Genomic DNA, 72089 nt, shown 5'->3' on the forward strand with positions numbered 1-72089 from the left:
GGGTGAAAATGGCCACAATTATATAAATAAATAAATCCATCGTGCTGTCCTAAAATGTTGTTGTAAGGACAATGTCCTTACAAGTTTAGTAGAGGGAGGGAGACAGTAGAGAAATCAATTCTAGAAGTGTAAAGACTAATCTGATGCTAATGTAGTCTAATCTACATTGAGTAGCTATGCAGTAAAAATATAAATGTACTCAAATGTAGATGGCGTGGCTGTCCGACATGAGGCTGATGTCAGGCTGGACAGCAACGTGTTTGTTCACCCCCACCCATTCCACTGAGCGAGACCTCTCCGTTGTGAGGACAGCGTAGCGCCGATAGTCATACGACAGCAGAGTAACGCCCCTGATACGACAGCCCCAGGCTGGTGCAGATAGTCATACGACAGAAGAGTAACGCCCCTGATACGACAGCCCCAGGCTGGTGCAGGCGGAACTTTGCTAGCTGGGATAGTCACATGTCACATGTGTGGATACATGTGTCATTTTAACAAATACTGTACACTGTTTTGAAAAAACTATTCTTCCTTATATAATAATAATAGGCCTACCTGATCATGTTTTAGGGTGGGGAAAAAAATCACAAATCAATTGGCATATACATGCATGCACACAAACAAAGATGTGTAAGTTAAACCCATGGCTATAGTCACTGTGTGAGGATAACATGTTTACAATGTACACGTTCATGCATAATCAAACAGTGCTTTACTTGTTAAACATATGCGAGTGCACTTGTGAGATGATTTGGGCGCAGCGTGACATCAGATGCCTATATGTCTATCCCTGTGATATTATAAAAAGAATATTTAGGCATAAATGGACTGCACGCCTTCATTTCCAAGTGACAATGACAAGCATATAGCTTGCCCATTTAGGTTATAGACCTATAGGTGTAAGGGGCTTAATCATTCAGATAAAAGGCAGATCTGGGTCAGATAGGCTGAGCGCTTACCGCTTATGCGAGATGGGACGTTTTATACTTTTTTTTTTGTGACCAAGTTTTTATTAAGCATTTTTCATTTTCATTACAATTCCCCCTTCGCCCCACCCTCCCCAAGGTTCCAATTATCATTGCAACAAGAACAGACATTTCATCAGTTAATTTGACATTTAAAAATATATAAATAAATAAATAATAATAAATAAATATGGTTGGTAGACTTATAAATAAGGATTGAAAAGTAGGCATGTGTACATACATACAACATACATACATACATAGTTACATTATGGCATTATAGTTGTGCTTTGACCTTTTCTACAGCCTCTGTAAGTGCATCAATAGATTGCCTTTTTGCTCCATTCGTTCTCGCAATTGATATTTCCAACCCCAATACATTCAGAAATAGTATTTTCCATTTTTTTACAGCAAGACTATGTGGAGGTTTCCATCTAGACACAAGGAGATTTTTTGCAGCAGTAGTTCCAGCAAAGAATACATTTTTTTTAATGACTGGTATTGAGAGTGTGGAATCATCATTTAACAAAAAAATCTGCGGGAGGCAAGGTATCTCCATTGTAAGTATTTCAGATAAGGTCCTAGCTACCCGAGACCAGAATGTCTTGACCTTGGGACACTACCAGAACATATGTACATATGTGCCCACCGTTCTCAATGAGCACAAATTACATACTGGGTTTGGTACTAATTGGAGTTGACAGCGTTTTCTTGGAGTTAGATAGAATCTGTGTATTATTTTATAGTGCATCATCTGATGGTTATAATTACGAGAGGTTATAGTAATGTTGTTCCACACTCTCTTCCAATCTACATGTCCATAATCTTTCAGGTCTATATTCCATATTGTGGTAATTCCCATAAAGGTATTTGACACTTTTTGTAATTCTCCATATACATGAGAAACAAAGCCTTTGTTAATATCTGAGGTAATCATTTCGATAACTGGATGTTTGGGAATGCTATTCCAAGGTACTCCATATGTACGCATTGCAGTACGTAACTGTAAATAAAAGAAAAAGGAGGAGCCAGGCAGATTATACTTGGATTTGAGTTCTTGGAATGACATAAGTCCATCATTGCTCATCATGTGCGGAAGTATGTTAATGCCACACCGTTGCCATTGATGGAATATGATGGGTCTTTGGCCTATGAGTAAATGATTGTTCCTAAATATTGGCGTATTTTTGTGCCATGGGTTTTGCCATTTAAGTATGTTTTCTGTACGTTTCCATATTCGGACAGCATGAGCAATAATAGGACCAAACCTTTCTATACAATATTCTTCAGTCAGGTTACAGAGCAAGGTATCTTTCAGTAAAAATGGTAACACAATATTTTTTTCTATCTGAACCCAAGGCGTCTGGCCTTCATCTGAAAACCAATGTTGCAAAGGACGAAGAGTAAAAGATATGTAATACAGTTCAAAGTTGGGTAGATTTTGTCCTCCACACTCCTTACTATGTTCTAATATGGCTGTACTTATTCTTGGTTTCTTTTTGTTCCAGATGAATTTTGATACTGCTGTTTTTATCTTGTCCCAAAACCCGTGGGGTATTTCTAAGGGTAACATACTCACGTAAAAAATTACTTTGGGTAGTGTATTCATCCGCACAATTGATATACGGCTTGCTATTGAAAGATTTAATTTACCCCATTTATCATAGTCATCTTTGATTGCGTTATGTAGTCGTTTGTAGTTTTTTGATATTATTGTTTCTAAATTTGCATATATGTCAATGCCTAAATATCTAAAATAATGCACTATGGGGATTGTAGTGTCTATTTGGGTCTCCATCATTGCCTTGTTTAATGGTAAAAGGGCTGATTTGTTTGCATTGATCTTGTAACCGGATATCTTACTAAATTGTTCAAATATCTCTAATGCAGCAGGTAGTGTGGAGGACACATCATTCATATAAGGCAATAAATCGTCTGCATATACTGATATTTTATGATATGTATTTTGTACTACTATTGGTTTCACATTCTCTGATTGTCTATTTTTTTGTGCTAAGACTTCTAAAGAGATGATAAATAATAATCCGGAGATTGGGCAACCTTGGCGGCAGCCTCTTGCAATACTGAGTGGTGTTGAGCATTGGTTTCCAGTAAGGACAATTGCAGTTGGGTTATTATAGAGTGTCTGTAGCATGCCTATAAACCCATCTCCAAAGCCCATTTTTTTTAATGTATACCATAAATATGGCCACTGTAAACTATCTTACTATGCTTTTTCGCAGTCAATTGAAAGTATGGCACATGGAGATATTATATTTGGCGCAAGATGTATAATGTGAAGTAATCTACGTATGTTGTCTGAAGCTAATCTATTTTTTACAAACCCTGTCTGATCCGGATTTACCAAAGTCTGAAGTACAGTCTCTAGTCGTCTTGATATGACCTTAGCGTACAATTTCACATCTGCATTTAATAATGATATTGCTCTATAGTTGGAACAATGGTTAGGGTCTTTCCCTTTCTTATGTAGTAAAGATATAATGGCAGTATTTACATCTCTGTGGAAATTTCCTTCCCTAGTAGCTTTTTGAAACATTTCTAGTAGTATAGGTCCGATTTCAGGCCAGAACGCCTGGTATAGCTCTGGAGGGATGCCGTCTAACCCAGGGGATTTTCCGGAATTCATCGATTTCAGTGCGTCATAAATTTCATTAAGTGTTATAGGGGCTTCTAAACATTCTACCTCGGTGAGGGATAAGTGAGGAAGGTCTAGTCCTGTGAAAAAGGTTTCCATTTCTATTGTGTTGGTAGTGTTGGATGTATATAGCTTCTTGTAGAACTTTTGAAATTCGGCATTTATAAGAGCGGGGTCATTTAACAGTGTGCCAGTTTCATTAAAATTTCCATTTATATCAGCTAATCCTTCATTATAACGAATCTTACTAGCGAGTAGAAAGCTTGGTTTGCTTCCATCCAAATAATCAGACTGTTTAGCTCTATGCACCAGAAATTCTGAGCGTTTTGTAATTAATGTATTTAATTCAGATGTGGTCTTAACTAATTGTCGTTCTCTTTCTCTATTAAAGTTATTCTGTTGTTCCTCAATTAATTTTGACTGAATATGTTCCAAGTCTGATATAGTTTTTAATTGTCTTCTATTCACCCCTGAAGAAAATGCTATAGATTTATTCCTAATGAACCCTTTGATGACATTCCAAACGTATCTTATATCTGTGACCCGAGTCCCTATTTATCTCTACAAATTCTGCTAGTCCCCGTTTAAATTGTTCACAGAACTGAGGGTTTTGTAATAATGTTCCATTAAGTCTCCACCGGGGTGCCCTTTTAGGTGAGTTGGTCGGGAGTTTAAATTCACATTTATTAGCGTGGTGATCTGAAAGAGACATATGTATGATTCTAACGCTTTTTACAAAATGTAGTAGACCTGAGGATACTAAAATGACATCGATCCTACTAAACGTCTGGTGTCTTGCCGAAAAATATGTATACTCTTTTTTATCAGGGTTTTTAGATCTCCAAACATCTGTTAGATTAAAATGTTGAGCTAGATTGCAAAGTGCTGTATTGGAGAGTGAATTATTGGTAGTGTTGTTGGATCTGTCCCACCTATAATTAAAGGTAACAAGAACACTCGGCGGATTTACCCTTTTTGCCGACTTCTCAAGACAAGTCGGCAAACCGTGGAGAATATTCGGCAGAATCTGAAGAAGAGTCGTCGCGCGGCGAATCTTCTTAAGATTCTGCCGAATATTCTCCACGTTTCGGGGCACTTTCAGCAGCTGCAAGTTTCTGAATGTTAGCTACTGTGCTAACGATGCTAAAGCAACACAACCAAAACAGACGCTAACACTGAGGAGCTAAAGTAAACGTGACGTTGTTGTGATTAAACATGCTTTCCTTTTCTGGCCGATCGATATAATTCAACTAAACTGCGGGAGAAACACAGATGTACAAGCCCAACGTGCCGTGCATTGCGGCGGGTAGATAACTTGTATATCTGCTACTTCCAGCGCAGGAAGGGCGCATGCTTATGAGTGACGCTCTTTAACTATGCATTCAGCCAGCCAGTGACAGACTCACAAGAGTAACACAGAAGTTGACAGAACACACACGCACTGCAGCAGACGGAATGCACAGGCAGATCCGACAAAACTTTGCACACATCTGTGCTTTGCCTTTCATCCACGCTTCCATAGCCTTTTAAATCTTATTTCCCATCCACGGGCACAAGCAACGTGATATCAGCAGCTTCCACCCGATCTGTGGTGTTGTTGTGTTGACGAGGGAAGCTACTAGCTAGCATGGGAGCTAACGTTAGTTTCATATGTACTTTGCATCCGTTCCCCAACCCCTCACACTCGCTGGTGCGTTACACGGGCAGACACAAAGACGAATGGGAATATCATTTCTATCTATAAGGACAAAGAGCAAAGAGCAAAAATTGCTCTTTTGCAATGTGAAAGAAATGCCACCGAATTCTTAATTATTTTCCTTCTCTATATGGGCACACTTGTGAAAGCTGAATGCTTTTGCATGCTTTTATTGATCTGCTGTCTGATCAGCGTGCATGATCATCATGCAGTAGCTAGATGCGCGCTCCAGTGCCGAGATTTCTTCCCGTTTCGGCGACTCTTCGTCACTTTCCGTCCGAGTTCTCAGACAGAACTCGGACCGGAAAGTGACGAAGAGTCGGCGAAACGGGAAGAAATCTCGGCAAAGATGAAGAAGAGTCGGCGACCCGAGTTCTCCAGTATTCTAATTAAATACAGCATTGAAGTCTGAACCGAGAATAATTTGGTAACCTTTCATGTCTACCATATAGTTGGATAATGATTCATAAAATAGAGGTTCATAAGAGTTTGGGGCATACACATTCACCAACGCAATTTTCTGACCACCAAATGTTCCTTTTACATATGTTATTCTACCCTCTTGGTCTCCACCCTTATCCAAAATATTCAATTTAAGGCCTTTACGTGCAATTATGGTAACCCCTTTTGATTTGTTGTTGGCTGATGAGTAAGAAACTACATTGTAATTAGAGTTTTCAATTCTAAATATATCTTGTTCCATAACATGTGTTTCTTGAAGTAAAGCAACATCTGCCCCCTTTCTATGAATAACGTCTAAGCAACTAGAGATCTTTACTGCTGTATTAAGGCCCCGCACATTCCATGAAAAAATAACTAGCTTAGCCATTGATAAGTCCAGCCGCAATTCTTAAACCAACTATAAGTAGAATAAAGTTTCATTTTGTTTTGTTTTTCTTTCTTCATCATTTTATAAATTATACCATTGTCTATCTTGTCCCACCCTTCATGGAACCTTGCCCTCCCTCCCCTCTCCCCCCACCTCCCTCAACCCCCAAAAAGGAAATAAATAAATAGGTCACAATTGTCTTTAAACATAACTTATACATCCCTTCTTTAACTCCCATCTCTCCACACTATTTAGTGGAGCTGGGGCAGCAACAGACAACTGACTCTCACCTGTTGCACTCCTTTTTCGACATTATATAATTGTTTAAAGTTCATCTGGCAGCATTCTCTGCAGTAATTCAAGTTCATTCTTTCTGTCACGCAGCGTGTACTGTATGATAAAGTAATTGTGTGTATGTTCTAAGGTAACACCACACACTCTGTCTGTCCAACATTCGTTGATCATGGAGTAGCGGTGTAGGTTGACTAGATCTTGCAATAATCTTAAACGTAGTTTCTCCACACAATGATAGCCTACCGACCTCCGCGTCCACGGGTCTAGGTGCTGTCGCTTCCGTCTGCGGGTGCTCCAGCCTCGGCTTGTTTTTCCTCTCCAGCGCTGGCTTGCTTCTCGTCTGTATGGTCGGACTGCTCCTCCTCCGCAGGTATATTTTCGTCGCGTCCTTCGGCTGGTTCCAGCGTTGGTTTAATCCTTTCCATGTAGAACTTCATGGCGTCCTCTGCTTTAAGGAAGCTGTGGGTCTCCTCGTTCAAGGTGATGAGTAGTTTTGCGGGGTGGACTACCCCGTATCTTAAGGTGGTGTTGCGTAGCAAGCCTCGGATTTCGTTGAATTTGGCTTGTTGTTTACTCAGCTTTTTGTGATTGTAGTTGAGTTTTCCTACATTTCTTGTTGCCAGGCGTTGTATTATCATCTTGGTTTCCGTGCTGTGCATTCTAACAATCATGCAGCGGTTCCCTTTGTCTTTTGGCCCGGTGCGGTGTGCTATGCTTACGAGGGGGGGTGGACCCAGCGTCTCCTCTCCAAACAGATTATAAAGTAGTTTCTGCACAAACGCTGTTGGTTTGCCTTCTTCAACTCCGCTTTCCAGCCCAAGGATTCTTACGTTGAATTTGCGGCTGTGATTTTCTAGCATTACCGTCTTCATTTTCAACAGCTCATGCTTTTTTTCCAATACACTGTAATCCTTCTCTAGCTGGTCTAGGCGTGTATCCGTCTGATTTGCCGTCTCTTCCAACGCCTCCACTTTTGAGGCGCAATCTTTAAGTGAGCTTTCCAGACGGTTCAAACTTGTCTGAATGGGTTTTAGTGCAATAATAAATTCTGCACGGACAACGTCTCTGATTAATTTGCTGATTGTCTCTGCATCCATTGTTGGCACGGGTGTGTTGCGCGTCGGCGGTGCCATGGAGTCCTCTTCAGTAACGTCTTTTTTTTTTTCCTTCTTTTTCTTTACACTTGCTTAGTGCCTACACTGTAGTAAATATTGCGCTGCATGAATGTAATTTTGATGCCGCCAGACTTGACTTATTTTACGAATTTGTGCGGGTCAAACAAATCAGTGCATGCCACCGGAAGTCACATAATTTTTTATACATTTTACAAATATTTCCTGGGGTGCAACTCCGCAGGTGGCAGTTGGCTATAGTCATTCATACCGCCCTGTTGCAAAGGCATTTGAAAAAAGGTGAACAACTCTATCTGTATGGGCGTTGGGCGCTTTACTCTAGTCTAGCAACTGAACGCAATATATCATAAATCACTATAAAGACCATATGACGTAATACTGAACTGTCAAATGGCCACCCTATCAGAGTGGAATTCAATGGATCTTTTTCTTTTTCTGTTTAGGAACGCTGACGTTAAAATGTTACGTGTGAAGGTTGAGGTTGAGAACAACGCCAATAATCAACCTATTCACCCCAGAGATGGTGAAACTGTGTATGTGTTTGTGAATCCAGGCGATACAATCCAGAAGGTGGTCGACGAAGTCAACTCCGTAAGTCATTTTACGCAAGCTTTTTATTCTATATATCATTTGACCGTCCTTCCTCTTCGATGTCTCCCTTTTGACGATACCCGTCCATTCAAAAACTAGATGGGCTAATAGCCAAAGCTATTAGTGCAGCTGCGTCCGGCAGCCGGCGAAAACTAAAGTTCTCATCAGGACCGAAAGTTAAGGCACTAACTGGGCTGGCCAGGGGCCCCATCCGGTAATCAAAACCTGATATTCCATATGTTGATCTGACCTACACTGTACACTCAAGACACGTTCCATATATGGCCAGACCTCATCAAACCTTAAAGACACTGCCCCTGCTGCCACCCTTAGATCTCCATATATGGCCAGACCTCATCAAACCCTAAAGACACTGCTCCCGCTGCCACCCTTAGATCTCCATATATGGCCAGACCTCATCAAACCCTAAAGACACTGCCCCCGCTGCCACCCTTAGATCTCCATATATGGCCAGACCTCATCAAACCCTAAAGACACTGCCCCCCTTAGATCTCCATATATGGCCAGACCTCATCAAACCCTAAAGACACTGCCCCCGCTGCCACCCTTAGATCTCCATATATGGCCAGACCTCATCAAACCCTAAAGACACTGCCCCCGCTGCCACCCTTAGATCTCCATATATGGCCAGACCTCATCAAACCCTAAAGACACTGCCCCCGCTGCCACCCTTAGATCTCCATATATGGCCAGACCTCATCAAACCCTAAAGACACTGCCCCCGCTGCCACCCTTAGATCTCCATATATGGCGCTGACCTGTTCTGACATCCCACACAGTATGTTGACTTGACCTCATCAAACCCTGTACACTCAAGACACGTGTGTGTGTGTGTGTGGGGTGACGTGATGCACACTGTGGGTGTATTTGTGTTTACTACAACTGTCATGGCGACGCCCCCACCAGTGACACCACATTGTGTTTCTACAGTACAAATGGATTATATTTTCTCTACTTCACCTCGAGCAAAGAAAATAACGTTTCAATGTACTGCAAGTTGTGCGTCAATGGCAGTACTCCAGGCAGGATCCTCCTCTCTCTGGCACCCTGATGGGATGTAAAACTGATGAGTGCTTGCACGTGTTTATGTCGGCAGTGTGACAACTGTAAATAATAATACTGACAATAGCAACAATAATAATAATAGTATAATATATAACACACATGCAACATATAATAATATATTATATATACATAATATGTGGTGTGGTTTACTAATAGTGGTCTACTAATTATAGGATATGGTTTGACTATACTTATATATCTCATAATGTATATAACGTATGGTATACTATAGTAATAGTAATATATAATGATATAGTACAGTACGTCATAGTTCCCCTTTTGTAATGCCATTAGTGCTCTTTGCTTCTGTATTTATCAATTGGTTTATGTTTCCACAGCATTTTGGTCAACCACTTGGAGATCTTCGATCCAGAGTGTTTTTCGTGAGACCGCGGACCAAATTCTACATCCTTTCCACGCTCCTGTCTGCAACAGGAGATGGTGGCAACAGGAGATGGTGGCATAATGATCGTGTGACCATTAAGCAGTGGTTTAGGGCGGTTAGTCACAGCTTTTAACACTTTAATGATTCTGTGCATGATTCCTTCCCCTTCAAAGAAAAACATACAGCCATATGTCAAATCGACCGGTTTCATCGGGAATCGTGTGCATCCATTCCAAGCATTAGTTTAGCATGAAAAACACTCCTTGGTGTAAATTTAGCCATAGCCGTTTTTAGCCCAAGGAGTGTTTTTTGTGCAAAAATCATGAAAAACCCCTAGTTTGATACGTCACATGCTACTTAAGGCTATTTGCAGTGAGCAGATCTTTTATCCTGGCTAGTAGACCTATGTCCTGTTAGAAACAGTTGAGAAACAAAATTGCAACACTCGGTTCACACGGGTGTGATTTTTTTGACATGCGCAGTTACACACAAATGGGAGATACCAAGTCCAGTCGCCGTACAGGGTGAACTTTGTATAGATAGGACTAGGAGCAGGGGTTGACACCAAGGTCTCAGAGGCACTTGACCATCGGGGAAGTAATACATGTCATGTTCTACTTGCCCAAAGGACATGCCCACTTGCCCGAAAAGTAAATTGTTCATTAAAATTAAATGATAGGTACATTTTTAATTACCGTTTGTTTTACTTTCTGGGGCTGTGCGATAAAGAATGTCATACCTATTTTGTATGTCAAATACCTAGTACATTTCTATGAATATGACTATGGGTTCACACTTATTTCATATAATTAAGTGAGCAACTTTGAAAACAGCACATTATAGGTACACAGTGCTCTTATTTTACATTCCACAGTCCAGAAGACAGTACTCTGGCCACGTTCAGGTGTTTAGAGTAGACAGATATCTCGTGTTGTGTTTATAGATGGTTGCGTCCCCTCTCAAACGAGCACTTTCCCGGTCAGGCAAGCTGAAAGCAAACTCCAAACGCCCCAAAGTTTTATTTACCACGGAGAGCTGGGTAACACTTAGGTCACATTCTCACCGAATACTTCGGTAGACTCAATGCGAATGGGCGGAGAAATTGGGATTCTTGCATATTTAATTTGCTGCGGTTTGCCTTCACATTGTCATCCGCAGTAATTGGAATTTTTTTTCTTTTTTCTTTGAATTTTGAAAGGTAACACTTTTGTACGTTTCCTTCCAGCAGAGATGATTTTTTTTGTATGATTAATACATTTGCAGGTTAATTTAATTAAAATACATTTCACAGCTCCATGTAGTCAGGTTCCTTACGTTCAGATATATGAGTTCGTAGGCTTAAGACGAAGATTTGTAAAACTATATATTTTTGGAAACCTTAGGGCCTAACGAATCAGAAAATGTTTGTTGCCATTTTTTTCGAGGTCGGTAAAGCAGCCATCTTGGAGCTTTAAAAATGGCTACTTTCAAAAACGAATTTCTCAATATCTCGCCTACTAAATGACCTAAAATGAAGATTGCAGTGGTTAAGGAGCAAGGAATCCAATGGAGCTGACTACAATATAAATGACACATGTATGGATTGGTATTTTGCATTTTATTCATATCTTGCATTCTTTTACACGATTAAATTGCATTATTCTTGGTCAAAATACACTAGCTGTTTTTATTGGGACATTCAGGGCTTTCTCTGGCTTTTTGTAGATGGTCCCTCCAAAGGTAATGAAAAGGTCCCTAAAATATCCTCATTGAATGCTGGTTTTAGTCATAGCTCAATGCTGTGGTTGAAAACACCAAACACTTCCAAGGCCTCTATGTACCCCCCTTTCTGAAGAAGGGAACGTTTGTCTTCTTTGCTGCAGACAACACAGATTTTTCTGAAGATACTGCTGATGGCAAAGGCACCACTCACGGAACAATCGTGGCAGTATACCAGAAAGCTAACGCTCCTGGAGAACCTATTGCCCCCCCTCTGACCATCGAAAACTGTCGGTCACGCCATACCATGTACAGATGATGCATTGTGACAAACCCAAACCACAGCCATACAAAAGGACAAACCAGTTTGCAGTCAACAAAGACGGCATCGCTGCAAACTATGAGCTGACACACCTAGGATGGATAGTAGCTTATGCATTATCCAGGCAGAAGACTGGAGAGAATCCCAGCATGATTCCATGTTGGGCAGGGTACAACTCACTACTGTCCTCAAGTCTGCCCGTCACTCAGATTGGATCTCTACCACTGCTTCCAGAGGTGGCTCATGAATGGTCAACCCTTCTCACTGTGATCTTGCAGGCAGGTGAGCTGAGGCGCCTGGCAGTTGGTGAAGAACATCCTACGGTCATCTCATTTGACATGGCACTCTATGAGAAGGTTGTGCAGTTGTTGGATGCCAGGCCTGAGTTGAAGCGCACAGTTGTCCCCAGACTTGGTGAACTCCATGCTGTCATGGCTGCTCTGAGAGCTCTTGGAACATCCATAGATAATTCAGGCATAGATGATGCATGGATAGAAGCTGACGTCTATGGTTCAGCAACAACAAGATTCTGAACTGCTCACACTACAAGCGTTCTCTCCAAGCCCATATCTATTCATACGTAGCTCTGTATGAACTGGTACTGGAGGAATTCTTCAGAGAGAACCCACAGATGAAAGAAGACTTCTGTCAGGCAACGGAGCAAGTGGAATCAGCCTGTTCTGAGGAGAACAAATCCACAAAAGCTGAATCTGCCAAGCAAGCTAATGCTACCCTCCACGATGTCTTGACTACTGCTGAGGTGGTGAAAGCATTCAACGAGTGGGAAACACAGCGAGCCTCAAATGCCATTTTCAAATCAATCATGAACTACCTGCACCGAGTGGAGACAGTCCTGTTCTTCATAGCTGCATCTCGCAATGCTGATCTGACACTCCATCTGCAAGCAGCAGAAGGACTGGGCCAGCTGTTCTTTGCTTTTGACAGGATCAAATACAAGCGACTCTGGCCCAGATACATCGCTGATATGTATGATCTCAAAATGAATCATCCTGAGACCTGGAAGAAACTTGAAGCAGGTAATCTGTCAGTCACCAGAAGTGACATTCCGTTTGTGTCCATAGGTGCAGACCACGCATGCATCTCAACAAGCAGATGAAGGTCCATTCTGGACTGATTGGTATCTCAAACAACGCCAACGCTAGACAGAGATTCTTCATGGCTACCCCAGAACTGTCATGTCTGTCAAGAGAGTTCAAGGGTCAGTTTGAAATCGGAACAGCTGGCAAAAACACAGAACATCCTGGACTAGGGTTAAGTAACATCAGAAGAGATCTTGAGGCAGTTGACAAAATCAAGGCTGCAATTCTGAGTCATGGCAACCCGGTTACTGCTGAAGGTGACAAGTTGTACAACTTCATCACACATGCTTATGTCCCACAGGAGTATGTCCCACAGATCTTAAACATCAATGACACTGGGCAGAAACTGTACGAAGACTATGTGTCAGAGCGAATCAATGGAGACATCAGCCTCTGGGCACCAGTCAAGAAGGAAAGGTGGTTGTCCAAAAGCTGACAAAGAAGCCACCAACAGTAGTCACAGTAAAATATTTAAGTGTATGGTTCTACGGTAGACTGATGTCCCTAACCAGAGACTACGATGAGGTGATTCTGGTTTTTGACACCTACAAGGCTGATTCTTTGAAGCACATCACAAGAGAGAAAAGAAGAAAAGGAAAGGATCCAATTCAATATCAAATCAGGGACGACACAACGTTCCAATGAGCCGCTTACTTTCACATGACGAAACAAAAGCGGATCTGACAGAGTATCTGGCATCAAAGACCATTGAATACAGCCATGAATCCCCCAAGCTTGTCATCGCTTCTGCTGCAGGTCACACTGAGAGCAACAGTGGATTGTACATTGAAGACAACAACCACGAAGAAGCAGACACCTTGTTAATCCACCATGCAGTTCTGGCTTCACGTCGCAACCCCTCCAGTGCACAGCTCATGTTCTTCTCTCCGGACACAGATGTACTTGTGTTGGTTGTTGCAAATTACGAAATCCTGCTGAAAAATACATATGTTTCCATGGCATCTGGGATTTTGGAAGTGAAGCCAATATGGAATGCAATATGGAATTGGTGTAGATCGAGCAAAAGCTTTGCCAGCGTTTCACGCATTTACAGGAGCAGACAACACAGGGTGCTTTTCTAGAATAGGCAAAGCTACCTGGCTGTAACCTGACGCTGCCAGATCCAAAAAGCTTGCTACACAAATTTGTTTCACAGCTTATTTGGATCTGGGATCGCGGAAGCAAATTCGATGACGGGGCTGTTCCTTTTTTTCAAGATACATGGTAGATGATTGGATGGGAGCGTCTGTCTATCACCGTGTGGGCGTGCAAACACAACCAATCATATCGACGTGTCTATATACCGTCACATCCGCATCCCGCCTTTAGCTCACGCTGATTGGTTCGGTGCGAAGCAGATCTGACTCAGGGCTCAACTCTGTCAGAGATCCCAGATGAGTGTTGTGTTGGGGAATATGTTTTCGCAATACCGCCCTCATCTGGCAGCGTCAGGTTAACCTGGCTGAGCATCTACCTCAAAGCAGATGACCATGCCGTTAAGGCTCTTCACATGCTTTCTCAGATTAGGAAAGTGACAGAGGATCTTCATTCTGCATTAGCGACGTTTGTTTGCACTGTATACTCTCCAACAATATCCCTGAACTGAGGTGGCATCTTTTCTGCAAACACATGGCAGAAAGTGAGAAGCTTCCACCCACACTTGGTGCCCTCAAGCAACATGTCCTAAGGGCCCATATCCAGGCCAGCGTGTGGGGTCAGGCTGACATCGCTCAGCAAGAGTTCCTTGACCCACTACAGAACGGCTACCACAAGGACAAGGACGGCCAGCTGAAACCAGTCACAACTGAGCTCCTCCCTGCACCAGAATGTATCATTGAGATGGTCAGATGTCAGTGTAAAGCAGACTGCTCTTCACACAGATGTTCGTGCACTTCAGTGGGGCTCCCCTGCACAGAACTCTGTCAGTGTAGCTCTGACTGCCAGAATGAGGAAGACTGTCGTGATATCACGTATGCAAGTGACAGTGATGACAATGAAAATGATGGAGATTATGCTTAATTGTAGACTCAACAGCCTGTGTTTTTCAACAACAAAGCCAATGAGAGATTGTACATATTGTTATGTTAAACAATTTTGATGGATATTATGTTGGACTTGTTTGTTACAGTTCATTGAACTTTCAATGTACAGAGATTATGGGATATGTTGGATTTTAATTGTTGATTGTCCAGCTTGTCCAGCTTTTAGTGTATGTTCACAAACTTTGTCCTGAGTGGAGAATTTTACTTCATAGTGTCTGATGTCATATTTTACTATGTCATGATGATGTACGATGATAAGAGCACCCCTCACTTCACACAGGTGTGATTTTTTTGTTAAGTTCTTGATTAAAGGTACCTTTGTCTTGATTAAAGTTGTCTCCTGTCTTTTGAGAGATGTGATAAAGTGTTTGTGAAAAATTCCATTGTTTGGGAGATACATATCATCATACATATCAAGATTACCAGAATAATACCATTTGATCATGTAAAAATGCAAAATACCCACCCATTTACATTGAAAATCAGCTCAATTAGATTCCTTGCCCCAAAAAATGTAGATTTAACCACTGCAATCTTGATTTTAGGTCATTTAGTAGGCGAGATATTGAGAAATTCGTTTTTGAAAGTAGCCATTTTTAAAGCTCCAAGATGGCTGCTTTACCGACCTCGAAAAAAATGGCAACAAACATTTTCTGATTCGTTAGGCCCTAAGGTTTCCAAAAATATATAGTTTTACCAATCTTCGTCTTAAGCCTACGAAATTACATAAGGAACCTGACTAATGTGCTAGCTGGCCCCCAAATGGCATAATCAAGTTAATTAAATGTATTAGGAGGCGCCCCTCTCTGAAATAATCGAAGTTATAAGTTTAATAATAATCTGTTCTCAGTATCTTAAAAATTGTTATAAGTTTGTGTTTTTTTTTCTCCCCTTTTTGTTACTGCGACACTGCTGACCAGGAGAAGACTTCGTTTACTTCAGACACCAGAGAGCCAGAGAGCCACACACACACACACACACACACACACACACACACACACACACACACACACACACACTTACACTTAAGGTACATTTTAGTTTTTGTTGTACCAATAGTTAGGCTCATAAGGTGTATTAAGGTACATTTTAGTTTTTGTTGTACCAATAGTTAGGCTCATAAGGTGTATATGTTTAAAGTCCTTAAAGTCTTAATAAATGTTTTTTGAAACACGTCTATGCTTCTGGTGACTGAAATTATTACATTTTTGTCCTTCTAAAGCAGTTGTCCTCAAAGTGGCGTCCAGCAACCCTCAGGGTTAATTTAGGGGGTTCCAATTGGACCCTTACACGTCTGTAACTGAGTGACCAAATGTACAAATGGAACCAACAGGACCCCTATTTTGCACACTGTCAGAGTTATGGAATTTGAAATTGATGAGTTTGAGAACCACTGGTCTTATAGCAATTTGTATTGTATTGTATTGTATTTATATTTAAGACTGTGTGCTTACATGTGTGTGTTCATAGGTGTGCATGTATATGTGTGTGTGTGTGTGTGTGTGTGTGTGCGCGTGTGTGTGGCTGACCCCCCCCCCCCCCCCCCCCCTGTCTTTGGACATTGTAAAAACCGTTAACGAACACAGTGACACACCCACGCCACATGCATGTAATGTACGACAGACAGGCAGCCAAAGTGGTTTGTCTACTTATGCTTTTGACTGGCTTGAACCGCCAGCAGGTGCAATGTTTCCAATCCTTACTCCACAAATCTTTAAGTGTCTATTCAGTTGAGTAAAGTTCATGCTGTATCAACCGTCTCATATGGGAGTTCTCTAGTAAAGCAATAGACCTCCCATTGGAGGACCAATGGGATGGTGAGGCAGTGTTGATCGAGGGGTGACCAATGGGATGGTGAGGCAGTGTTGAGGGCTGGGCTGCTGAACAGGACTCACACTAGAACAGGTGAGTTGGAGGAAAGAGGTAGAAAACAGTAGCAGCTATATCTTGCGTCACCCCTTATCCTTATCCCTAAACTTATTTGCCATTTTTTACTATTTTAAAATAGTTCAAATAGCTGTTCTACAAGCTCACAACGTGTCGATGTAGAGTGGATAGTTGAACCTTTTTAAAGACAACACACACACACACACACACACACACACAAGTAACATGTGAATCTGGCTCCCTCTACTGGTCACTATTAAAAAAAGGTTTAGCCAACCAAGGCTGCCCTATAAAATGTACAATTCTTGTTGGGAACAATCACATTCAGTTGTGATACTTTTGACTTAAATGCGGCCATCTCTTTCCATCAACAACAACCTGGTGCCGTTGTGGGTCCTGTTCCAAATGACAAGAAAAGTATTAACCAGATGCTAGGTTTGATGTTTAGCTGGTATCCTAGCTACTTTGTAGCATTACAGTCCAAATTGTGTTATTCACATCGCTGACTATCGTTTACAGTTGTGGTTGCTGCCCAGCCCCCATCCAGTGTAAAACACATGATGATGATGATGATGATGACTTACAAGAAAACCAAGGGCATGGTGTCTACCTGCTATCATACACTGTAGTTACTAAAACCAAGGGCATGGCATATAGGCCTACCTGCTATCATACACTAGTAAATAAAACCAAGAGCATGACATATAGGCCTACCTGCTATCACACACTAGTTACTAAAACCAAGGGCATGTCGTATAGGCCTACCTGCTATCATACACTAGTTACTAAAACCAAGGGCATGTCGTATAGGCCTACCTGCTATCATACACTGTAGTTAATAAAACATACTTACACAGATCCTTGCCTTTGTGTTTTTACAACAGGGTGGCCTGCTAATTGATATCACAACATAAAACATAAATCATATCAGACACAACCAAGGCCTGATGTCAACCCAAGCCCTGATTAACCATTCATTTCAACAGGCTTCCTACACTCTTTGTCATGCCTCATGTCTTAAATAATCCAAACTTTCGGGTACCGTATTTGCACAATCTTAAGTCAACACATTGTGAAAGTAATTAATAACACATTGTGAAAGTAATTGGTAATTAATTAACAAGGACTACTACCATAATTGTGATGATATCCACATACACGCGTGTGTTTGGACTTTAAAAGGAAATAGAAGGAAATAGTAAGAAAGGTATAGGAAAGCTGACAGTGTGTGAGAGACAAACATACGGTCAGAAAGCTGAGAAGAAAAGAGACACAGACAGTAGGAAAGCGGAGAGGGAGACAGTGTACGAGAGACAGACTAGGAAACCTGTAGGAGACAGACAGTAGGGACTGAGTAGCATGTCAAACAAGTGACTGAGCTAATAAAGCCTGATATCTGATAAAAGTGGATTCATCCAATTCCCTACCAGCTGCTCCAAAGGAGATCAGGTATATTGCTGTCCAGAGGGCAAGGGCAGGTGTTGCGCTAGCGCCCCCTAGTGTCTATCTGTGCACGCCTCTGACTTTTGGGTTCCAGACCATAATTTCTTACATTAACCCTCACAGCAAAACGTCTGTTCATTAGCTGGAACTGGAAGTCATGATAGTATCTAGCGTGTACTGTGACTACACTTTGGCATAACTGTAAAAGTCAATCATTTATACACTCTTAATCTGCTGATAAGTACCTAATGTAAAGTTCACAAGAAGACACACACACACACACACACACACACACACACACAACACACACACTCACTACAAGATTATTTGAATGACAATCAATTTCCGCATTACATGTAGTGCAGATCGCTCAAAGTAGTTCAATGCCTGCAGTGGTACAGTTACATAGTAGGCCTATGTGTATTTACAGGATGGATTAGGAAACATGTGGTGCCTTATCTCACTCTGGTCACAAGAAATAAGGTTAAACTGTTTTACAGGAATCGACCATTGCCCTTATGGTGGGGATGAACTGAATGTAAATATTGCTTCTCGTATGTCACTGCCCTCACAAAGAGGTCGAAGACAAACAGAACTTAAAAGGTTGAACCTAAATGCAGCAGGGTATAGCTAGAGTAAAACCGGATTTAAAGATTGAGCCTACATGAAGCAGGATAGGGAAGGGGAAGAAAATGGTGTGTGAAATAGAGGAAGGGAGAGGGATGGGCGACTGTTATGATTGTAACTATGACCTAATCTGCTTGACCCAGTGTAAAACAATCACCTACGTAAGCACATTGATATCCATGATAACCACCCAATCCATGATGACCATCAATCAACTACTGTATCGGTCTATCAGAGACATGGACTGTCTGTGCTCAATGATATGAGATGCATGCTCTGTTCCTGTTCATGCTGTTCTTATCCTTGAGATGCATGCTCTGTTCCTGTTCATGCTGTTCTTATCCTTGTTTTCATATCTGCTAGGCACGTCATGTGTACGCTGTTAAATACTTCAGCCTCTGCGTGACTCAGTTCATCCATAAGGCTTCCAGAGGGAGGTCTCCAAAAACAAGAGGGGTGGCCCTTTGCATCTTGGTGGCTGACCAGACTGACCACAATCACAACAGCGACGAGTATGCTTGATTGATTGTCTTTGTTAAAGTGTTGTGCTTCCAAGGAAGGGCAAGGCCCGCCTGGTTCCGGGAAGGATAGAAGTTTATTGTTAGTTGATAATTACTTTACGTTAATTACTTTGTCTTTAATGGTTTATAAAGAAAAAAGATAAGGTTCATCTGCCTAACAACATAAAATAGAATGTGGCACAACAGCAACAGCAACAACAACAGATAGTCTGTGAACTTTGAACTCAAATATGGCCCATTTTGACTATATCAAAGACAGGCTCAAAGTTCCTTTGACTTGCACTTGGATTCATTCTTGTTACTCTGAGAATATAGGCTACAGTAGATTATTATAACCTCATTATACTTTCTTTTTTTTTTAAAGGTGCAGTTCCTTGTGGATTTACTAAAGGAAGCTAAAACATGTTCAACCGTAACTTAAAGAATGTACTTGTGGTCTCCATTGGATTCCTGTCACTGTTTACAGCTTATGGAGGCCTGCAAAGTCTACAGGTAAGTTCACAAGTTGACTCAAACAGAGATGGGAGGTTCATTCAAGGTCATCTGTTGAACTATAGTCTAAAGTTGACAGCAGCAACTCAAACACGCAAACTGGCGTCTACATTACTACTTTGGAGCTTGAACAAGTTACATTTTTGTAACAATTGCAAAAGTAGGCTACATATAATATATGTACTTTGGAATGGAATGTGAGTCACATCACACGGACAGTAAAATCCAGAATTTTACTTCTGTTTTACTTACTTTTAGCTATTAAAGTATTTGTTTCTAGCAAGACACCTGTTCAACATCTACATTCAAAATGTATTGTAATTTGCTATTTGTTTGCATTTCTACTGGTCCCATAGCACATGGAACCGCGGCGGAGGGGCTATTTTGTACCGTGTTTTGATGTGGTTGCTTTGAAGACGGTGGAAATGGCTGTTTATGGATATTGAGTATTTTTAATATAAGCCTTCCATTTGGGGAAAAAAAACAGGCTTTAACTATCTTCGGGTGCAGTTACCCAAACGATATCAGATCCATTATTAATGTACAACTGTCATGTCAAACCTGCCGACACGACACATGTGAGCTTGTAGGTCGGCTATTTTCAATATAGGGCATTGTTACTATTAGATATAGCCCTGAAACATGACTGCCATGATGATTATCATGACAGTCATGAAGTAACTGCACCCTGTTTTTGGCGCTCACTGCATTTACAACGTTTCCGTATATATAAACATTCGGAATTCAAATATAAAGTACTCACATTTTGTCCCACGGGTGTTAGTTAGTAGCAGCACCAGCGATTAGAATTGCTGCATCCCGCGTTCTTTAATAAAAAGCTTTTTTGTCCGGTCATTTCTGTGTTTTTCCCGGTTTTGCCTTCAACTTCCGCCTTTCGGCTTCAACTGCGCCTCAGCGCCCCTGTCGGTTGTCACTTGCAATGATTTTCAATGCCCAAAGGAAGAAGATAAGTCTGCCACGTCTAGATGCAATTGATGTTTTGTCAATGGAGGCAGGAGCGCAAACAAACACCACAGAAAACAAAGTTAAGAACTTACAAAAAGCAAATTGCTAAGTGTAATCGATTTATTTAATGTTGTATTGTAGTTTAGGCCTGTTTTGACTTACTTGGCTTACATTTATTTGATAGATAAGTGTGTTGATAGATAAGATATGTGTGGACAGTACTGTGGGGGATGGGGTGTATATTTTTTTCACTACTTTCAATTGTACATTTCTGCATATGTTGTTTTAGCTTATATGATCCGTTTGTTGGTTTGTCTAATGTTTCAGTATAGTTTTTACTTTCCTTATTTTTTTCGTTTATAGATCTAGTATAGATTGTTTTTTGATTTATTATTCTTTCAGTTAGTGTGTTTTCAGCTTATTAGCCTACAGTTATTGAGAAGTTATTGATTACCGTATTGTTGTAGGTTGTAGGCTTAAGTAATGATAGGTTAGTAGGCCTACTCTTTATTTTCTTTAATAGTTTGATACATTTAATACTTTTATTTATTGTTTTTATTTTTTTGGAAAGTCTATATAGGACACTGTAGTTGCTGTTATTTATTTTTTGTATAAGACATTATGTTAATGTTATTGTCATTTTATTTGTTTGTATTGCAGGCCGGATATCACAGCAATTAAACCCCACACACACAAAGATGCCACAGGCACTTCAATTGAAATGTGTTGGCTGTAATACAGCCTTTACAAAGGGTTCCGGCGGAGGCTATAGAAAAGTGAAGATTTTGACTGCAACAACCCCTAAAACAGCCAAAGCTGTATTTCCTGAAGCCCCCTCCCCCAAGACACTGAAAGATGCAAGCATTTGTTTGGAGTGTTTGACTCATCTTAGACAGAGATCAAAGCCAAAAGTAAAAGGCAGGAAATACAAAGTTAGAACCCCCCCTTCTGCTACGAAGCGTGCAACATCCGTTCTCTCACCAGTTAAAACACCACAATTAAAGAAGCAAAGATCTGGATTGTCTGACTCTCCAACATCTGGATTGTCTCCAACACAATTACCAGAAAATGAGAGCAGTTCAACACCAACGCCACCTACCTCTCCACGCATCTCACAAAGCTCTGCAAGTAAAGTACCTACAGTAAAACCACCAGAATATGGACCATTTGCCCAGGCCAAAGGATACCTTGCCAAACGTCAATATTATAATGCATTCAGGTGTTTTTTAAAGTCCCATGTCAGACCACATATGATTAAAGCCTTCAGTCAAGCTGTTATGAAGGAGGTAAGTTCTGGCTACCGAATGTCTTACAGATACTGTTGATCTGAAGTTAAATGTGGATGTTTTACTATATGCAGAGAAAGATTCTGTCTCAGGATAAGATGGGCCCATTCAGAACAAAGGCAGACCCAAAGGACATGGCTTTATTCTCATGGGATGGTGCGCTGGTCTGGGCAGACAGAGGCACCACTCCTGATGGCCAGTTTGAGGGCCACATTCCCACCACCCAAAAAGTGAGTGAGTGAGTGAGTGTGCGCGCAACTGCAAGCAAACAAGCTTAAGACGCCTTACTTACATGTCTGTCATTTCTATCAAGGAGAGCTGTAAGGAGAATTGTGATAAGAGGAAGGCGGTGTCCAGCCCGTTTTCCAACAAGCAGATCCAGACTTACAGCGGCAACATCAGCAGGTCGACTATCTACAGGAGTCGAGTACCGGTATGTTTTTTTTGTTTTAACGTTACAATGGTTGCTTACCTAAGTGTGTGTGTGTGTGTGTGTGTGCGTGCACACGCGCGCTTTTTTTATGTGTGCGTTGTAGTATACAACATGCTGTGTACTTGTACAATGTACTTGTACGTGAATATACAATGTACTTGATATGTATTGTGTACTGCCTGAACTGTAGACATACTATATAGTCAGCTCCTGGAGTGGAGACAGTTAGAGCAGCAGCAAGGTCAAGCGTGCTGCAGGCAGTGATTGTGATGTCTAGTCAGTGACGTCATCCTAATGACGTCACTGACTAGACATCACATCTACAGTTCAGGCAGTACACAATACATATCAAGTACATTGTATATCCACTTACAAGTACATTGTACAAGTACACAGCATGTTGTATACTACAACATGCGTTAGTTTACATATTGGCTAAGGCAAGGTGTTAGGTATGAAAGTCTAGGTGAACCCAATTGCAGACTCAAACACAGATGCAAGTTCAAAGTTCCAAACACAAAGATTTATTTCCAGCCAAGAGCACAACAAAATTACAAAAATGCTAAAGCAGGCAAAAACTCAAAACAAGGTATAGGCAAACTTAGCGTAGGCTGGTAAAGAGGCAAAGTCCAAGACAAGGCACAGGTTCTGGAGCAAGAGAAACACAGCATGTTACTGAGGATCTGACAAACACTGAATTTAAATGAAGAGCAGACCTTAAATAGGGCTCCACCCGATTACTAAAGGGCTGCAGCTGAGGAGTCGCACCCCTGTCTACAGTCTCCCAATCACAACAGGATTAGAGATTAGGAAGATGTATATGGGGACTGGCATGTGAGCCAATGGAACACAAGGCCTCCTCAGGGTGATGGTCTAGGTACATTTTTAAGGGATACAAAATAGAAATACAAATAAAGATATGTGTATTAACAAAGTTGTGTATGGGTGGCAACCTATGTTATTATTATTAAACATGTATTATGTATGTATCACAACTAAGTTTATCTTAACACGTATATATGCTTTTCAGAGAGTACAAAACAATGTTGGATCAGAGGACTGGATTGGCTTTAGCAATATCACTTTTCACATCCGGAAGGCAGGCCAATAATTTCATTCAGACATGCATGGGAATTCAAATGTGGAAGCAGGGCTGCAGTCATAAGGTCATCAGAACCCTCAACCACATGGGTGTGTCGCTGCGTGTTGATGTCACAAGAACTGCCGTACGACTAGGACATGACACCAACATTAAAGAATGGAAAGAAAAAGCAGAGGTACCCATATGTCTAAGACATGTTCTGTTAACAAAACATGTATTATAACAATTAAAAGGTTGACAATATATTCTATACAGGCTCAAAATAATTAGAAACTGGCACTAATATTTGTATTGTCAATCACTATAAGAATAAGTCCTTCTGCACACCTACAATGGACATGTGCGTCGGATAACTGGAACTGAGAAGTAGAGAAAAATAATCCTGCACACTGTCTTCACTTGAGTTTAGATTTTATGGAGAAACGTTTCGGTCGTCAGCCTGATGAAGGTCTGACTACCGAAACGTTAACGTCAATAATTTGTGCATATGTTTTTTTTGTTTTTGTGCAATACTAAATGTTACAACATATTGTACCTTTTTCAGACAACACCGCTCAAAAGGAGGCTAGTTCTGTGTGGTGGTTCTTCACACAAGAGCACCTGTACGTACTCTTTGACATGGGACAATGTCCAGGTATGTTTGAAATAAAACAGATACCATAAAGCCCCTTTACAATCATATGTTCTGTTACTTTTGTTGTCTGCTTAAACATTTTCTGAGAGCTATGGGGCAAGGCACAAAAAATGATTTGATTGACTGTTTGATATTATATATTTTGGATGCATCTGCAGATTCAGGGTATTTCACAGGTAGTTGTAGTTAAAAAAAATATTAATCTGCATCACTCGAGCAAGCTGACCAGAGGTGTAATCAGATTACCGCACAAGCAGACAACTGTGACAGTGGCCTTTAAAGTGCATCCACCTTAAGCGGCACACAGCCACACTCGATGCACACCTGGAAAAAAGAAAAATGCATTGACCAAGAGGCAATAATGAGAATTAATACTGCCTTACTTGTTTTTTTCCCTAGATGTTTGTTCAGAGGGAAACATCAAAGCCAAGACCATGCCAACAAGTTCTTGCTGTTTGCGCTCTGCTTTGGACACCAAAATAAAGTGAACTTCAGTCATCTACCAGGACCCGCATGCCGAGCCATTGAAGTTCACCCAAGCAAAATACTGCCAACACCTGAAGTGAAAGATTGAATCAACCATCTACTTATGATATCATATGTTTTATGTTGATGCAATGCTTACTGTTATTATATATTATATTATATGTTGTCTCCACTTTATTATTAGGTGTTCCAAAGATTGCGTAACCGAATGGTAACCTTGGTTATGAGGATTTTGGTTGACAACCTTCCGGCATTGTCCAAAATCCGGCACGAGGTGAAGCAGCACATTACACACGAGTACACCAAGGAGATGAACAGAAAAAGCAACATTGTAAGATATGAACTATTGAAATAAATTGCCATTTGTCGGATGTTGAATGATCCATTAACAAATGCAACTCTGTCACTGTCTCATACTGTAGGTCAACCTTGGTGTGTTGTCATCCAACCCCAGCACAACCACTGGGGTGACAGAAATGATGAGTTTCCTCCACAAGTTTGTTCCTGTAGTGGATGGTGCACCTTTGCCCATAATGTGTTGTGGGGATGGGAAGTGTGGAACGTATGATCCACGCCAAGAGAAGCCGGAATGGTGGTGAGACACCTACTGATCGACTGGACGGACTGATCCCTACACCACAAGAGTTTCACAAATAAATGCTTTTTCTGCAGGTTAGTTCATGTTTTTTGACGAAATCTACAATAATTCTCAACGCTTTATTTGCTATACTCTATAACACATTAGTGTTTTCTTTTTTTCATAAAGTCAACTTGTTTAAAGTGCTGCGAATAAATTAAGTTTACCGTCTTAATAATTTATTTTGAACAATAGGAGACTTGGGATCTCCTGTTTAAAGGTGAAAGTGAGTTCAGCAGAGGGACCATTTCACATTTAAAACATAAATTTGACCACAAGTCTCTGAAGAAAAAGGTGTCAGCTAATATCCAGCATTCTTGGGACATGATGGAGGTGAGTAATTATATAGTAATATTTGTTGTATGAATGTATTGGTAAATTATATAGACAAAATACTGTAATTTTCCATATCAAGTTAATGATGCTGGATGCATTTCACCTAATATGGATAATTTGTCCTTTTTATAAACATAGTTTGCTACATCTGCATATGTGACTCTGCTGGGCACAACAAAGTGTGGAATGTCAACTTCTGATGAGGTCCCAGTTGACTTGGGTCAAACAAAGGCAGAACAAATGGCATGGCTCATAAACATTGCCAGCTACATCGTGCAATTTGCCTGGATGCCTCCTGATGACAAGCAGATCGACCTTGTTGTAGCGGCTGCAGCTAGTGCAGTAACGGGGGAGGAAGAGGACTACTATCTGCACTGCGCTTGCGGAGAGGGTATTTTCTTTTAATAGTCCAATGATCTTTTTTGTTTAGATAACATTGTAATTACTTTAACTGTTAGGGTTCTTTAACCATAAAAAGAAAAGTACTGTTTTCTGTATTTCCAGACAAAGACGAGGCCATGTTGCAGTGCAGCAGATCAATTTGCACTAAGCAATGGCTTCATGTCACGTGCGCAGGCCTTGATAAGGCCCCAAAGGGAGACTGGTTTTGTGGTGCCAAATGTGCATTGCTGGTTCCAGGAAAGACAGGGGGGGGGAATGGTGCAATGCCATTTAAAAGGCATTTGCAAGAACCACGAATGGTAGCCTACCACACAGCGTGCCTCCTGCCATCTGACAGGCCTGGTGCAGAGGGTATGCCTAAAATTTACGTTCATAATGATTTTTTGACGGTTTTTTTGCATTTTCTTTAAAACTCTTCTTTAGAACTTCTTTAGAACTATTTTAATTTTTTTACAAGAAAGTAAAATATGCCCAAAAAGTATAGGGATAAAGGGTAAAGCACAACCAAGATAGGGCCACATGTGTATGTAGGCTGTGGGGATGTACTAACATGTAGTATTCAACGAAACGAAAGCAAAACAGAGGTTATAGTGTTTGGACCTAGCGGTCCTGGGATCGTTCCCACTGACCTAGGTTCCCTGCAGCCATATGTGAAACCTGTGGTTTCAAACCTTGGCGTCAAACTAGACAATGCCCTTAAACTTGACAAACAAGTCAATGCGGTAGTTAGCTCTAGTTTCTATCATCTGAGGCTGCTGGCCAAAATCAAGTCTGTGCTATCTTTTAGTGATTTTGAGCGGGTTATACATGCCTTTATATCTACGCGGTTGGATTACTGTAATGCCTTGTACGCTGGTTTAAACCAAGCCTCCCTTGCTCGACTCCAGCTAGTCCAAAACTCAGCCGCTCGTCTGCTCACAGGGACTCGCAGACGTGAGCATATCACACCTGTCTTGGCCTCCCTTCATTGGTTCCCTGTCCGCTTCAGAGTGGATTTTAAAATTATTTTATTTGTCTTTAAATCTATAAATGGTCTGGCTCCTCTTTATTTGTCTGAACTTATTGAGGTTTATACTCTTACTAGGTCACTGCGGTCTGAGGGCCAGCTAAACCTCAGGGTCACAAAGAAGACCCGCTTGAAGTCCAGAGGCGACCGAGCCTTTTCCGTTGTAGCCCCTAAACTTTGGAACGCACTCCCCTCCCACGTCAAATCGGCCCCTCGACTTTTAAATCTCGCCTAAAGACCCACCTCTATACCTTGGCTTTTAACCCCGCTTGAGTTCCTTCGGTCCTTGTATATGTTGTATATAATGTATATTGTCTCATTTGTTTTCACTGTTTGTACTTTGTTTTCTCGCTGTTGTCTTTCTGTGTGGTAGCTGTAGTGCATCTGTTTTTATTTTCTCCTGTACAGCACTTTGTAAACTGGAGTTTTGAAACGTGCTATATAAATAAAGTGGATTGGATTGGATAGTATTCATATTATACTACAGATATATGGTACTGTTCAGAAGACTGCAAACTTGGGGAAGATGAAGAAGACTATCTCCGCAACTACTCCACTTGATCTGGGAGGGATTGAATCATCTGGCCAGAAAGGATGCTGTTCGTGAAGGTGATGGTCCAGCCATGGTAGACAGCTGGAGGATGGACCAATTTAAATTATTTGGCAGTCATCCAAAGTACTTCATAAATGGGCACTACATGCTAAGCGGTAAAATATTTTGTCCTCAGTTTCACCATTTGAAAATGTTTACTGAACTCCTTCAGTGCCACAGTCAGTCAGCCATCTTTGTCACAGGTGCCACTTTTTACATGCAATTTAGAAATCTTTGAAGGCCCACAGAATATGTTGTGCTATACCAAAATATGATGTCACATATCTCAAATGAAAGATCTACTACTCTACTTTGCCCAGAAAAAATAAGTGAGTCGTTTGCTTTCACCGTTCTGAAGTTATTGACCTTTGAATGAAGCTTGGTTTTATAAAAACGGCCATCTTGGAAACTGGAAGCTGAGAAAACTGCATTTTAGTGTGAGGTACTTTCTCACTCAGAATTCTCACTAAAGACTTTTATTTTTTATGTCAGTGATATCACACAGTACTTGTTCTCACAAAAAAAAAAAAAAAAAGGAAGAAAAAAGAAAAAAAAAAAGTTTTTTTTTTCTTTTCTTTTTTTTACTGAAAAACATTTTTAAAAATTTAAAGCTATGAAAAATATATAAAAAAAAAAAAAAAAAAAAACGGGCCCCCCCGTTTATACAGGGGCCCCCTGGCTCCAGGCCAGGGGTACCCAAGTACCCAATCTGGCCCTGGATAAAAATATCGTTTTGACAGAGTTGGTGCACCACCCTGTGGCACCAGCTGGCGCTGCATGCTGGTTGCAAAGTAGCAGCGCACGCATGCACGCGCGCGTGCACACGCATGCACGTGCGCGCACGTGCACACGCATGCACGCGCGCGCACGTGCACACGCATGCACGCGCGCGCATGCACGGGCAACGCGTGTCGAGTACTCTCGGGGTTGTTGGGACTGGGAGTGAGTCAATGTCCGATTGGAATTATATACTTTTCTTCACTAGTTCATGGTGGTCGTGAGGTGAGCTAAGCACACCGTCGCACACACATCGATGTTTGACGGGAAGGTTTCATGGAGTGATTGCTACATTTGATCAAACGAGTATTTAGTTGGTTACTTTGAGAGCGAGAGAGACGACCCTGCGCCTCAACAAAAAGGCAGCTTGTGATAATATACGAGCGACTCATTTGATTGATATCTCGGCCAGCGAACACTGGACGGCTTGTTCAGTGTAATGGATCGGCGCGCCACTACTACACATGTTTCGGAGGTGGAAATAAAGACAGAGGACGAGATAGATGACAGTATAAAACACATTGACTGTGAGAGAGAGAGAGAGAGAGAGAGAGAGAGAGAGAGAGAGAGTCAGCATGCGTTTCTTTTTTCGCTGGCATTCTTACAAGACATAATCTTCAGCGTGTTGCTTTGCATACGGCAGCTTGTGATAATATACGAGCGACTCATTTGATTGATATGTAACTGAAACTGAGCACACACACACACACACACACACACACACACGGGGTGTGTGTGTGTGTGTGTGTGTGTGTGTCGTCTTACGTCTTACGTGACAAGAACACTTGCCCCGTTTCTGTTATGATTTTCTTCGTTCATTTCTAGCGGTGCGCGCGCGCACACACACACACACACACACACACACACACACACACACACCGCTCAAAATCAACCTGTTGTGAGAGGGAACAGAAAAACTGATCGTCTGTGCCAGCGTCTCTCTCGCTCTAGTCGCTCGCTCTCACAAACCAACCTGTCTTTCGTCTTGGTGCTTTTTCTACCACCAACGACAAGGGGGCGGCAGAAAAGCAACCATTTGGGGTTGGTTTTTTTTAGCACATGATTTCAGAGTGTTCCTACCATATATGCGAGTTAAAGTCGCAGTCACAAGTTGCGCAACAGTCCCGTCTATTGAAATCCAATTAAAAGTGATTAATTTCGGGATTACGGCTCTGGCTACCAGTGCATAGTTAAATTGGTTACGGGATTACGGCTATGGCTCTTAAACTGTTTAAGTTAATGTTTTATATTTCTAATTGAAAAGGTGTCAAAGTGACAAAAGCACACACATCCTGTCTTGTTAAGCCGGGTGCTGGATCAATACTATAAAAAGTAAATAACAAAATATGCACACCAGGACACTGCTCCCCTCGTGGGTGTTTCATTTTGGTAACGTGTCCTCAGACCTTTCTGAGAATATTGCAGACAGTGTTGCCAACTTAGCGGATTTGTCGTCATATTTAGCTTCTTTCCAGACCCCCCTAGCGACTGAATTAGTGAAAAGCTTCTGGCGAGAAATCTAGCTTTTTTCCCCTGGTGAATTGGGGACAAATCGTGTTGACAGGCGCCAGATATGCGCCAGAGATAAAATCTTTTTTTTTTTTTCTCAGCCTCAAATCCGCGAAATTGGCAAAACTAAAAGTGGTCGGCGCGTCTGGTCTGGCTCACAGCAGGCTCAGTGGCTTCCTCGGCTCGGTTATGTGCACACTGCACAGACTGTCTACCAGTGCTTCCTCCTTTCTTGCTCTGCCTAGGCGAGTGCGCTCCGGTGCGGTATTTCCGAACGCGCCCCTCGAGCTCGACAGAGCAAGAAAGGAGGAAGCACTGGCAGCTTTTAGTCTGCTAGTAAAAATAAAATACACACTCGGATGCATAAAGTATTAACCTTCTAATTCCTGTATGGATCGGAACAAAATAGCGTTCTAAACATTAGTTGAATTGAGGTATGTTTTTTTTAAATATTACAATGAGTTTAAACATGTGTTATCAAATGAAGAGATGATACAAACTAAGTGCACTAAGGGGCGCCTAAAAGTCGCTAGGGACGCAAAAAGGTCGCTAGGGGCGGCGCGCGCTACGCGCGCGCATATCCCACCCCTGGCGACTTTTAGCTACTTTTCGAGGAGCCACTAGCTACTTCCGTTACTGGAGAGTTGGCAACACTGATTGCAGACACAGACAGCATTATATTCTGTGTGCTGAGAACGACACCTGTGGCGTTTCAGTCATTGAATACTGTGTCACACACACAATAAGTATGAATAACAAAATTCTTATGGCAAGGAGAGACTCAATAAAAAAAACTCAGAACGTAGGCACACAGATACACCATATCACTATATAATACATATTCACATAAGAACATCCGTGGTCATAACCTGTATTGTCCACTGTCATAAATAATCCTCATTTGGAAACAGTCCAAAGGGACGGACGCACGCACATCTAAAATCATTCTATAGGTCAGGGGTGTCGAACTCGTTTTCACCGGGGGCCACATCAGAATAATGGCTGCCCTCCAAGGGCCAGATGTAACTAAATGTAAGCTAATGTAAAATAAATGTAACTACTGCTTAATGTTAAATGACCTTGAATTTATTACTTGAGAGGGGACATAACTACTGTAAAACCAACAATTGTGAGCTGCTAAGAACATGTGTGACAGATGTAGCATTTTACAAAAATAAATTAACAATGGCTGCACACAGCCTTGCATGTGGCGCACTAAATACATTGCTACACATACAAATAAGTAAAAACTTACAGCTCAAGACTAACCAGATGCAACTGAAATAAGTCTGACAAGCAACTTTTCCTGTTCATGCACATAAAAGCCTGGCTTCACTTGTCATCTCAAGCATAGAAAAAATAAATCAATTGCAGAGATTGGTGAGTCAATAAAAAATTGCATGAATAAATAAATATAATAAATAAATAAATCAATTGCAGAGATTGGTGAGTCAATCAAAAATTGCATAAATCATCATCATCATCATACTAAAATTCAGCGAATGTCTGTCTGTCTGTCTGTCTGAATGTCCCTGACAGCGCTTTATCTCAACATTGGCTGCCCCAATCACTCCCACTTTTCACACAGGCATGGACCATAATTATATGGAGGTCTTAATGGAGCCCTTTTTCCAATTTGACACATTCATGATTTATAATGAATTTATTAGTGGATTAAAAAATGCAAAAATGGGTATTGTACTGTCAATATGACATGAATATGAATGCAAAGTAGCGGTCCATGTGTGGACAGGCTACCTGTCGCCGTTGTGCATGGTGAGATGTGTGCAAACCGTGTAGTTTATCAGGAGAAGAATACCAAAGGATGCAAGATTTATTACTGAATTAAAAACGCTCCGGGCGCAGTACCCCCCCACGGCCACAAGAGGGGGGCAAATATCTCACAACGGGTAAGGGCTAGTAAATATAATAAATAAATAAATTGCATGAGATTGGTGAGTCTTGTCATCATATGTCCCAATTAACAAGAAAGAAAGTCTCAGTTCACAACCAGTTATTTGGTCATGTTTTTAGGTTAATTTTTGATGAGTAGATGCCTGTCCCTGAACACACCAAGTGGATCCCCTCTCCACCATCCGTTGATCATGTTCTGAAAATAACAAACACAAAACAAAATGCAAGCACAATCATTAAATTGCACACAGTTTAAATATTCTTCTTCTTGGTTACATTACATTTTATTGTATTCTAATTAGGTTTTAAAAAATGCTTACCTATGTTTTCTGACCAGATGTCTGACACCGTTTTCCCGTTACCAGTGTGTCAATGTCTGGTTTTAGGTCCTGTGCTGAGGCAATCCGTAGAACAGCATGGAGGTTTTCATCAGTGATGCGAGATCTGTGCTTGTTTTTGTTTGAATTCATTATTGAAAACAACTGTTCGCACAGGTAGGTGCTCCCAAACATAGAGAGAACACGGGCAGCATGAAGTCGAAGCTGTGGCATCAAAGGAGGGGGCAGCAGACGGTAAAAGTCCTGGATTGCAGCATCCTGGAACTTTGCTCTCAGGCCACTGTCGCTTTGAAGCTCAATTAACTCCATCTGAAGGTTTCGGGGTGCAGTGTCGATGTCAGTGGTGAAAGGACTGGCAAAGAGGGCAAAGCCAGTGTGCTGTGCTCTGAAGTCAGAGAAGCGCCGATCAAACTCATTCCTTATCAGCCTCAGTTTGGTAGCCAACTCGGCACATGAAAAAGTAAGGGGAAATGAGGCTGAGATGCTCTGACAAACAGGAAACTCACCAAGATCGTCGTGTTTCACTTGGCACATCCATAGGTCCAGTGTACGCTGGAAAGCCGTGATCGTGTCGGACATCTGTGTGATGACTTGTTTGCGTCCCTGCAGCTTCTGATTCAGTTTGGCGAGATGCTGGGTTATGTCACACAACATAGAAAAGTCACACAGCCACTGTTCATCTGACAGTTCAGGCAAGGGTTTTCCCTTACGCTGCATGAAAACAGCAATGTCTTCCCTGAGCTCAAAAAATCTTTTGAGGACTTTGCTCCTATACTCAACCACCAAACTTTTGTATGGTACGGCACATCTCCGTGCTCCGAGTCCATCTCCTGCAAAAACTGACGGAACTGACGATGATTCAGGCCACGAGCGCGAATGAAGTTCACTGTTTTCATGACCGTGGTCACTATGCCATCCATCCCCAGCACTTTCCCACACAAAGCTTCTTGATGGATAATGCAATGATATGTTATCAGAGGCGTGTGACAGTTCATTTCTTGCATTTTCCCCTTCATTAGTCCAACTAAGCCCCTGTTTCCTCCACACATTGCGGGTGCACCGTCTGTAGTTAATCCCACCAGGTTTTCCCAGGGCAATCCATTTTTACTCACGGACTTCTCCACCGCATCAAAAATGACCTGCCCCGTTGTGGTCCCATGCAAAGCAGCCACATCCAACAGCTCCTCAGTGACAGTGAGGTCCGACTTCACGCCTCTGATAAAAATTGATAACTGCGCTGTATCCGTGATATCTGTGCTTTCATCAACAGCTAATGAAAAAGCTATGTAGCTGCGAGTCTCTTCGGCCAGCTGTGTTGAAAGATTTCCTGTTATTTCCTTAACTCGGTCCACGATGGTGTTTCTTGATAAACTGACATTGTTAAAAGCCTGTACCTGGTCAGGACAAACTTGCTCACACACTTTCACCATGCACCGCTTCAAAAACTCTCCCTCTAAAAAAGGCTTTGAAGAGTGGGCGATATCTTCAGCCACAATAAAGCTAGCTTTCACTGCCGCATTATTTTTGGCTGTGGCTTTCGTGAACACATTCTGCTGTGCTCGCAGTTTGCCTTTTAATTCTTTGGCAATTTGTTGTTTTTCTTGATGGGTAGCTGTGGAATACTTAGCTCCGTGTTTGGTGTCAAAATGCCGGCGTAGATTGTACTCTTTGACAACCGACACTGCCTCGTAACACAAAAGACATACAGGTCTTTCTCCTTGAAGCACAAACATGTATTCGCCTTCCCACCTTTCTTGAAATGGCCTTCCATCTGCATCAACTTTTCTCTTCTTGGACATTTTGGGATTTATTTGTATTTCTCTTTCTACCTGTTCGCATTGAGGTGGAGACACTGCAGCCTAGTGGCGGGATGCCGTCAATCGCGGGAAACATAATAGGTATGCATTGTGGGAAAATTTAGTTTTTTTTTTACAAGCCAGCAGTAGCTGTCAATGAACGAGCGGAGAGATGACGTCATACTTCAGACAGACGAGCAACTTGTGCGACACTTTTTCCTGCTGAAATCGGTCATGTGACAGGGAGCGATAGACAGAACAGGGACACGTGACTCTGTGTGTGTGTGTGTGTGTGTGTGTGTGTGTGTGTGTGTGTGTGTGTGTGTGTGTGTGTGTGTGTGTGTGTGTGCGTGCGTGCCTGCCTGCATGCGTGCCGCGATGAGAGCACTATACATGCTGCTCACATCAATGTAGGCTCGGATCTACCCTTTCACCACAACGCATTGGAACGGGGATCATCTTAAAGTCGTCTCTCTCTCTCTGTGTGTGTGTGTGTGTGTGTGTGTGTGTGTGTGTGTGTGTGTGTGTGCCTGCCTGCCTGCCTGCCTGCATGCGTGCCGCGATGAGAACGGGGGGTGTGTGTGTGTGCCGCGATGAGAGCACGTGAAATATGAGTTCTCTATCGTGTTCGAGACTGGCTCTCCACTACATATTTTCAATATGTACGGGAACTGACCCTACAGGGCAGTGTTCATGGATATCTCTTTAAGACACATCTTCTATGGTGGCCCTGCCCAGATTCCAATCAGCGGGCTATTTAAGCCCCATCTGTGCAGTGCCACTTTGATTTTTTGATTTCCACGAGCAGACGTTCGTGTATCTCAGCAGTTTTGACACTATTAAACAACATATATATATATATAAATATATATATTTAGAACATGAAGCTGCGTGGCACACAGTCCACTTACCTAGGTAAGAAGAGAGCTGGTCGTCTCGACGACTCCTCTCGGGGCGCCGCGTAGCTCCACAAAAAAACAACAACAGCAACAAGCTGCAGGCCTAATCCGCTAGACAGTGGAGGAAGCCTCAGCTTGTCCGTGCGTCCGTTCCCTGGTGAAACCCGACCACGTTGGGGGAAACCTTGAGACGGCGTTCGGTCCGTGCGTCCGTTCCCTAGTGAAACCCGACCACGTTGGGGGAAACTAGGAGACGGCGTTCGGTGTGGCCAAAGCCAAGTGCGAAGCCGACCACGTTGGCGGAGCCCTGGTTCCCTGGCTGCAGAAGCGGTGAGACCTCCGGGTCTATCATCGCAGCTGTACACCGCGGCGGCGATTGGCGGGGTAGAACCTAGAGGAGCTGACCCGGTCGGCGTACTCTGAGGCCATCTACGTTCGCTGATCGTTGCCGCCGCGGTCCGGGCCAGACCACACGGCAGAGAGTGTAAACAAACAATTCCAGCGTGTTCCAACTTCCTCATTGACAGGTTGACGTGAGCGTCATAGTGTAGGAGGTAGGCTCGTCAGGGACGGCTGCCCAGACTGCACTGTGCCTCACGGTTCACAAGAGGGCGGTGTGGCTCAAAGATCAGGAGACAAAAACTCCAGATGACCCACCGTGTTAGGCGTTGCAATTAAATCGCTTACTCTGTCACAATTGGTTCTGGTTAATATATACTTATATGCTTATATATATATATACCTGTGTGTATCAATACAAGCATACAGGTATGTGTATCACGCAAGCTGATACACTACCAATGTATTGTACAGTCTGTACAATACAGTACAGGCATATATATATGTACCATTGTAAAGCGCTTTGAGCACTTGGAAAAGCGCTATAAAAATGCAATTCATTATTATTGTTATTATTATAAGTATGATAATGGCTACAACAACACACTATGCATGTGGACTTGTAGGCCCACTGGTATGATATACAAAAGTTTGGAAGCCTCCAGTGTGCTTAATGTCAGATTGTTTTGTGCTCAGAGCGGCCGAGCAGTTTATGTACAACCTCTTCCAGAGGTCCATAACTCTGCTGGTGACACAAAACAAACTGTGGACATTGATTTGGTATGGACTCTGTCCTAACAAAGAGAGAGCACACTGAGAATCCGCGTCATGGGGATGTCTTAGGGTACCATGTTGCCTTGATTCGTTTATGCAGCATTGTGAGCTGCAAAGGGTAGATTATGACCCCTCACGTTCAAGCAATTACTATGGGCCCACTCCCTGTGGAGCACATTCCGAACAGTTAAAATAGGGTGTACAATACAAGATGTATACATATATGTATATATAGGTACACATATAATAAATAATATATAGGTATACATATGAATATATCTATATAGAGACAAGAGGAGATGGAAATAGCAGGGGTTTCTCAGGCTGCATGTGGAGCTCACACGCCCACAGAGGATGGCCATGACCAGTGTGTGCCCTGCGGGGGCCCTGGTATGAGGACCTCCTGTATGAATGGTCTCTTCCTTCCAGCTGAAGCTGGAGGGGCCATGCCTGTTTTAGAGGCAAAAGACCAGTCGTTTCCACTGACAGACCCATAAAAATGTATTTTTTATGTGAACGGGTATATGCTATTTGTATACAGCTGTGACTCTGTCTCCAAGACAATGTTTTCTCAAGAGAGACAAATAAAGACTACCTTGAACCTTGTCCCAGGTTGGCAGAGCTGGGCGAGCTAAGCTCAGGCTATAGCTCCACCTCTTTCCTGCCCTGCCTGGTACGGACAGGTCTGTAAAGAAGGATTTAGTGAAAGTTTCGGGACTAACACAATTCCTTGGGGTCAGACGGCCATTAGAGCACACTATACAGGGTATGGTTTACTGAATGGATCCCCATTAGCTGATGCCAAAGCGACAGCTAATCTCCCTGGGGTCCATATGAAATGGACATACAAAGAGTACATGAATACATGTATTGTGGGTGTTGCGCCAGCTTACACCCCGGTGATGTAGTTCGGTATTGTGGATCTGGGTTCAGTGACACAAACAGAACGTGCTGGGTCAGTCGAAGGTTTCCCTTTATGTTGGGCAGTCATCATAGCGCACTATACTGTCGTATTTCTGGCGGGGTGTCAGCTCACGCGACAGTGGTGTAGTTCTGTCACAGACAGGACATGCTGTGTCTGTCCGACGTTTGGTAACATAGACATGACATGCTGGGTCTGCCAGGAAGTATGCCTGAATCTCAGCCATTATCACACTATAGGGCGTATTGCTGACGAGGTCAGCTCATGCGTCCGTGGTGTAGTTTCACGGTGGAGCCGGGCTCAGTGACACAGCAGAGCGTGCTGTGGCTGTCGGGCAGAGCACACGATACAGTGTACAGTGTGTCACGGCGAGCCGTTTATGCACCTAGGTGTGACTCTGCGGGGTAGAATCCGGTTACCGGTCTGAAACCACAGAGAAAGCTCTTCTCATCCAGAGAAGTCACGAAGTCATGGCTATCTAGGCGCAGCTAGCCAACAACAACAGCAACAAGACTGAGTGCCGAATCTGCCTCGCGGAGGAAGCCTCAGTCTTGTCCGTGCGTCCGCTCCCTGGTGAAACCTGCTCGTCGGGGGAAACCTTGAGACGGCGTTCGGTCCGTGCGTCCGCTCCCTGGTGAAACCTGCTCGTCGGGGGAAACCTTGAGACGGCGCTCGGTGCGGCCAAAGGGTCCCAAGGGCGAAGCCGACCTCGTTGGTGGAGCCTGGGTTCCCTGGCTGCAGAAGCGCTGTGAGACCCCGAGCGAAACCGACCTCGTCGGTGAACCTCCTGGTTGATCATCGCGGCTGTAAACCGTTGCGGCGGGTAGCGGGGTAGAACCCAGAGGAGCTGACCTAGTCGGCGTACTCTGAGGCCATCTACGGTCGCTGATCGTTGCCGCCGCGGTCCGGCCAGACCACACGGCAGAGAGCGTAAACAAACAATTCCAGGGCCAACCGGCGGGGTATGGCTAGAGGTGCTCAGCACACCGAGCCCACTCCTCAGTCCTGACAGTTCAGGATACCCAGCCCCCACATGCTGTCTCTCGAGACAGTGGCGGTCAATTCAGGTGGACCCCTGAGTAGGTTCCACCATGTCATGGGTTGTAGCTCTCTCGAGGTCGTCCTCAGACGAGCCCTCCATTGTCGTTTCCGGTGATCCTGGATCTCCATCTGGCCAGTTTGTTGGTACTTTGCGCTCCTGCGTCGTTCTTGAGTACATCCACGGATGTTGGCGTGGGACGTCCTCGTGACCGGTGCCCGTTTGTTGGATCCCACAGCACTAGTTTGCTGGCTGGCATCTCTTGGCAGTGAGCCAGCTGGTGCCTCCGCCCCTTAGGGCTGAGGGAGACCACGGTGTACCGGGTGCTCGCACATTAGGTCGGCAGCCCCCCCACGGGAGGTGGTACTGTCTGCCTTGCGGCATGAGCCAATTAAGCGTGGACACTTGGGTGGCTTCTCGCAGGACAGCATTTTTGTTGTTAGCAGTGTCAGCCACAAGAATGTCCCTATCAGTGCATGAAGGAGGCTGCCGCTTCCTACATGGCAATGGTTAGGTGGTGCTGGCGCCAATCCCTGCACTCTATACCATACGGCCTGATCAGAGAGTGCTCGGGTAGACCATGGTCGAAGGGTGGACTGTCCCACCGGATCACAGGGGCGATCCAACAGGGACAAGCAGGCAGGAGTGCCAGGGTCGCCTGGAAGGCGGGCACACTCTGCCCATGGGACAACAGCCCCCTGGTTGCTGTAGAATGGTGTATCTCTGACAGAGATCTACACAGCAGTGACATGGGCGACTCTGTCTACATTCACCTTGTCCTACCGATGGAACGTGGTGGCATCCGCTCCCCCTGTGGGAGTCGCTCCTGCGTGCTACTCAGCGGTAGGGTCACCAGCACCTTGACCGGTCAGGTCGGCCGGGCATCTGACGGGCTGGCTTGAGCAGCCCTTCACCCCGGTGGTCACTGGCCTAGCATCATGCTGGGCCAGCTGAGCCTAGGTGGCGTCTTGCGCCTAGGCCACGAGTATTACTTACTTGGTATGAATACTGAAGTTTTGGAGCGTTTTGGCAAGCGCCTGTGACTCATGGCGCTCACCACTTATAGGCTCGGACGGAATTCAGGTTAAACTGCCTCGGGCTGCCGCAGGGGCAGCTGGTCTGCTTATTTCCTCGCGGTGTGTCTTAGAGAGTTCCCGTACATATTGAAAATATGTAGTGGAGAGCCAGTCTCGAACACGATAGAGAACGGAGGGTTACACTCTCTGTAACCCAGGTTCTCTGAGTGGAGAGACTGGCTCTCCACAAAAGAGCCGCTCCGAAATGCGTGTCAATCAAGAATTAATCAAAGTGGCACTGCACAGATGGGGCTTAAATAGCCCGCTGATTGGAATCTGGGCAGGGCCACCATAGAAGATGTGTCTTAAAGAGATATCCATGAACACTGCCCTGTAGGGTCAGTTCCCGTACATATTGAAAATATGTAGTGGAGAGCCAGTCTCTCCACTCAGAGAACCTGGGTTACAGAGAGTGTAACCCTCCGATATACTTTATTAATCCCTGAGGGGAAATTGAAGCGCTGCGTAACAGCATAAAGTGCATAAAAGCTAAAAACTACTGGACAGACAGAAGAACACAAAACAGACAGAAATGGACAAACACACAATACCAGGACCACCAAAGGACCATATGCCATTTGGGGGGAAGCAGTTCTTATGCATTTGCATTGAATAGTCTGATAGCAGTTGGCATAAAAGAAAGTCTGTAACGTTCCGTGTGCATCCTCGGGGGGAGTGTGAGCCTACGGCTGAAAGTGCTTTTCCTATCCACACCATGGAGGAAGGGGTGGGAAGAGCCGTGCTGCTCATATCAAAGGCTCGCGGCCGTTATCATAAATAATCCTCATTTGGAAACAGTCCAAAGGGGCGGACGCACGCACATCTAAAATCATTCTATAGGTGATTGTAGTGTCGGCCCGATAAGCAGCTGGAAATGAGCACAGAGTCAGGAGGTAAAAAGCAGCCACACCGTGGTTTATTCCAAAAAGAAGGTTGACAGCATGGGAAATGGCAGAACACAGGCAGCCAACAAATAGGGCATGTTGGTGTGCAGCTCCACCATGCCCTCTCACTGAATCCCACACTGAGTTGGTGTGTGCTTCCTGGCAGCCTTTTATAGTCAGCTGAACCAATCAGTGCAGACTGTACCATATTACCTGGTTAAACATGCAACACTTTCCTGAACCCCACATAACCCATATCACATGAACCTATAAATCTATATCCCTACACCGGTAAGTACATATCAATGATGCCCACTATTGCAAGATAACCCACATTATCACATTATCATTAGCAGCTCCAATGCATAACTCAAACACCCCCATGGCTATTTCACTGTGGTCCAGTCCAGACCAATACATGGTGCTCTGGTAGCCTGGGACTCTTTTGCCTGAACACACTGGAACAGACAGAACAGAAGCAGTCAGTATTCAAGTACCCATAACACAGTCTCATATTAAATCATTGTATTTTCATGTTCATAATCATCATCATCATCATCATACTAAAATTCAGCGAATGTCTGTCTGTCTGTCTGTCTGAATGTCCCTGACAGCGCTTTATCTCAACATTGGCTGCCCCAATCACTCCCACTTTTCACACAGGCATGGACCATAATTATATGGAGGTCTTAATGGAGCCCTTTTTCCAATTTGACACATTCATGATTTATAATGAATTTATTAGTGGATTAAAAAATGCAAAAATGGGTATTGTACTGTCAATATGACATGAATATGAATGCAAAGTAGCGGTCCATGTGTGGACAGGCTACCTGTCGCCGTTGTGCATGGTGAGATGTGTGCAAACCGTGTAGTTTATCAGGAGAAGAATACCAAAGGATGCAAGATTTATTACTGAATTAAAAACGCTCCGGGCGCAGTACCCCCCCACGGCCACAAGAGGGGGGCAAATATCTCACAACGGGTAAGGGCTAGTACTTTCAATAAACCAGTTCAACTCATGACTCTTCCTTTGTGTGCAAATATACATACTTGAATGTGCCCAATATCAGTAACGGAGGACCACTTTGTTACAGTGATGAACAAAAGATAAATGAATGAAGGTCTTCCTTTTTCATAATCCTCTTCATGCCCTATTGGAGCTATGGTCTGTAATATAATAATTGTTTTGTCTGTTGAGGTACCACATGTTGGAAGATGTACCAATTCAATACCTGAACTTTTGTGTAGCAACACCAAAAATAACAGCCGCAGAGCTTGGGATTACATGTTTTTTTTTGGTGTTGTAATCTTTCAAAGAAAAACTGAAATACACTATGCGCCTGTCTGTCCTAATACATAGCTCTGTCAATTTGTAAATATCAATTTTTCTTCATGAATGAATTGGAGGATGGCTTCCAGAAAACCTGAGACAAGATCACATCACCTGATGAAGGCCGTTCACGGCCGAAACGTTGTGTCTTATTTATGGTGTATTGAATAAAAAGCAAACACCTTGGAGCAAACCTGTGTGCGGACTGGACTCTCCTCTCTTCACTAACCTCACAGGAAGACCTGGGGGAAACGTTGGCCTTGATCTTGTCAATGAGTTTATAAACAATGACTTCAAAGGTAAAATAAAAACTAGATTAATTACTATACTGAGCAAATCTTTAATTTTAGCAATTGATCATATTTCAAAACATTTTATAAATGTTTAAGAAGGGCAATCACTCCAAAAGACGTGAAGTAATTGGATTCCGTGTGAGGGCAATAACGCCAAAAGTCGTGAAATAGTTTTTTTATTAAAAAACCCTGGTTAAGATCCTGAGGTTATATTCCAACTACACTACCCAGAAAACCCGTGTCACGTGACACACGTGCATCGTTTGCTATAAAAGCTGGCCACCCCCCCCCCCCCCCCCCCGGATCTGCATGGGGAGACAGTGTGGAGTAGTCTATGGTGCCGTGTCGAAAGTGAGTGAGTGATTTAGAGAGTTTTTCAGTGGTTGTAATAGTAGTTGGTAGTTGTATTATATATTTAGTTTAGATTTATTAGTTAGTAGTCTGTTGTCTGTCTGTCTTTGTCTGTGAAAAAAAAACCCCAAAAAAACAAAAAAAAAGTGTCCGCGTCTTATCTGTGTTTAGTATAGCTTTAGATCAGTGTTTAGATATAGTATAGTGCTTAGTGTGTTATTTTTTTATCTGTTTAGTGTGTGTCCGTCTGTTGGTTGAGTGTTGGTTTGTCTTTACGTCCTGTTAGTTTATAGAGTGTTAGTTTGTCGAGCGTAGTTCGGCATGGCGCCAAAAAAAGCCGCCAAAAAACGTCCATCTCCCCTTCCCTCTACTGGTGGGGTGTGTCAGACGACCATGGAGGATTGGAGGAACACCTCCGTGCGATCTTCGTCTCGAAGAAGGACCGGCCCCGTAACCCGGTTCCTCTTCCAGCCCTTACAGAAGATGAGCTCTCAGGTACTAGTAGCGACGGAGAGAAGCCAGGGCCTGGTGCTACAGCTAAGCCCATTGTCCCCGACGTCGAGTCTACTGTCGGGACCGATCTGAAGCCGCCCGTGTCCCCCCTGAAGAAGAAGACCAAGGCTGAGCCTGCAGCCAGTTGTAGCGGCCTTTCCGACCCCTCTCCCCGGCCTGGCACGAGCGATGACCCTGTAGAAGACGAGCAGTCCCCCGCTGAGCTCTATGGTAAGAATCTTATTGTCTGAAACATTGTCACGGAAAATGTCCATCGTTGTATCCCCCCCCCTGTTACGGCGGTGGAGTCCTAAGCGAACCAATGGGGCTTTCAAATAGATCTGTATTGAGCTTGCATGATGATCAAATGAACGTATTGTACCGTGGTTTATATGCTAGCAGCAGCATAGAGATGGAGGGATGACTGGCGGGGGTAGGATGGGATGGACGATGAGCTAGCAGCAGCATGCACGATACATTTTTTTATATTGTCGTGCATATGCTACATAATCCAAATAATTTATTTCTAGCGATCATCTTATATGATTTTGCCTAATAAGCCACGGCACAATACATTTATTATCATGCAAGCGCAATACTATATAGATTTAGTAGTATAATAATTTAGCTTAGCGGCCTGCATTACAACCACCCCCCTTCCCCCAGTGGCAAAGTAAAGAAAACAATGACGGACATTTCGTTGTGATAATAAAATGGATGATCAACAATGATGTGTGTTGGCTACAATGTGCTGAAATGGATCAACACTGAATAGATGGATGTGTTGGCCACAATTCCTATGTGATTGGCTACATTTTTGTATGAAGGAATGTAATTGTAGCGTGCACTCCAGCTAAATGATTATTTATTTGTAACTTTAACTTTACATATTTAGAACCAGAACTGGAGAGCCGGGTGTCCACTGTGACATCACTGCAGAGAGCGATCCAGTGGAGTTTTTCGAGCTGTTGCTGACAGATGAGCTGCTCCAGTACATCTGCGATGAGACCAACCGCTATGCAGCGCAGTCCATCGCAAAGGTGTGTATTGTGTATATTCCACATTGATGTTTTCCCAAATTGATGACTTTGTTGTAATTTCTGCAAATAAATCTAACTTATCTATCTATCTAGATCCAGGACACACTCCAGAGTGAAGAAATGGACGGATGTGTCAGTGATAGAGCTGAAATTTTTCTTCAGGCTCTATTTCCTGACTGGCTGCGTGAAGAAGCCAACCCTCGTGTCCTACTGGTTCCACCTCTCCACCACCAACATTAGATAGTCCAGGAGATTTTTTGTCCTGCCCTGCTTTAGTGTGTGCAACAAGAATGCATTGTACATTGCCATCTGAAATAGGTAGAACACAAACTTTACAGGCCACTTATATGACTTACGGGCAAACGGGTAATTTTGTCCTCCCTGACTGGCTGGCCTGGCGTCACTTTGCCTCTCTTACGCCTCTCAGTGACTTTGACCATCGTGTGTGGGTGGATGGTGCTGCACATCTTCACCAGCTTATTGTCCCGCCAAGCCAACAGCATCACCCCGTCATTGTTGTGGCGCATGAAAGTCTCGCCCGGCTTCATGTCATTTGGTTTGGCACTTCCAACTCAAACGTCCTTTCCAGAGCATAATTCCTTATCGATCGAGATGTTCTTTTCTGGGGTGTAGCAAGACTGAAACCGGGCCAGTAGATAGTTCAGCAGATGTCTGACCTTGTACATTTTGTCCGCCGTGTCTGGAGTCTCCTGGTCACTGAAGTGAAGGAACCACTGTCAACGTCAAAATAGTGTAACAGTGTGGCTAAGCTGCTTCATCTCCGGTGGTTCAGGGGGGGAGGAGGAGGGGGGGCAGTGGGTGTCCTACACACAATGTCAACGTCAATAGAACTGTTCTATTGCATTATTTTCTATTTATTATAATTTTATGTTTGTGAAAAAAAGAAATAAAACTTGCACTTTTCCAATCCGAGATACATCTCATGTCTATGTTTACATTATTCTGAGGTTTATGTTCTGACTAAGCGAGTTTAAACTGATTTACTCTGTAACGGTAGATGGTAAGAACCCAATTTTTTTTAAATAATACAGTATACATTCAAGTCTATATTTTGATACATATCATAAGCACCAAGTCATATCAAAACAATGTCCTTGAATGTGTTTTTTATCAAAACTGTGTTTCTTCATAACAGGTTTTTGAGATACACAAATGAATAGACTAGGGTACTGGTAAGACTATGTAAACATGGTATATATCAAAATGTGCGTTAGAATGTCTACTTTTATCGAAAGAAAACTTTGAGTTTCTATCGTCTTCCAGTTCAAGGCTATTAGCAGTTTTAGCTGGATTGGTCATGACTGACCATGCTATTTATAGATGGCAAAATATCTACAGTGGTACATGTGGGAAACTTTTTATTTTTTTATTATTGAACTAGACAACTCACCCTTTAAAATGAGATATGTCATAGGTATGTACTCCCTGTAGAAAAAAAGTTATTAGGAAAATAAAACTTAAAACAGCCATAACTTTTTTTGTTGTCCTAGAAACACTACATGGTGTAAATGCAGGCTCTTTTAAAGATGTGTGATTTTAGATTACGCTTTCGACTACAGCCCTTGCCACAAACTGTACACATAAAGGGTCTTTCCCCTGTATGAGTCCTCATATGCATTATTAAATCCCCATTAAGAGTACAACCCTTGCCACAAACTGTACACGTAAAGGGCTTTTCCCCTGTGTGAGTCATCATGTGTGATTTTAGATTACTCTTTCGACTACAGCCCTTGCCACAAACTGTACACGTAAAGGGCTTTTCCCCTGTGTGAGTCATCATGTGTACTTTAAGATTTCCCTTTAGGCTAAACATTTTGCCACAATCTGCACAACTAAAAAAAATCTTACCTGTGTGTCGGGCGGGAATGCAGTTGTCTTATATTAGACATTAGACAGACTCATATTCATTGAAGACTTGTGCACCGTTAAGATTGCTCCAAACTTTACAATAAACACTGTCTCATCGCAAATGTAACGTCAGCCGAGCGGGAATGCAGATGTATTGCATTTGGCATTAGACAGACTCATGTTCATTGAAGACTTGTGCACCGTTAAGATTGCTCCAAGCTTTACAATTAACTTTGTCTCAATGTCATTTTATAGGCAGGCAATATGCTGTTGAATAACTTTGGTATTTCAGGAGGGAGGTTTGACTATTACTCAACAAGTTCACCATTGAGTATGTTAGGGTTGCTCAAGTGATAGGTAATAGGCCTACAAAACGACACAGGACACGAACAGATAAGTGCTGTATGTAATGACATTGTACATAAATAAAAGAAACATAGTGAACATACACAATCACAATGACATATTTGACATAAACACTTAAAGGGGGATTTGACTTTAGAAAATAAATAGACATGTATATAAATTACAAAGGCTTACATAAACGTACATAAATGTACAATAGGCCATACACAACAAATCAAACTTAGAAAACACAAAGAATTACTTTCCTACTTGAACAATCCTGTTGAACAATCATTGAACAAACATGTACTGTAGCTACTGGTGAAGGTGATGAATCATTTTGGTGAGTTTATGTCTAACGGGTGCTGATTGGATCTTTTCTGTTTCCCGTCTTGCCAATCTTAATTTTGCAGTAGATAGACGCTGCCATTCTCACCAAGCTATATGGTTGTCTTCAATGGTTGTTTCGAACATGTGATCGTTCAGCTCCGGGAACCAGGTCTCATCAGCACTCCGTTTCAGTACTTCTTGGACAACCTGTGATGTTATACCTTTTCCCTTTGGGAGCTTTCCAGAGTTTATAGCCAAAATCCTTTGAAAACAACGCTCTGATTCTAGGCACACAGCTACTATTCCTTGAGATGCTTTCTGCAAACCTCCACGATCTTTTAAGAAGACCAGGCGATGTTCAGTGGTATCATTTGTCAGAGCATCTCTGCATGTCATACAGTTATGTTTTTCCTTTATCTGCTTTACCACAAAGCCAGCCATGTAGCCGATTGCCTCCTTCTTGAACTTATCAGCATTTGGAATGTAATTGTGGTCAAACGGGTCTGGCACAACAGGGTTCAGGTCAAACCTACGTGCAGATGTCGCAGATGTCACTTCCAAGACCTTGGTATTGTCTAGGACGAGACAATTACCTGTGTGTGTCTTCACCTGATGCTTAACCAGAAGACGTTTGTATGCAGCAGTGAACTGTCTGGCAGTTGGATTGTTGTTAAATCCACCACGTGCTCTGATCGCAGAAAATAATAGCTCAAGGTGATCTTGACTGAGCTTATGTGAGGAGGTACTTGCATTGGGAATTGGGCTTCTCCACAAGCTCTTGGAAGATACTTCTTACACTTCTGGAACTGGCTATGAAGCCAATTACACAAGTTTTTCTCCTCCCAGAATGCAACGCTTTCCCTTTGTCATCCTTGAGTTCAAAAAGTGTTTTCTCTGCCTTTAGCAGGATTTCTACTGCACGCTCTTTGTTGGCTGTTCTCATTGGTGCTTTGTTTCCCTTTCCCAGGGGGTTCCTGCTGTTGAGACCATCAAAAGCTGCATCAAACTTCTGTGTGGAGTTTGCATGTTCTCCCCGTGTCCCCTAGGGTAGATTCCCTCACAAAAACATGCCGTAATCCTGGTCTCTAACACTACCTCCCCCTGGCCAGCCGGGGCGCCTGATGGAGGGGAAAGGAACTGGTCGGAATAACGTGTCACTTCCACGCACTACGTCCGGCCGGGGAAATTCCCCTCTGTCAGGTGAAAAGAAGCAGCTTGGACTCCTCATGCATAGAAGGAGGCATGAGGTCAGTCCGCTGCCCCCCCACGTTGGCAGAGGAAGTGTAGCGCCCAGGATTACATTAGATAATTGGCACTGGGTGAAAAGAAAACTGGGTTACAAAATCGTGGGATAAAATTAAAAAAAAGCTGCATCAATGGTTCTCAAGAAGTCCACAGTTGCCTCACAACCACTGAACTGTGGTTGAACTGGGTCCGTGAGTTGCCTGCAGCACTCTAGAGCGGCAGCTACACTGCTGCTTGAAAACCTGAGCTGCAAGTTTGACCTTCATCTTCTGTCTATCCCACTGTAGGTGCGCCTTCCTCAGTTTGTTTGCAAGAAACAGCCCTTCCTCATCTTGAATTTTATCACCAAGTCCACAATGTATTGGCATTTTATTTTGCCTGTTGGGCTTTGAAATTCACCCATGTCTGCCAGTGCATTCCTTAGCAGCGTCAGCATGTGACACACATCCAAAACAACATGCACTTGTTGTTTCTCTTCATCCTCTTGTTTGTCTTTATCTGCAGGATGAATGAATGAGGGCCTCATGCTATGGACATTTAAGTCTGCACCAAGGGCTTTCAACATGGCAAAATGGCATGATGGACTATCGCACGTCAAGGAGACTGTATGGACTCCAATCTTACGGAGTCTCAGAAGGCATCCTGTGATGATGTTGGCACGCTCCCCACCAGACAATCCATCAACAAGGAAGTACGCAACTGGAATTTTCCAGGAATTGTCGATGGCAACAACCATGAGAACCAAGGCATCTTTGGCTGGTGGTAAGCTGTCATCGACTACGCCAGAGCCATGGTCCACATATCCATGGAATTTTCCAGTTGCATATTCCACATGCTTTTTAATGGCTATTTCATCCATCATGAGAGCACACAAGGTGTCTTTACCCTCTTGTTTCCTGTCCTTCACATGAGCCTCGAGAGCAGAAAATGCAGGTGTTGTAAATCCTGGATCTGCAGAAATGTTGGTGTACCAAGTCCGGATAGTCTCCGGATGAGGCAAAGCATCATCAAAACAGCGACGTACATATTCATAAGCCCTTGGAGAATAAAAGTGCAGAGTCATGGCAAATGATTTTAAACTATCTGACACTTTAGACCTTTTCCTTGTCTTCATTCTATCAATGACTTCCTTTATCACACCACTGTGTGTTGCCTCCAGCATGTCTGCACAACTTTAGCACTTGCTGCTTCAACTCATGGAGGACACCAGCCAGGGTGGATTTTTTTTTTAAGTCGTCTGGTCCTCTGTTTCTCCACTTTCCTTTTATTTTCACTAACCTGCAGTCTATCCTCTGTGTCAAGCCAACAACGCTTCATTGTTTTTGGAGATAAAAACACAGTGTAGCTGTGTTCTTCATATAAGGGATTGTGCTCAACCTCATTGTCTAACTCGTCGTCGCTATCAAAATCACTTTCTGCTGAACTATGGGTATCACCATGTTCTATCGTGGCTTCTAACTCCTGAGCTGTGTCACTAACAGAATTAGCTGCTAAACCATGGGGATCGCACTCTGGTTCAATAGTGTCTTCTAACTCCTGAGCTGTGTCACTAACAGAATTAGCTGCTAAACCATGGGGATCGCACTCTGGTTCAATAGCGTCTTCTAACTCCTGGGCTGTGTCACCAACAGAATTAGCTGCTAAACCATGGGGATCGTGCTCTGGTTCAATAGTGTCTTCTAACTCCTGAGCTGTGTCCTTGTATTGCAGGAAAACAGACACAAAATCTGTGTCATCTTGTTCTTCCTGCCCTATCTCAAGATTATCTGAGACAACTACCACACTTACCCAATCATCAATATGTCCAATAGTTTTGTGATCGTAGTTGTGATCATGTGCAAGCGGAAAAAATGTAACACTCACCTCCTCTGTACCACCACCTACCGTGTGTCTCTCGGACGTACGGTCATCATGGTTGAAAAGTGTGGGGACAGCGCTTCGAGTGAGGCACTTCTTCCCAGTCGTGGTTGAACAAAAACACCAGTCTTCAAAGTGATACTCACATAGCCTGGAGTGTTGGTCTGGTGTCCAATTCTCACGTCCGACATTGCTCACCCAATGACGCAGTCTATATCTTTGTCCTTGTTGAAACGAAGAGGAAATCTGTGAAGATAGATCATGTAAAAGGTCAATGAAATTGTTCCACAGAACAATGCTTCTTCAAAAACGTAAATTATTTAAATGGCATCATAGCCTAGTAGCCAAAAAGTGAACCCGGACATGTTGAGTACACCAAGGTTTTACGTTAGAATATAGCCGGATGCTAACTTGCATATGTTGAGCAATTTTCATAATTGGGATAATATGTGACCATACCATTAACAACCCATAGAAGGCAAAATATTAAAAATGTCATTATGCTTTATCTAGCATGTGGGGGTTTTGTGGGGGGTGAATCCACAAGCAGTTTTGCAAAAAAACACTCATTGGGCTTAAAACGGTCATGCCCACTTGGCCGTTTTTAGCCCAATGAGTGTTTTGTTTTTTTGCAAAACTAATGCTTGGAATGGATTCAACCCCCTAGTTTGACATGTCACATTCTACATAAAGCATGATTAGATTTTGAATAGTTTGCCTTCTATAGGTTGTAATTGGTATGGTATTATGGCAATTATGAAAATTGCTCAACATATGCAAGTTAGCATCTGGCAGTTTCTACATGCTGGGGATCCATACTAAACATTTCTAACATAAAACCTTGGTGTACTCAACATGTCCGGGTTCACAATGGGGCTCTATGGGCTGGCTACTAGACTACAGCTCGGCAAAGAGCATTACAAAACATGCTTACTCTTCATGAAGTGGAATTGATCGATTAATTGGCCTTTCTTGACCTGTATACATTTGTCAGGTGTGTGTGTGTGTGTGTGTGTGTGTGTGTGCACTCGCACACATGCGTGTCACTTTGACATTCAATGTTTGTCAACATTAAAGGTTTCTTTCCTGGGGCAGTGGGTCTGAACCAGTGGTCCTACATTTAGTGCAAAATGAAATGCTCTCAAGAGTAAAATTATTGTTACACATCTGCATTACTTAATTTACTAGAAATCTACACACAATCATTAGGGTCACTGACATTCAAGACCATCAAAAAAGTAAAATGAAGATAATTCATTGATTTGCGTATCCCTAAAATAACTGTTTCTTAGAATATCATGAAGCCTTGTTCCAATAAATAAAAATAAAGGGTACTTTTTTACATATTTAAAGTTAAAAACAGGTCAGCAGTTACAATAACAGAATGGAAGGGTTAAAGCAGCTGAGATCTTTATTATGCTTACAATATAAACCAAGGCCATCCCAATTTTCCCAAATAGTCACATATATCATGACTACTCAAATCATGCTTTCTATAATATTTAAATGTAAGGTTAGATCAACTGTTGTCAGTAGGCCTAATACTGGCCTTTCTTAACATCTAGAAAGTATTGAAAAAATAAATACTCAACTATAGCCTACATCAAATACTGTACTTTTTGTAATTGGAAATGTTAGTTACTTTCCACAATACTTAGCAGCCAACACCAATACAGATTAAAACCCTTAGACTACCAATCCCAATTTCTTTGTTTGGGTAACAAATTGGCTTATTTTTAATTCATCATTTTAACATTAAGAAGATCTGATGGTTTGAATAGATCGTTTACATGATACTAACAAACCTAGTGTCTTCTCCGGAATTGCCACCAGATGGCGAGAATGCACCATTATGCTGATTTTGACAAAAATAGACGAATCTAGGGGAGTCACTTCCGGTTCAACGATCATCAACATCCGGCAGTATTTTGACCCGAGTCACTAGAGTGACTCTCGGGGATGCTAAGCTATATGCTATATTTTTTATAACTAAGTCAAATTAACCTCAAATCAACCCCAAAACATTGCAAAATATCACATTTTTCACAGCGACGCACATAGAGACGGCGCGCTGTGCGCGATGGCGCACGATCACGTGGATTTCGGCCGTTTTTTGGTAGATTACATCCAACATTAGCGATATTAGCCCCAAATTGAACCCCAAATAACTGACAGTCACTACATTCCGTTCCTTCCGTATATGGCATGTTTATATTTTTCGATTAATTCCGTAATTTCCGGGTTCCGTAGCCTAGGGGTTAAGGACAATTCCAAGTGAAATGAAGACCCATTCTCTAATTCTACACAATGGGCTCTGGACTATCTGTCGTTGCTCAATGCCATAAAGTTATAATATAGGATATCAGTGCACTGATATCCTATATTATAACTTTATACCGTAATTGATTTATAAGTGGCAACGAGACGAAGTCACATGGGTAGGCAACCGGCACGGGTGCCAACCATAGAGTATTGTGCCAACATTGGCACAGCTAGGTGATCACTGGTGTGAGAGAGATGCTTTTTCTTTTAAATTAAAATGTATATAAAAAAGCTTTACAGTTTAATTAAGTCCACTCACATCTGTATGCAAATGACATCCTGCACATAATTCTACAATAATTTAAACTCGCATTCATTGAACTCTGACTGGAAATAATTGAGTATAAAAATCATACATGCTGATGTGAAAGAAAATGTTTCTAAAGAAGAAGAGAAAGGTTGCTGTGTATGAACAATCAAAATCGGATGGAAATATATAATTTGGATGTGGTGTCATGTAATGTCGATATGGCACGGCGATCCATCAAGAAAATAAAGACAAGGAACTTTTATCATGTCGAAAAGGTTGCAGACCCCTGGGCCATGTCATCCTCATGGCAAGCAGAATATAGATTAAAGTTTAGGCGAAAATTCAAATAACACAACTCACTTTCTGTAAAACAGCGATTAAACTATACATTATGATTGTCGGGTGCCTAACAGTCACACGCACATTTTAACATAGGCCTACCTGTAAAAAGACACAGTCTTCTTTGATCGCGGGATATATCTACTCTTGCAGTCAAAAGCAATACAACTCGGCATCTTGTCTTCTTGTCGGGAGCTCCTTAACTGAGTCGCATCAGTCCAAAAGACGTTCGTAGTACTAAGCACAGAGTCACACAAACACACCTTCCCCCCGTACCCTGACTCCTCCGTGGGAAAGGAGCCTTTTTCTTATAATGTTGACAAACCTTAAATGTCACAGTGTTGGTCACAGTGACCCGAGACTACAGATGCATCTGCATATAGCTGGCTTCGGCTTCAACACAGTACATGCATGCTTGTCGCCTTGTCGGTGGTCAAAGGATCGAGACGAAAGCAGAACTTTGCACCAATTTAAGGGATTTTGGTGATAAACGGTAGGCTACGGTAGGTTCAGATCTTCTATTTCAACTTGATTATATAGCCTACTGCCTACATCCCACAAAGAAACAAAGAAACTGCTTTTTAAGGATCATTTGAGAAATTTAAATCCACATTTGACAGAGTGCATGCAGAGTCACTATAGCTATATAGCTAGGCGGGAAATAGAGATGATAGTTCAGTTGGTGATAGAAGCATGAAATTTGGTACAGATGACCTTTATATGACCATAAGCGATAATCAACCTCGGGCCACGCAAAATTCCTCCATTTTCCAAGATGGCCGCCAGTTTGCAATTTTGACCTATACGTTTTCGACTACACCAATGTGCAGGGCCTATAAAACTTAGAATTTCCCCTAATTTTGGTATAAGATATGTCCTGGAGGTATTTCTACCAAGTGAGATAAAACAATAACATTACGTTCCAATATGGCGGCATATTTTTCAAAATGGCTGCTGAGAAATTGCATAAATGTACATCTGCTCATGGTTAATCCACAGTTGGTGATACAAGCATGAAATTTGGTACAGATAACCTTTATATGACCATAATTGATAATCAACCTCGGGCCACGCAAAATTCCTCCATTTTCCAAGATGGCCGCCAGTTTGCAATTGGACATATGGCGGGAAATAGAGGTGATAGTTCAGTTGGTGATAGAAGCATGAAATTTGGTACAGATGACCTTTATATGACCATAAGTGATAATCAACCTCGGGCCACGCAAAATTCATCCATTTTCCAAGATGGCCGCCAGTTTGCAATTGGACATATGGCGGGAAATAGAGGTGATAGTTCAGTTGGTGATAGAAGCATGAAATTTGGTACAGATGACCTTTATATGACCATAAGTGATAATCAACCTCGGGCCACGCAAAATTCCTCCATTTTCCAAGATGGCCGCCAGTTTGCAATTGGACGCGGGAAATAGAGGTGATAGTTCAGTTGGTGATAGAAGCATGAAATTTGGTACAGATGACCTTTATATGACCATAAGTGATAATCAACCTCGGGCCACGCAAAATTCCTCCATTTTCCAAGATGGCCACCAGTTTGCAATTGGACCTATACATTTTGGACTACACCAATGTGCGGGGCCAATAAAACTTAGAATTTCCCCTGTGATGAACATGATGCCATTTCTGCCTGTGTGTCCATTGCAATTTCGTAGGCCGAGGGTTTATCCTTTTACCACCAATGAAATAAAAAATACACTTTACAGTATGGGATACAACTGGGCTCAGATAATAACATGACTATCCTACCCCCAGTCCGATCATTCATCCAATGCTATTTAATTCCTGTGTGATCTGTACACCGTCCGAAAGACTAAAGCCCCGTCTTCCTTGGCTCGGCTCTCCCGCGCTGGCACATCCTGTCAATTCAGGTGCGGCTGTTTAAGTTTAATTTGGGGCAACCTAAACAACATTTAGGAAACTAGAAAAAATATTAATTAATAGCTAGCATTGAACCCCATGCTGAGTCTCACAGCTATAGTGTCAACCAGTGTGCCCTGGTAGTGCAATGACACTATATAATATTTAAAAATTGTCAATTGGGCTGGTCAGATTTTGAAAACCTGTCAGCCATCTTGAAAAATTTAGGAATTCTGCGTGGCCCAAGGTTGATTATGAATTAGGGTGGCATAAAAGTGATCTGTGACAAATGTTTATATCACCAACTGTGCATTAACCACGAACAGTACATTTATGCAATATACCGGCAGCCATATTTGAAAAAATGCCGCCATATTGGAACCCAATATATATATTTTTTAATTGTACTTGGTAGAAATACCTCCAGAACATATTCTCTTATATCAAATTGTGGGGAAATAAAATATTTATAGCCCCAGCAAGGTCATATAGTCCAAAACGTATTTACAGTTGCAGCCATTTTTAAAACTGGCGGGCCACCTTTAAAAAACTGGAATTTTGCGTGGCCCGAGGTTGATTATCACTTATGGTCATATAAAGGTCATCTGTACCAAATTTCATGCTTGTATCACCAACTGAACTATCACCTCTATTCCCGCCTAGCTGTCCAATTGCAAACTGGCGGCCATCTTGGAAAATGGAGGAATTTTGCGTTGCCCGAGGTTGATTATCACTTATGGTCATATAAAGGTCATCTGTACAAAATTTCATGCTTGTATCACCAACTGAACTATCACCTCTATTCCCGCCTAGCTGTCCAATTGCAAACTGGCGGCCATCTTGGAAAATGGAGGAATTTTGCGTGGCCCGAGGTTGATTATCGATTATGGTCATATAAAGGTCATCTGTGCCAAATTTCATGCTTGTATCGCCAACTGTGGATTAACCATGAGCAGATGTACATTTATGCAATTTCTGGCGGCCATCTTGGAAAATGGAGGAATTTTGCGTGGCCCGAGGTTGATTATCGATTATGGTCATATAAAGGTCATCTGTACCAAATTTCATGCTTGCATCACCAACTGAACTATCATCCCCATTCCCGCCTAGCTAATAGTCCAAAACGTACTATTTACAGTTGCAGCCATTTTTAAAACTGGCGGGCCACCTTGAAATTTTTTGAATTCTGCGTGGCCCGAGGTTGATTATCGATTAGGGACATATGAAGGACATCTGTGCCAAATTTCATGCTTCTATCACCAACTGAACTATCGTGCATTGAAAACAGCTATTTCCCGCCTAGCTAATAAGAAAGAACATGACAGCAAACACAATTGTTGTATTAAAAGACATATTCTACCTACAACTGTATAAACTTTAGGATTAGACTGAATAAACATATTTTCCTTATAGGCCTAAATGATACAATGTTCAATTTGGAGTTTGGATGTCATAAATCATAAATGCCGTTTGCTGCACATATCCGAAGTTAAAAACAGGTGTAACTTATCTGGAAAAATGGATGATGTTTCACAAATCCTATATGAGCAATGCCCCGTACGTACCAAAGTGCAGTCATTTTCTTTTAACTGAAACATTTAAAACAGTTTATAACAGTTTGTGTTTCAACTTCTGCCAAATGAGATATTGGCATGATATTAGGCCTACACTAATTTCATATGCTAACATATTCTTTGGGTATAGACTATAAGAATTATATATAATTTGACTTTCAGGATACACAAATAAGTCGATGTGTCCAAAAACGTAGTAGCCTACGTACTCGGCCTTGTAGAGCAGTACAGGTGGGAGACATAATTTCATATGCTGTGCTTTTATGTCTTTTAGAATCAGAGATGGCTATCGCTGCTGCAAACCGTGCTGCTGCACATCTGGAAAGACCTCAGGGCAAGTCTAAACTCTCATTGATTTAAGGGTTGAAAATATAATTAAATACAAAATAACTATACAAATGTGAATTACAATAACCATGGACAGTTTATGTAGCCTAATGAACACACAGATATATGGATCATTGGAAGCAGCTACATCCGGCGTGGGGAAGAGCGAGCCAGGCAGACCATGGGTTCCAATCTTGGACTCAATGCCCAGGTCTCCTGGTTTGGATGGGGTGGCCTGAGATGGGAGAAATTGGTCCCTTTTTTCTACCGGTCGCTGAAAGGAGGAAGAGCCCCACATGTCCTCTTGGTGCACTGTGGTGGTAACGACCTGGCAAAGGTGAAGAGCATAATCCTCACACTTAGTCCAGTGATCACAAAGCTGATTAACTCACTAAGCACAGAAGCACTTGTGAACAATGTATAAGTTTCCCTTCTTCAAATATGGAAAATGACTGAGTAAAACTAGCCTTTCTGTCTGGCAAATGACAAAACTAATTCATTTTGATGTAAATGTAAAATCAATGTGAAAAAGCAATCTTTATTATAGGCTGAGTAAAGGGAATGTGCTCTGTATATTCTAACTATGGACGCCCCCTAGTGTCCATGTTTGTTCATCTTAAATTCTGTTTTACAAGGTGACAAGATGACAAGATTTTTTAGTTTAACAAAAAGGCTTTGTGAAAATGTTCAAGGTCTACCGAATAATTGCCATACAGTGTTAAGTAACAGCCTACAGGGGTCGTATCGCCAGCCGTTTCATAAACTGACAATACCAGGTGGGTTGACAATTTCATACTTGATGATTGTGTAGCCTACTTTATTAACAGTTTGCCGAGTAAATTAAAGCACAGAAAGTAGGCCTACAGTTTAATACAAATACAATGCTAAAAGGATTGAACCCAAGAAAGGACTACCGGTATATGGCTTATTGTTCCCAATAATAATAATAATAATAATAAAACGTTATTTGTATAGCACCTTTCATGACATGAAATGCAGCTGATGGATATTTTTACAGCTAGTTACAGCTAGTGTCTTAAACAGAGGCCACCTAGTCATAAATCTCCCTAGGTTAAAAGTGTCGCGAGAGCTGGTTCTGGGAGAGGTCTCACAGGCTTGCCCAAGAGGCAGTTATATCCTGCCATCTGGTGAGCCCTAGGTTAAAGCCTTAAATAACTTCATTCTGGTAAGGTTCACATAGTCATAAATAAGAGTAAAACTGTTACAAGTATTTACAACTATAGCTGAAATAACAGGATCTCTGTTGGGACACTATCCTGCCCTCCAGGGGGTGGAGACAGCCTTATCTCACAAGATAGGGTGGTCTCCACCACAACAGCTGTTCGGAAAATTCCGTCCCATTCCGTATTACTTTAGATGTGTTTTGTGTTTAATCAATTATACTGTTAACAATACCTTCTGTCTTATTCATTATTTAGTTTCATATTCCGTTTGTTTAAGATTGAACTATAAAGATATTTGAATATAGAACATTATAGAGTAATCCTTATTATTGGTAACATAACAATGTTTCATTTCTGTATAGTTTTATGACATGTAGGATATTCGTGTGACTTAGACTAGGCCTCACTGTGATTGGTCAGTAAAGTGAGGACACTTTTTACATCCTGCCCTCCAGGATGAAGGGGCAGGTCAAATGTCATGAATAAATGCAGAAGGATTCCTTCTAGTTTGCTGTGCTCACACTGTGTAAAGTCGATTTGAAGGGACTAAGCTTTGTGACTCCAACCGGGGCCTTTGTTCCCTGTTTTGTAAACTGAGAGTGACTTTGATCAAATAAAACTTGATACCTACAAACAACTGAGACTCCTCCGACTGAGATCCTTTTGAGAGAACACATGGCACCGAGTCTCAACCGAGAAATATACGTCACAGCTCAAAGTGCTTTACAGAGCAATGGAGGAAAAAAAAGAAAAGCAAGGCAAAGACATTAAAAAAACAAGCAGTAATGCAATATAGTGCACTGTATTGCATTACTGCTTGTTATAACAAAAAAGATCAATTAAAAGCAATGTTGTACAAGTGGGTCTTGAGCTGTGCTTTAAAAATGTCTACACAGGCTGCCTGTCGAAGGTACAGTGGGAGTTACATTGGGGTGTGATTATATACCATAGAACCATATAAAATGGTTAAGTTTACTGTTGCTACTATTTAAAACGTCTCGCTTTGGTGACAGTAATTTGGAAGACGCACATATTACAGCAGTTACAATTAAGAACATAATATAAAAAGGAATGTATAGATTATAGAACTAGCCTTAATTGCATCATTATTCATGACGAGAGTCAGAAAAACACGAGCTCCCACAACACAGCAACGTGTCAGTTTTAGTACTATTAGTTGGTAAACCAAACCAAACTCTGGTTTACGGTGGGCTTCTTATATGTAATATAATAAATCAGTTATGTTTTGAGATGTGGTACATGATGTGAGCACTCGTGGTTAACAAAAAGGCTGCTTTATCCTCCGGAAAACAGAATGTAATCACAAACTGCCCTGTGCGCGTCCACGAAGCAAACCAGCGGCGCGCTTTCTTGTGCTCGTGCATGAATTTCATCTGCCTGCAGTCCCAAACTTGGCCACTAGCTTCAGCGCTTCAACACTGGAGTGCTTAGCTGGCCCCTTGCCCTAGAGCCAATCCCTGTGTTGATTGACAGCTGTGTTCACCTGTGTCATTGTCCCTAGAGCCAATCCCTGTGTTGATTGACAGCTGTGTTCACCTGTGTCTGGTTATTCCTGTGTCTATATAAGCCCAGTTCTTTGTGTTCTCTGTTTGCCACTTCTCAAATGTCCTGCTGTAGCTCTGTTCTCCTCCTGTTTCCAGCATTCTCCTGCAAAGTTTTATTCTCCCATGTGGGGGGATACAATCTTTGTTGTTTCCAATTTCTGCCGTGGCTCAGACATATTATTTTAATTTATATTATTTCACAATTTAATAGCCTATTTAGTAAATCTCTTGCAAGGAAGTCCTGGCCTGTATGTGTGCAGACAGTGTTCCAAGCAGCCCTTCATTACTTTTTTTTAAAACAGCCATGCTGTTAAAATGAGCCTGTAGCTGGTTTGGGTCCTCCTGTCTCAGACAGCTGTTGGCTCTCAAGCTCAGTGTTGTTACAAAAAAGTAAACTAAACCAATCCAAGCCTTCTGTGCTTATTATACAAAACATGGAAAAGTTGCTTGCACAATTGCAGCAATTATTACTTTTATTTTCTTTAGTAATTGTCTCTGCCAGTGATGTCTTACAAAAACCCTCACTCAATGTTTGCTAAGACAAATGTTCTGTTCTCCTGCAATTCTCTGCAACCATAATTGGCAAATATGCCTGCAGTTCTTTTTTGCATCTTCTAATTGCAAACATTGCAAGAATTCACTACACATAATCGCACAATTGAAAATCTCTCACTTTATATGTAATGTATCATTTCTATATTATAAAACAATGGGTACTTTTGAAAAATTATATCCTAGGCTACAATATATAATTGTATAACTGCCTGCACCCCCACAGGCTGTGTCCGGTTCTGGCTGATCCTTAACCACGATTTTAGTCCTGTAGACCAGTCCTGAGTCCATTTGGTTCCCTTTTGTCCACTCTCAGATTAAATTAAAAGTGGTTTTACAATATAAATTGGGATATCAGAGATATTACTCTTCATGTGACCACCGCGCTCTGACTGTATGGTGCGCTAGCCGTATAAAAAATAACGGTAGTGGGATCTAAACAGACAAAGTATTGTATTAAATTATGTTAAACTCACCAACATTGCAGCTGTACGAAAAGCTTTAATTATCCTCTTTCTATCTGCAAAGTGTTTGTTTCATAAAAATCCACAGTAGATATGTCACTGGGCGAAAAACCCAAGAATCCCTAGAATCCGTAGCCCGAATATTACCAGATATGATTCAAATCTGGTGGTATCCATATGGATACTCTCCGGATTCTTGACATAATAATATCGTAATGGATTTTATGTTCGGAGAATATCAAACTCCGGCCATGGGACCAATTTAATTCTTGTAGAATTTGGAGTTAATTTCATCCAATATACATATCATACAATGTCAAGATATGCCCGCTATCCATATTTCAAGTCCTAACACCAGGTGCATTTTTGTCCGGATATGACCTGTAACCATGTCCCAAATCCAAACACTAGTTCTATCTCGTGTCAGAATATGACCTGTAACCATGTCACAAGTCCAAACCCTAGTTGTATCTTGTGTCATATGATCTGAATATGACCTGTAACCATGTCCCAAGTCCAAACACTAGTTGTATCTCGTGTCAGAATATTGTTTGTTTATTTTCACATACAAAAATATTTCGGAAATTATACACAAGGTCAATAAAAAATGTGAAGGAGAGAGAGCCTAAAAACCCTCCAGGGGCTTGCAAGTGGCTTCTCCAGGCATGGTTATACATTCATAGTTGTTTTTGTTTGTTTAAAGAAAAAAACTATCATATTGAACATGCAGATCTTTAACATTAGAATACAGATAAAATACAGGAACATGCAGATCTTTAACATTAGAATACAGATACAATACAGGGATAGTGAAAGGATGGAAATGTACTGTATAACAAGAAAAAATAAAAGTCAGAAAATAAAACCACTATAGGAGAACATTGAGTAGACCAGGTTAGTTTAGCAGACCATATGGGAAGTATTTGGTGGTTAGGAAAAGGGATTTTAGAACCTTCTTGAAATTGATGAAAAGACAATTGCCATTAAAGGTAGGGAGGTCCATATTTTAGACACTCTGAAGCCTATATTAAATTGAGATTGAGACGTACGGGCATTTGGAGGTCTGAGGTGATTTGAGCTACGTGTTGGATAATCAGGGACCTGATAATTATAACAAAATAGATTATGGAAAAAGGTGGGAAGGGTTTTCCCCAGTGAGCCATGAAAAAATAGACCAATTTGAAGATGGTTCACTTGGTAAACACTGAGGACACCTAATCGACTAAATAAAGCCTGAGAAGAATGTCTTGGATGTACACAACTTATTGTTCTTACAGCTCGTTTCTGAAGACGGTATAATGGCTCAAGTTTGGTCTGATGAGTACTAGCCCAGACTATATTACAATAATAATAATTAATATCTTGTGTCATCTGCAAACAAGATAGACAGTTTAGACCAGGGGTAACCAACCAGGGGTTCGCGAGCTACTGGTAAATGGGCCTTGGCAGTAGACACAATGCATGTACTCTTGGGAAGTCAAATCTTGTTTTGGCTGCTTGCTTGCGACCAGTGTCCCTGTGCCTGTTTTTAAGACTTGTAGTAGTCGCCTTTCTTTTGAATTCTTCGGAAAGCTGAATGCCTTTACAACCTCAAACTCCCTGCGGTGAACAGTCTCCAAATGCCTTGACAATTTCAACATTGGCATCTCACAAAATATACAGAAGTGACGTTTACTGTATTTCCGAGATCCATCAGCTTTTTTTCCGACAGCAGGAATAATCACAGAGGCTCTAAGGACAGCGTTTTGGGTGTTACTACCAACTTCCCTGTCTCTCGAAAGTTGGACAGGTCTCTCTATGGTGTCACACTCTGTGGCCACATCCTCAAACCAATCACTATCACCGCCACATTAACTTTTATCGGCAGAGGGGGAGTACGTTCTGTCATCCAAATCCGAAAAAGAAGACTGATCGGTGTCCAAATCTTCATCTGATAAATCTTGGGGCAGGCTGGGGGGAAGACTATTGTGCTGTAACAGGTTGTCATTTGTCTCGTTGACAAGGGAGACGGGCACAGGACTGGGCGCCGAGGAGGTGGAGGGCAGAGAGAAGAGGCTACTGGAGGGCATGGGGGAGGAGGTTTCCAGCGGGGGCAAGTGGAGGTAGGCAGCATCATCCAGACAGTTGAGCGGCGACTTGCTGGTCGAATGATCTACAGGGAAGAGAGGACGAGAGCAAAGATTAGTATAGGAATATACACCAATCTGGTTGTAGACACTAGAGTTACACTATGAACACACACACACACACACACAATCCCTGTTACCTTCGTGAGGAGAGGAGAAGCCACTGGCGGAGAGGTTGGGAGGAAGACTACTGTGCTGTAACAGGTTGTCAGTTGTCTCGTTGACAAGGGAGACGGGCACAGGACTGGGCGCAGAGGAGGTGGAGGGCAGAGAGAAGAGGCTACTGGAGGGCATGGGGGCAGCATCATTCAGGCAGTTGAGTGGCAACTTGCGGGTCGAATGATCTACAGGGTAGAGAGGACGAGATCAAAGATTAGTATAGGAATATACACCAATCTGGTTGTAGACACTAGAGTTACACTATGAACACACACACACACACACACACACACACACACACACCAGATTGGATCAGTGTACCCAAAACTTTATACTAGGCCCAGCTCCTTTTTTCCTGTACACCAAATATCATCAAAAAAGGCTCACAATTGGTCAGGTCAGGAGAAACAGATTTATTTTATTTAATTATTACCACAGAAGACATGTACGTATATGAAATAAATGCTTAAACATGTAACTAGGTGTAATGTTAGAGCCCGTTTTCTCAACTCGCCGTTTCTCTGCAAGACATTACTCTATAGCCTAAGCCATATATCTAAAACTGGTGGGTCAAAGCCTAAGCCATATATCTAAAACTGGTGGGTCAAACTGAACAACTTTTTTTCACATGACATAAGAAATAAAACAATAAAAACGACAGGGTGGGTCCTGAGAAGCTGAGAGGGTTGATCGTCCGACACCTTACTGGCACATAGAGGGAAGACACAGCCCATACATACCACACTGGCATGGACATGTGCCAAATTACCAACACAACAAAGTCTCTCCTGAACAAGGTCAACCACCCTCAACAGTAACCAGGCAGTCACACACAAGTCAGGGAGGGCATGGAGTGCAGGAGGGGAAGTTGTTAGATTGTCAGTGCCTCCGGAAAGTAGTCACACCCCTTCACTTTTACCACATTTTGTTTTGTTACAGCCTCATTTCAAAATGGATTAAATTCGTTTTTTTCCTCATCAATCTACACACAATACCCCATGTCACTCCCGCCATAGTCATAAAACGACACAGTAGTTCTAGATACTGAATGGATTTATTCAAGCTGTTGTCAAAGCTCAAAACCAACCGTCAAACTACATAAAATAAAGCATAAACAAACAAACACTCGTATTAACAACAAATCATGTCATAACGTTGTACAATACAAGTAAATTAATGCGAAACAAAATAATACAAATAAGACACCTTGCTGGCTGCATATAGACTCAAGGGGGGGAATGAATCCAAGTGCCCACGACAGACTCACAGCAACACAAACTGTCTGTCTGTCTGTCTTACTCTCTTAGAGTATATATACAATAGAGAAGACACCAAAGTTCTCCTCCCATCCACTTGCATTGAGTTGCTCAGTAGCGCATGAGGCGAATCCACTCCTCCTTCCGGGTAGGAACAGTGTGCATTCTGGGATGGATTGTCCTCAAACACATGAACGCGCGACGACCGACACATGAACTAGCATCGTGCGTGTGTGCGTGTGCTACTCGTGGTGAACGCGCATCGCTATGTAGGCAGCAGGCTCGTCTTAACCTGACACTGCCAGCTGGGGGTGGTATTGGGTAGCAAGCTTTTTGGATCTGGCAGTGTCAGGTATAGGCCTTTTTACAGTCTATGGTATAGGCTCGTCTGCCTTCCAGTGTAGAACTGCTTTCGGAAAGGAAATATAAAACCATAGCAGTTTTTATCATATTAGCATTTTGAATAGATTAAGAACATGGATGTATCTGATGTAAATAAATTCGTTATTTCTATGTACCTCTATGAACTGTTTACACACCATATAATATAATATTAATGCAATAAACTGAAGTTCATTCCAACTTGTGTTATTGTGTGGTGCTGCAGTTGAATATTTGCTTTTAAAGGGACTTTATACTTTTGCTAATTCACATTTAGAAGAAAGTGAAAATATAGGCTACATACATTTTACAAATACACTTACCAATGACAATGCAGAACAATTTTAGCTCTGAAGAGGAACACTTCAAGCCTGCATGGCAAATGCAAGGTCACAGCACCACTCTAAACTATTAAATAATAATGCTTACCGATCTCTAATAAAATGCCAAAATACAATAAATGATAGGTTCTTTTTCATAGCACTTGTAGCACTATGAATGCAAATATAATAAATATTAAATATGTATCAGACAACCAACAAAATGTATTACAAACCATATATTTATATAACAAAATAATATTTAAAGTGTGAAACAAACAAATGAGAAACATGTAATTTTCTTATTTCCCCCCCCCCCTGGAACAAATATTATAGGTTAATTATATAACCTATTAACATGTTCTATAGCTATAACATATTAAGTACTTCTCAGTACTTCATAGGGGCACACTAGTCCATTAGGTCAAATTATGTCTAAAAAGTTACAGCCAATACTTGGCTGTAATACTACAGCCAGGTACAGTGATTTTCCTCAAGTGTGACCTAATACATTCTTCCTTCGGTAGGAGAAACAACACTTTGCAAAAAAATACCATCAGTGCATTGTAAAATACTATTTGGTATAGCATACATTTGACCAAGTAGAGACAGAGATAGAGATATACTTTATTAGTCTCCCGAGAAAGCCAGTCCAATGGCGGACATGGACAACCAAAAGGGACAAGTCCTGGACGAGAAGTAGGCAGAAATGCATTGGACAGCTTTATAATGATCTCTTAAATCCCTTTATTTTTGTTTTGTAGTAATAGTACAACATAAAGATTAAAGACACTTTAGTTTAGTTGTTACTGTACAATACTTTTAAACAGTTGTCATGTTGCACACATGCTTAAAATAGCTCTTGTCACCGCAGTGCAGCGCCAAAAAATAAGTAGAAGCAGTCACATCCGACGTGAGGCTTGGAGAGAACAAAGAGACCATGGGTTGGTATGGCTGGGGTAGAAGAGAAGAACAATAATTAACAAGGCCAGAATATGAATGAACAGTGGGATGAGTACAGTTTATTTGTATTTATTAATTTAATCCTCACACAAAGAAATATTCCCTGACCACTTTCTGGGCTTGTTTTATTCAAAAAAAACCCTCTAGTCTTTAGCTATGATGTACTGTAGGTAGGTAAAGCTGCCAATTATGCTTGGAGCCCTGGACAAGTAGTCAAAAATCAACTAGCAAGTTTAAGAGGCAACTTCACCTAATCTAGATTGTAGCTTTAAGGGACTGAACAATACTGTTTAAAAATATATCATTTCCCAAAAGGGAAAAATGAACTCACGCAGAAAGAGGTCAGGGCGGTCAGACTTTATGTCAGGGTGAGCCACAAAGCTCCCTCCCAAACCTCTTAACAAAAGCACTGATCTCATAGTTCACCCATTTTCTGGCCTTGTTAATTGCCCCCGGATTTGCAGCACCCCACTGGCGTCTCTGGGTGATCTGTGAGAAAACAATGTCCATGTTTGGGAACTGCTGGTGGAGGTGCTGCAGGTCCCTCTTCATCATTGTGGCCAGTTCGATGCTCTTTACCTTTCCCAGGTCGTTGCTGCCACAATGAATCAGAAGGACATCCGGGGGTGTTCTTCTACTCTGAAGGGATTGTTGGAAGTAGGGGAGGAATTTGCTCCATCTCAATCCACCCCAGCCATACCACTGGACCTGGGCATCCAGTCCCAGATTGGTACCCATGGTCTGCTGGGCTCTCTCCTTGCCACGCCGGATGTAACTGCTCCCCATGATCCACAGTGTCTTCTCTTGCCACGCCGGATGTAACTTCTCCCCATGATCCACAGTGTCTTCTCTGTGGATTACAAAATAACAATTTAAATTAATTTACATTGATTATTATTATTATAACAACACAGTAAGTAATAATACCATTTTGTGCCAGGAGGTGGCAGTATGCCAAGATAGCAATGAAGTTGTTTATAGAGCAGTGGTTCTCAAATGATTATTTTTGCTCAGGTCACATACTGAAAATATAATTTACATTACATTCTTCCTTTATAGAACCTTACATTTATGTCATCTTTCCCCCTAAGATACTGTATGTCACTAGCATAAATGAGAATATAGGCTTATTATGTTTGAGGGGCGCTAGCTATGTCCAGTTTTTTAGTGTGTGTCCACAAACCTTGTCCTACACAAACATTAAATTCACATTGACAATGAATGGACAATTTTACGTCATAGTGTACATTTTACGCCACCTAGTGTAGGTGAGGATGCAAATGCTGATTGGCCGGTATGAGATGATGTATGATGACGTATGATGATAAGAGTGCCCTTCACTTCCCACGGGTGTGTGTTAAAATAAATACAAATAAGCTACATTCTGCATTGTGTTCAGGTAGGACAAGCTCTCACCGTTGGCCATCATTGGAGACTGAAGCATCTGGCGGGGGGGCCCTGGCTGACTGCCGGGTCTGAGTGGGGTGGCGTTGGGACCCAGTCGGCCCTGCATGGCACCCTGCTGCCCGGGACCAGAAGCCCCAGGAGGAGCAGACCCAACCCAGCTCTCCTGCTGCTGCTGCATCCCTGGCCCATGACCCATGAGTCCTACATGGAAGAAACACAAAGCCACGGCTGACAGTTGTTTATCCAGTGTGATTAATAGATTATTTTAAAAGTCATTGCAATTTGATCTGTGACTTTTGCAGAACCCAATGTTTTAATTCAGAGGTTGGTTTAAAATGAAAGCATTTTGATTATCTCGGTAAGCACATCAATACGAATCTGGGTTATTATTGTGGTTATCTTAGCACTTCTTCATTGATCTCCACCCTTTCTTAACTGCACTTTGTCCAAACAGAGTAAATGTAATTTACACACTTGTTGGCAGAGCAGCTGCCATAGCAGCAGTAAGGTAGATGTCCGGAGCTAGTCGGGCTAAACACTCATAATGGAGGAACGTAAATAAGTACTCAGGAGGCAGCAATACATTCAGCTCGTATCCATGATAATACAAGTGTCTTTATTAGTCATTATATACTCGTGAGTTGATAGGCATATCCGGTACTTCCGGTGTAGCACTTCAGTATAAAAGCATTGCATAAACATACATACAATAAAGATCATCTCAACACCCCCACTTGATCGTGAATTGGTAAACAAAACAAACAAACAAAAAAAAACCTTTGGACTGTATGTTACTATCCAAACATGAATCTTTCAAATTTCTTCAATTGGAACAGTTTAGCTGGTTTTGTCATAACATCGGCAACCATTTGTTCAGTTGGACAATACTCGAGAATCATTTTACCATCATTAACAGTTGATCTTACAAAATGGTATTTGATGTCAATATGTTTTGACCTCTGTCTCTGTACAGGATTTTTAGCTAACGCTATTGTACCTTGATTGTCCTCGTAAATCTTTGGCTGCATGTAATGAAAGCCATCAATACATTGTAACAATTGAACTAAATACAAGCACTCTTGTAGAGTTGCTGCCAGAGCCATGTACTCAGCTTCACAAGTTGAAAGTGCTACAGTGCATTGCTTTTTAGACCTCCATGAAATCAAAGGACCCTCTGGGTTTAAGCTGACACAATAACCACTAGTGCTACGTCTGTCACTTGTATCTTCTGCCCAGTTTGCATCACTATAAGCTAGCAATCCTAGTTCTTCACATTTCCTGTAGCATAAGGGTTTGTCACTGGTTCCCTTTAGATATCTCAGCACATGTTTTACTGTGGTCCACTGTTCTTCTGTTGGTTCAGAAAAATATTGTGAAAGTTTTCCCACTACAAAACTCAGATCTGGCCTGGTACATGTAGTCAAATAGATTAGACTTCCCACAACTTCCCTGTATTTCCTGACATCACTCATTAGCTCACTGCTGTCAGTGTAGTTCAACTTTGCCTCACTAGGTGTCGTCCTTGGCTTGCAGTCCTGCATGTTAAACCTAGTCAGTATTTTGTCAACATATTTCTTTTGTGACATAGTCACACAATGATTACCCTGTTCAAAATCAATACCAATAAAATGTCTCAATTTGCCCAAGTCTTTCATTCTGAATTTTGCTGTAAGCATCTCTTTGACATCAGTCATCACATTATCATCACTTGTTGCAATAATTATATCATCGACCCAAAATAAAATGAATACCTTCTGATCCTTCATTTCCCTTGTGTAAACACAATAATCAACTGGGTTCTGAATAAATTGATTTTCAGTCAAAAAATCATGCAACATCTTGTTCCAGTTTCTACCCGATTGTTTTAAACCATACAAAGATTTCTTCAGTTTACAAACCAGCATGTCCCCATTTTCAGATGTGACTTCATATCCCTCTGGTTGTCTCATGTAAATCTCGAAATCTATTGGTGCATGTAGGTAGGCTGTTTTGACGTCCATTTGATGTAAGATCATATTCTCTTGTGCTGCTTTTTGCATCAATACCCTTACACTAGTCAGATTTGCTGTAGGTGAAAAAGTTTCTTCATAATCCACGCCTGGTTTTTGGTTGAAACCTTTGGCTACATAACGTGCCTTGAATTGTTCAGATTCATCTGCATTTGTTTTTAAAGCATAAACCCATCTACCCCCCACTACTTCTTTGCCTTCTGGCAGTTTAGTCAGGGTAAACGTGTCATTTTCCTTTAGTGATTCAATTTCCTCATCCATAGCTCTTGCCCATAACTCAGAGTTAGGTGAGGCCATAGCCTGCTTTACTGTGTGTGGCACATCACAAATGACTCTATAACAATAATCAAAGGTTATATCATCCTGGTCATTAGATTTTACTTGACACTCATAATCCTTTAAATATTGAGGTGGTTTCACTTCTCTTTTGGGATATTTTGCACTCTGGCTGCTTTCACCTGCCTGACTATCAACCAGTTCGCTCATCTCTGACTCTTGTTCTTGTGTCTCATTGTTTTTCTCAACTTCAGGTAGGTCATTTACAGCTCCCCTCCCACTGCAAGCATCATCCTCAAAATCTTGCCCCGTTTGAGTCTGACTCTCAGCGACACTCTTCTGAATCCCACTGCAAACACCATCCTCAAAATCTTGCCCTGTTTGAGTCTGACTCTCGGCGACACTCTTCTGAATGAATTTTACCAATCTGTGTTTAGTTACTTTCCCTGTGTCAGGGTAAAACACCAAGTAAGCTGGGCTGTATTTGTCATAGCCTACAAAGATACCTTCTTCACATCGTGAATCCAACTTTTTCTTGTCTTGCTTGTATGCATAGCATGGGGACCCAAATGTTCTCATTCTCGAAAGGTTTGGCTTCTTTCCTGTCAGCATATAATATGGGGTCTGTCCTACACGCTTGTTAAAACACCTATTTCGAATGACAGCAGCAGTCATTACTGCATAGGTCCACAATTCTTTTGGTAAATTGCACTCAATTAGCATGCATCTGGCCATTTCAAACAGCGTTCTCCAATTTCTTTCAGCTGTCCCATTCTGATGGGGTGAATAAGGAGCTGAGGTCTCATGTCTGATGGCATTCTTGCTTAGCAATGCTTGAAAGTGACCAGATGTATACTCCGTACCATTATCTGATCGAATACACTTAATTTTCCCATAAGGTGAAACATCAGCAATGAATTTCTCTGCAGCTTTGACTGTGTCACTCTTAGATTTCAAGAAATAAACAAAAGTTGCTCCTGAATAATCATCAGTAAATGCTAGAGTATATCTGAATCCATCTCTAGCCGTTGGATCGATTGGTCCAGATAAATCAGTATGTACAAGTTCTAGTGCAGCTTTAGCTCTTTGGTCTGGCTCTCTGTTTCGGCTCTGAGCAAATTTACCTTTTGTGCACACTTCACATGATAATTTGGAAATATCAACCTTGCCTTTGATTTCCATACCCTCAGTTACATTCTGCAATTTCAACACATCTTCGTAGTTACAATGTCCTAGAATTTCATGCCACGTTTTGAGATCATAACACCCATGACATTCATCAACATTAGTAATCTTTTCCACAGTGTTTAAGTAAAACAACCTGTCATGTACCTTAATGTCGAATGTCGTGCCATCTTTTTGGATGAGCTTGTTCTGTCTCTCTTTGAAGAAGACTGTGGCTCCGTTGGATATCGCTGCGTTCACCGAGAAAATGTCTTGGGGAAAGGATGGAACATACAGCGCCCCCTTCAGCATAGTTTCCACCTCTCGGCCCTTGTCATCTATCAGGTAAACTATTGCAGTACCTCTCTTCAGCGCTATGCCAGAGGCCCTCACTCCATCAGCCATCTCCAGAACATGTTTCCGTGGCTCGAAACTCTCGTCGAAGTTTCGGAATTTCTTCACGTCGGTCACAATATGTGACGTAGCCCCGGTGTCGACCATCAGCCCGATGCTCAGAGCAGTGCCCTCACTGCCCTGACATAGTCTCTGCTTCGGTCTCCCGGTGCCGTCCAAGTCGCGATTCACCTGGCCCACCTTGAAGGTGAACGTGTGCGCCTCTTCATCCTGCGTCACGTTGACGTTGTCTCTCCGTCTTCTCCGCCTGCAGGTGGTATCGTTGTGCGTGGGACTTTTGCAAAGACTGCACCACTGTCTCTGTTCTCTCTGACCGGCAGCATCTTCACACTCGAAAGCTTTATGCCCCCTCTGGCCGCAGTTGTAACAGGACAGTCTCACGTCTTTGTCCGTGCCTCTTATTCTCATCACGTTATCATCCCTGGAATTGCTGTTGAACCTTTCAGTGATTTCGTAACTCCTCAGTTTGTTTTTAAACTCGGCGAAGGTGATGTTGTCGTCACTTTGTGTGATGTGGATGGAAAATGGTTTATACGATTCTGGTAGCCCTTTCAGAATCATAGCTGTCAGTAAGCCGTCACTCAAAATCTCTTCTGCATTCCTCAGTGCCGTAATAGCTGTTTCGGCTCGAATAATATAGTCTGTGATCGTTTCGTTAGCAGCCTTCTGGAGCGATGTCAGCTCTGTGTACAAACTTATCACTCTTGGTTTTCCCCTACCGGCATAGTGATCTTTCAGAATCTGCAACGCCTTCCTCCCATCATCTGCTGCATCTCGTATAATCAATGACAAACTTGTATCGTCGAGAACTTGAATTAGTTCGGCATATGCTTCCTCATTTTTCTCGGCGTCCTCAGCGGCTCTTGCTTCGGCTGCAGCGTCTCTCGCGGCTGCTTCGTCCTCATCGAGCACGTTTTCGTCGTCGATATCAGGCTCGTACAGTATGGTGTTTTTCAGCTTTTTCAGTCTTAGGTACCCGAGGAATTTCACCAACCATAATTCGAAGTTCCGTTCATCTCCATCAAAACAAATCCGACTCCACCGGTTTCCATCATCTTTCGTCCTGCTGGGCCCATAACCTGTTGGCAGAGCAGCTGCCATAGCAGCAGTAAGGTAGATGTCCGGAGCTAGTCGGGCTAAACACTCATAATGGAGGAACGTAAATAAGTACTCAGGAGGCAGCAATACATTCAGCTCGTATCCATGATAATACAAGTGTCTTTATTAGTCATTATATACTCGTGAGTTGATAGGCATATCCGGTACTTCCGGTGTAGCACTTCAGTATAAAAGCATTGCATAAACATACATACAATAAAGATCATCTCAACAACACTTAACCATAATTTGATTTTAATTGGAAAATTGATCATTTTCAGTGTTATGGAATAATTTAACCATTGATTTTAGACTGTAAAGAGACGGCACTGCACAGAGCTCCACGACCACCAGTCAATCAATCAACCTCTGCCCAGGGATGGAGGCTTGAAGACGGGGTAGATGGAGAGACATAAGCCTAGCAGAAAATGACTTTCGCCTACTTGTAGGTTATCAAACCATTTATTTATATCTGTAAATAATCATGTTGATGCTAAATCAACATTAACATTTCATGTACAGCTGCTATTTAAAAAAAAGTTTTTTGAATTCGGACTCGGGAGTTCTACAGAAGCCTATGGTAAGTGTATGGGAAGTCCCTGGCAGTCAGAATGACACAAGCGATCTTTATAATCTTAATACTTGGTCACAAACCAACTATTTTACAAGAACAATATTGATGTAACTAGAGATTAGACAAATTATCTATATTTTATATACACAGAATAATAAGCAGTGTTGTGACTAACGCCCTTACATGCGTTACGTTACATAACGTAACTACTATTTGCAGTAACTTGTAACCTAACGCTTTACATTTCCCCATTCCATAACGGCGCTATAGTTATTGTGCGAGCGCTACCCGCGTTATGGCGTTATGTCAACTTATGTGATCAGAGAAAAAAGTCTGGCGATGCAGCTCCGTGAGTCTATCATCATACAGGCGTCTCTGTGCTGCTGAAGTGAAGGGGGAAAATAAAGTTGTGAATCGATAT

The sequence above is a fragment of the Protomyctophum bolini genome (genome assembly GCF_963924005.1).
Source record: "Protomyctophum bolini genome assembly, chromosome: 19".
Taxonomy (NCBI): Eukaryota; Metazoa; Chordata; class Actinopteri; order Myctophiformes; family Myctophidae; genus Protomyctophum; species Protomyctophum bolini.